This window comes from Lonchura striata, chromosome 15, assembly GCF_046129695.1.
Source record: "Lonchura striata isolate bLonStr1 chromosome 15, bLonStr1.mat, whole genome shotgun sequence".
NCBI lineage: Eukaryota > Metazoa > Chordata > Aves > Passeriformes > Estrildidae > Lonchura > Lonchura striata.
In genome coordinates, this window is record NC_134617.1 from 1,582,557 (window position 1) to 1,650,919 (window position 68,363).

The window sequence follows — 68,363 nt, forward strand, 5'->3', positions numbered from 1 at the left end:
CTGAGTGATCCCCTGGAGTGGGTTGGAGCCCCCCCAGCTCTGCACAAACCCTTCCCCTCCACCACCCTTGATGCATCCCCAGCAGGGCCCAGCCATGGGTGCCCCCAGCTGAGTGGGAGATGGAAGAATTCCACTTATTTGCTTCTCTTTTTTGTTTTTTTCTTTCTTTTTCTTTTTTTTTTTCCCTTGGGTGTTTTTTTTTTTTTTTTTGGATTGATCGTTTTCTGAAAAACATCAGCACAGCACAGGACAGTACTACCCACCCTAAATGTGTCGCTATATACATTCTACATAAGCTCTATAGCAATCACATGTAAACATCATCATCGTGAGGAAATACTAGGACAGAAAAAGGCAAAGCTACAATGAGGCAATTGCCAATAGCAGATGCTCAGTCTCGGCCAGAGCTGCTCGTGGTCGCTAAGGTGGGATGAGAACCGGGGGATTTTGGGGCAGGAGAGGTGCCAGATTTCAGTGCTGAGGCTGGAATGGCACCAGGACTGTTCCCTGGCAGTGATCGTCACCGCTGGCAGCCTGGGGACGCCGCGGTGGCCTCCGGCTCTCCCGAGGGGAGCAGCCAGGGAGCTGTGCTGGTGTGGGTGCTGCTGGCACTCCTGCTCCTGCCAGAGCCCAGCTGCACCCCAGGGGCCGCCCCGGCGGGGCTCCGGCTCCTGGCGTCACATCTGGTGCCACTTCCCAGCCTTTGGTCGCTCTCCCTGCAGGACAGAACGTGCCCGGGGAACCGGGCATAAAACCCCCAGGTCACGGGGAGGGGAGACCCCAGGAGACTCGAATCTATCTATTGGCAGAGTTAAGGCTATAATATTCTATCTACAGAGGATGGCTGAATCCCTAGTGGTCTCTGGGGCTCAAAAACAAAACAAAAGGAGAAGGTGGCAATGGCTCGAGGAGCAGCGAGGTTCCCGCTCCCTTGGGAAAACAGAGCCTCTGGCTGGCTGCTGGTGGGCTTTGCTCCGGCTGGTGGGGGGCTGTGTCCCCTTCCCACCACACCCACACACCGAGGGCAAGTCCACAGGTACATTTTACACTTAAATCCAGTGCTGAGGGCCCTTGGCCAGAGGCAGAGCTGAGCCCCGGGGCGCTGGCGGGCGCGGGACGGATCCGGGGTGCGGGTGGGTGCTGGGACGTGTATGGCTTATCAGCTACGGGGCAGGGTGCTGGGTGGGTGTTCAGGGTGGGTGCTGTGCCCGCCCTGCCCCTCTGGGTTTGGGGCTGGGCTTTGGGCTGGATTTGGGGCTGGGCTTTGGGCTGGATTTGGGGCTGGCTGCCCAGTGGGAAGCACGGACAGGTCTCCTCGCCCCGCTTGCTTTGCAGAGTGTGGAAGCCAGTGTGGATCAAGCCACAGGGCCTGGCCAGTCTCCCAACTATCCAAGGAGCTGGAGAGGAGCCAGCTCCTCCACACGGACCAGAGACATCCACCCCCAGGCTGTGCCAGCAGGAGCCCTGTGCCCAGCTGGCTGCAGCCCCCCAGCCCCTCTCTCCTGGCTCAAAGGCAGCAGAGGCCGGAGCAGCGCTGGCTGCAGGCAGGGCATCCCTCTCCCACCCTCTGCAGCCTGCAAAGCTGCACCCAGCACCCAGCAGGACCCAGCTCAGCATGGGGGTGATGCTGGGGGGCTCGGGCCACGCCAGCACAAAGAATGGCTTTGACAGCAAAGTGGGTGACCCCGGGGCAAGCACCGAGCACCCCGGTTTGCCAGCAGGGGAGGCAGGGGAATGTCAGCTCTGTGACTGCTCTGACCCCCCATTTGCTGAGTGGCAAGTGCCTCATTACAGTGCATAGTTAAAAATCAAGGAAGCGGTACAATAAATCTGAATTACAGTACATCTGAGCCATAAATACGTTTTTTTTTTAAGTATATACTTTTTTTTTTCTTCTCTTCTTCTATTAAAAATTAGTTTATAATCCTGATTCTATTCACAATGAACAATTTCATCATCACACACTACAGACAAAAAAATGTTATGGTGAACACAGCTGCAACTCCACGGCAGGAGCATGGGGAGGGCTGGGAGAGGGAAGAGGGGCCGGGGGCTCCTAGGCTCACCCTAAAACAACCAGTCAGAAGCAGAGGGGGGGGACTAACGTGTGGCAGTGAGACATCAACACCATGGGGACTCACAGACAGAAGCAGCTTTGTTCAATGTAAACATCGATCAGGGACAGCAGTCTCTCTCTCGCGGGCGTGCTCTCGCTCTCTCTCGCTCTCTCGCTTGCCATAGACTGAATAATTTCTTTGAAAACGTAAACATATTGGAAGTGCCTTGACTGAGGTATTGAGGTATTCCTCCAAGGTTAAGGCTGTTACCGATGCAGGCTGAGCTGGGCCTCCTGCAGCAAGCTGTCGAAATCCATGGTCTCATACTTGCTTTTCACCGGGGCTGGGGAGGACTCGTCCGTGCTGCAATCTGGGGATGGCAGCGACAGAAGGCAGATGGGTCAGGGAGGGGGGCATCAGCATCCTGTCTGCCTCAGGGGCAGGGAAACTGAGGCACAGCAGGGCACTGCTCACTGCCCTGCTGCTGCCCAGCCAGGCTGCGCACAGCGGTGATGGTGACGGGGCTGGGGCAGAGGGGCTGCAGCCAGGCCCAGCTGGGCAGGGCACACACCACTGGTACTCACTGCCCGGGATGAAAAAATCTGCTGGGTGCATGAGGATTTGGGAGGGCTGACACAGGGCCATGCCATGGGAGCTGTGCTGGTGGCAGAGCCAGCCTGCTCCACTGCCAGCCCTGTACCAGGAGCTGAACACACAGTGCCCCTGGAAAGCCCAGGGAATTCAGCACGCAGCAAAACTCAGGCTGCTCACTTTCACAGCAGCTTAACATTTTGGGTGTGTATTTTTGAATGGTGTGGTTGCAGTTCACCTCTGCCTGGGGGCTCCCCTTCTTATCCTGTAGCAGGATGAGCAGGATTTTAGGAATGAGCTGGGCTGTGCAGGAAGGGGTGACTGGTGGCTCTGCAGAAATCAGGAGAGGAGCACTCAGGGAGCTTCTCTTAGGCAGAGGGGCAGCTCCCCACAGCACTGCAGAGTCACCGTCTTCCTCACAGAGTGCTATCTGGTTCCTAATTTCTCTGTGCCCAAAATGGGAGGCTCTGGGATTTATTTAGATGAGCAATGGGCATTTGTGCCCACAATCAAAGTCAAGGGATGGCTGCTCTAAGCAGAGCAGATACTGCAAGGTGATAAAAAAATCAGGGAGCACTTGTATCAGATGGGGCACCTGGAGGTAAGTCAAGACTTGGGGCTTTATTTTCTGGACCTCAGTCTTTCACTCATCAAATAATATCTAGAACCCTTCAGCCTCTGCAGAGGGTACAGAAATAAACATGCAGCGTTGGTGAAACACCTGAAGCAAGGAGGGCTGGGCAAAGCCTGGAACACATTTGTCTTGCAGGGCTAGCACAGGGTTTGGCTCCTGGCCCTCAGCTCAGGCTGCAGCCCTGGTGACACAGACACTGAGACCTTGCTGAAGCACTGAAAGGATTAATGCGGCCACAGCACATTTCAGTGCTGTCACTTTGGCTCCAGAGTGCATGTGCAGCGTGCTGAATCTGTCCTGCAGAGCAGCAAACCACCCACATCACCTCTCTGAGCTAATGAAATGCTGCTGACTGCCTTCTCTAATGCCTGGGGAGGGAGTTTTCTGCTGGAGAGCCTCCAGCACTGTGCAGAAACTCAGCAGACACTCAGGATGGGCTGCGCTCAGCTGAGACCCGGCAGCCCTGGGCTGTGATGCCACATTTTGCAGCCAACACACCCTGAGGCCTCACACCAGTTTTTTTCTGTCTCCCCACATCCCAAATCTACCTGTCTGAGCCTTGAGCATTTCCATGAGCCCTAGGAAAGGCAGTGGGCTTTTCCTGCAGGCTCTGAAGGCATTTGGGATCCCTGCGTGACCGGGGCTCAGCGGTGCAGTGTGCTGTAACAGCTCTGTGCTGATAAAAGAGACAAAGCAGCTGCTGCTTCCTCACCCAGGTCAGCGTATCTGGTCCAGAAGAAGCGGCCCAGGCCACCAGAGCTGAGCTGGAAGGAGGGCTCGTTCCTCTTCCTTAGCGAGGGGCCGTTCTTCAGCGATAAGGCGGCGTGCTCGGAATACCGGTACGTGATGAAGCCGTACTTCTCCCCCCTGAGCAACCAGAGAGAAAGTTCAAGATGTGATCAGCCCCACAGCCCTTGTGGTGCAGCACTACACCCCTGGCCCAGCATTCTTCTGCTCCTCCATCCCACAGATCCCCCTGGAGCTCTGGATCTCCCTGACAAAAGCACCAAGACCGAGGGCTCGGCTGACCCAGGGGATTGGTGTGGCACTGCCTGGCAGTGCTGTGGGGTTTGAGGAGAGAAGCTGCCTGAAGCTGCTGGAGCCCTGGCCCACAGCTCACTGCCCACCCACCTGTTAGTCCTGGTCAGGACCTGACACTCCACGATTTCACCAAACACCTCGAAGCGTTTCTTCAGCTCGCTGGAGCTCATGCTGCTGGAGAGGTTTCTGATGTACACCACCCGGCCTTCCCCCTGCCAAAAGCAACCAAAAGCTTTCAGGCTTGGACCCTGCACCTCTGTGCTGCTGATGGGCTGTGGAGGAGCCCCTGCAGCAGTGGGAAACACAGCCATGGACACAGCCTGGCATCTCCAGGATCTGGCTGTCTCCACTCCAGCCGGGTCACAGTGTCCCCTGGGACAGCCATAACCAGGCTGGAGCAGCCACTGCTCCCTTCTTCTCTTTTAAAATTCTCCTGCATTCTTGCAGCTTCTCCTGCCAAATGTGAGATAAATTCCCAAGAATTGCCAGAGGCAAACTCCAATTGCATCGCAGGAAAAAGTGCCAAAGCAGCACGTGTGAGTGTGAGAGTGTGTGTGTGTGTGTGTGTGTGCACAACAGCGGGGAGCAGCAATGTACTCTCCCACTCCTCTCCCAGCTCCCACCACGTGCCCACGGGGATGCAGCAGGGCCGTATCTGTGACATCAGGGATTCCCCAGTTCACCCCACAAACTGCCAGTGCCAAGTGCACTGAGGCACCAGCGTAGGATGCTCTGGGCATCGCTGTGCCAAGGACTCCGTGTATTGCCAATCGCTGGCAGCTTCTGCTGCACGCTGGCTTTTCCTCCCCCCACCACCCCCTGTCCTTGTTTAACACTGGCCTCGCACCAAGGGATGCTGAAGCCAGGGCTAACGGGCTGCACTGCTGCTTTTTGGAGCAGGAGATGAGCCGAGGGCTGGCCCTGCTTTGGGGTCCCCTCTCACTTACGATGGCCTTTTCCCGTCTCTTCTTCAGCTGGCCCCGCTGCCCGCTCCCGCCCTGACACTGCTCGCCGTTCTCACACCTGCAAGGGAGGGACAGGAGGTCAGCCCGGGGCTGGGGGAGCTGCTGGGGAAGCTTCAGACATCAGTGAGAAGCTGAGACGCCCACAGGAGTGGGTGGGCACTTGGGGGGCACTGGGAGCCAAGGAGAGACTGGGATCTGGAAACACTGGAAAGAACACTGCCAAGTTTTCTCTCATAGACGCCAGGGTGTCCCCAGCCCCTTCCCAGGCCTGGCTGGGGTGCCTGCCCATGCCCTGCCACCCATGGAACCCCCTGGCTGCTTCAGTCCTCCACTGCTTCCTCAGGCCATGGCTGACGCTTGCAGCAGTGGCTGATGCAGCACCAATTATTTTCATCATTTTTCTTTCATTAATTAGCATTACTACTGGCAGCGCCAATTATTTTCACAGCTTTTCTTTCATTAATTAGCATCTTTACTACTCGAGCCAGCAGAGCAGAGAGCACTGGGGCTGCCCTGCACCATGCTGGAAGTTCAGGGGACAAAAGCAGTGCCAACGTCCCCATGTCCCCTACCTGAAGGGGCGTCTGCTGGCAGGTGACCGCGACCGGCAGCACGAGGAGCCCGAGCTGGACCTGCTGCGGGAGCAGTAATGCAAACTGGTCCTGGAAAGGGCGCTTCTCCTCAGGCACAGCTCGGGGTCGCCATGCTCCTCCTCTTCCTCCTCCTCCTCCTCCTCATCCTCCTCCCCGGGGGAGCCGCTCTCACTGCAGCTGTCCTCAAAGACGGTGTCGTACTCGGGGGTCTTGCAGAAGACCATGTCCTCCTCGTCGAGGGCACTGTCCAGAAAGCCAAAGTGCTTTGTTAAGCTGGCTCTGATCTCCTGGTCTCTCAGCTGCTTGACTCCGTCCTTCCAGAGCATCTCAGCGCCCGTGTCCTTGCCGAGCTCCAGCCCCTGGTAGTGGGCGGCCGGGACCCTCCTCTTGTGCTCCGTCTCCACCCGGCTCGGGGGCTCCCACGACTTGAGCACCTTCCTCTGCAGGGCAGGCTCGGGTTTCAGCACCTGGCAGTAGTCGTGGTCCCCGAAGGAGCGGGAGAAGGGCCGCTTGAGCAGGCCGGGCTGCTCGGGGCGCGCCCGCCTCAGGTGGGCCAGCAGCTCCGTCCTCTCCGGCTGCTTCCTGGGGCCTCTCCTCGCGTCCCCGGCGGCGCCCCCGGGGCTGGGGGCCATCCCCTCCTCCTTCCCTGCCTCCTGGGGGATGTCTGGCTTGTACAGGTCCTCCTCGGCGGGTTTATATGGCGGAGTGGTGGGCGGTGTGAGACCTGGACCCCCAAACAAAGGGCAGGAGTCAGCTCTGCCCCCTCCGGCCTGCCCTGCCCCACCCCAGCGCTGGGCTGCCTCATCCAGGGGCACTTTTGGGAACAAGAAGGATGCCTTGATGCCAGTAGGGACCAGAGGACTCTCCCTTCCCTCCTGGCTCATGCAGGGACCCCCTGAACAGCTCGTCCCACCCCAAATGGGAGCACATTCCCCTCAGCTGCTCAAGGTGCTCGGATGTGGCAGTGCACAGCAGTCTCCTGTGTCTGCAGTGTGAAGGGGATGAAGGTGCCCCCTTGGCTGGGTAGGCTGGAACTGATGCCTCCAGACTGAATTTAGGGTAAATGAGCCCCCTCCTAGAGTACATTTTTGCAAAACTAAAAAAATTCAAAGCCTATCCTACCTGCTGTCCCACACAGCTCCACAGTCAGCATTGGCTCAAAGTTTCTCTTCCCAAAGGTTGGGTCACTGGAGAAGAGCAGAAAACCAGGAGAGAGAAAGTGTTAGGTTAACCACAGCCCCAAAACCCAAAAAAAGCAAGCTGAGAAAACACTTCCCACAAGTGAACCCTCCCGCTTTGGCTGCTGCCTGACAGAGTAATCCCACGAGGGCAGTGGAGTGAGCAGCTCCAGGGCACACACAGAATGCCCTGCCCTGGGCAGGGGCCTCTGCCAGCTCCTTGCACCCTGTGGCTCCCCACAGCACTGTGCCCAGCAGTGCAGCTCCCTGTGCCCTAAAAACACAGCTCTCTGTGCCCTAAAAACACAGCTCCCTGTGCCCTAAAAACACAGCTCCCTGTGCCCTGCAGTGCTGCTCCCTGTGCCCTGCAAACACAGCTCCCTGTGCCCTAAATACACAGCTCCCTGTGCCCTGTAAACACAACTCCCTGTGCCCTGCAAACACAGCTCCCTGTGCCCTAAATACACAGCTCCCTGTGCCCTGCAAACACAACTCCCTGTGCCCTGCAAACACAGCTCCCTGTGCCCTAAATACACAACTCCCTGTGCCCTGCAGTGCTGCTCCCTGTGCCCTGCCCAGCCACACAACCCCAGGCAGTTTCCAGCCCCAGGCTGGTTCGTTCAGCCCCAGCTGCACTTACGTTTGTGCCAAGGACAGCGTGAGACACCTGGGTGTTTCTGAAAGGCAGGAAGAAGCAGGTTACCAGTGGAGCTGTACCCCTGCAGTGCCCACTGAGGGCTCTGCCTACCTGAGAGGGACAGCTCACGCTGCCAGGGCTGAGCCACTCCTACACTTGCAACTTGCTGGGGTTTTGGGGCACCACTGTAGCTGAACCCCAGAACCCAGACCCAGGGAGAACCCACAGGGAAAAACCAGGAGGGATGGGGCAACCTGGTCCTTGCTGGGCTGTGGCCACACCAACTCCTTCACCTCATTATAAGGATGGGGAAACTGAGGCAGAAGATGCCCATGGATTGAAAAAGCATCCCAAAGGAGAGCTGCCCATGCATGGGACCCCAGGGCCAGGCAGCACAGGGGCTGCTCACAGCTCTCCTGCCAGCCGAGTGCCCAGCACCTGGCCAGCACCACTTGCCCCAGCAGGGATGGCACGGGCAGCACGGGCACGCTGGGGAGGGCGAGCAGAGCGACAGCCCCCAAGCCCCTCACCTGTTTGCTCCAGCAGGGCACAGCGCCGGCTCTCGGCGCCCACCTCGCCATCCCCCAGCGAGCCCGGGCAGAGCGGCTGGGGCTCCGCCGACGGGGCTGTGCCCCCCACCTCCACTTCGGCCGCTGGCTCTTCGGCAGAGAGCCCCTCCAGCAGCGGGCACGGCGCGGCCTCCCTGCAGCCTAGGGGCACGGGGGGCTCGGGGTGAGGCTCCTCCAGGAAGGAGAGCCAGTGCCCGAGCTCGGGGTTGAGTCTCTTGGAGCGGCGCACGGCGTAGACGGCGCTGTCCTGCTTGCGGGCCGCCTTCCCCGTGCCCGCCGTGCCCTCCTGCCTCCCGGCATCGTCCTCCAGCTCCCGCGGCGCCTCCGCCTCGGGGCTCTGCCGGGGCTCGCCCCGCTCTGCTGCCGCTGCTCTCGCTCTGGACGTGCAAGTCCCGCTGGCATCCTCCCCGTGGGGCGGCACGGGGGAGCAGGAGCCGGGCGGCCGTGCCAGGGCGGCGTACACGGGCCTGCCCAGGCGGTATGGCTTGCTCACATCGCACAGCAGGTCCCGCGCCAGCAGCTCCTTCAGGATGGAGAAGGATGCTCCGGGTTTCCTGCAGCTGCCCTGCCAGGCGCAGCCCGGCCGGCTCTGGGCGCTGCCCGGCGCGGGGGCACAGTCCGCTTTGGCTCTCTTGAAGGGGCTGCCGCAGGGCTGGGCCCCGCTGCCGGCGGGGTCGCGGGCGGGCAGCTTGCGAGGGGGCAGGCAGTAGGTGTGCATGTAGCGGATCAGCTCCACCACCGAGTGCAGCTCCCCCTCGCAGGAGAACTGGCTGCCCGTGCCATCCTCCGCCGAGGACAGGGCGGCCGCCGAGTCGCCGGAGCTCAGCGAGTCCTCGCTGGAGTCGCTGTCGTCCTCATGGTGGGCACAGTCGCCCGGGGACGGGTGGTGGCTGCTGCCGGGGCACTCCTCGGGTGCCTGGGGGGCTTTGGTGTGGGAGCAGGAGGTGCTGGAGGTGAGGTGCCGGTGCAGCTCCGTGCAGCTGCGGCTCTGTGCCTGCGGGACGCTCGCCCTTCTGTCCCGGGGACCCTCCGCCTTCCGAGAGGAGAGAGGAGAAAGTCAGCCCTGAGCCCCACGGCCACGACCCCTGGGAGAGGCTGACAGAGCCACCCCACACCCTGGGGTTCTGCCTCACCAGCACCCCGACCTCCCTGGGGTCAGCCCCGTGCCCTGAGTGCTGCCCCTCCTGCAGGCAGCGATGCTCCTTCTCCCCAGGAGGGATCTGCTGCTCTTCCCACACAGTCTAACTGGCCAGGCCTAATGCACCACACAAGCACCATTAGCAAGGTAAAAAGGAAATTCTCTGGTGGCACCTTCTGCCACATTTCAGATCAGCTCAGGTGCTGGGGTGGGCTCTGCAGTAAGACAGGCAGCAACTCCTGGCCAAAAGCCTTGACTTGGGCTGAGAGTCAGCAGGGAGGCAGCCAAGGGGGTGAGCAGGGATGGAGCACGTGGGACTTTCACAAATGGATGCTCAGGGAAGCTGGGAGAGGCCAAACCCCCCCTGGGTTCAAATGAGATCAAGGTGTTTCTTAGCACAGCACAAAGTCTGAAGTTTTGCAGAGCCCAGACTGCATCAGCCAGGGATGGGAGCACTGCGGCTGACAGCCCCTGCCTGTTCCCTACGCCTTGCCCAGCCCGGAGGCTGCTCACACTCCCCAGCACCATCCTTTGGGCCAGCTCCCAGGAGGTGGGCGCTGCAGGGGCTCCAGAATACCTTTGTGCAGGGCCGTGGGGGCCGGGATTTTGGGGTCCCCGGGCGCCGGGCGCTCCCGTCCCGCTGGGCCTTGCAGCTCGGAGGCGACGGAGACAGGAGCAGCTTCTTCAGCTGCAAAGAGAAGGGGCAAGAAAAGGAGTCGGCACCGCAGCGAGGGCAGGAGAAAACACCCCTTGGCTCACGTGTGAGCACATCCATCCCCGAGCACCCGACCCAAAAATGGGGCAAAACACACATATCAGGCAGGGAGGGTTGGGGTTAGTAGTTCCCAGCTCCTCGGGGCCGTGGGGCAGGTGCCTGGCTGCGTGCAGCCCTGTGGGGGTCGGGGCTGTCCCCACAGCATTCAGCCCACAGACCCCCAGGCGGGTTGGGGCAGTGAGGACAGGAGGGAATTCACTTCCCACGGACACACAGGAGCTGCCGTGGCATCCCAACTTCTCACTCCATCACTTCTGCTCTGAGGTGACAGAGGCTTTACACTGGTGTGAGTGATGGGTTTGGACAGCTCGCTGAGTCCCTGCGTGAGGCTCATTTAGCCAAAACATCCAGAGAGGGCCTTGACTCATTAACGAGCTTTCAAGGCGTTTTGCAGATGCAAATCCCTGTGGGATCTGTCAGGATCTCCCCCAGCACCGTGGCAAGCCCCTGGTCGCTGGGAGCGGGGCTTTCCCAGCTCACCCGCAGTGCCACCACTTCTGATGGCAGGGTCAGCACATTGTCCTTCTACTCGACCCCAGTTTTGGTCAGGGGGAGGGAAAAACACCCCAGACCCCACACCCAGCAACAACATTTGAGATTGTGCCCATGTGGCGCTAACAACCGGAGGCAACAACAGCTCAACAGCAAGACGACTGCGTAGGCACCGGGGACTGCAGGAGAGACAGATCTGGGGGGTTAGGGACTGATAGAAAAGGGGTGCCCGGGTCAGGGTCTGCCAGGAAATGCCAGCCAGGGCACCCACAGCTTCAGGAGAGAGGCTCCTGTGGGTGGAAGCGCCCAGCTCCCGTTCCCCCCCCGCCCCTGCAACGTATACATCCTATATATACACATACAGGTCATGTGTGATATATACCCCTGCGGGGCGTGGGCGGTGGAAATGCACGCTGTCACCACTGGATGTCACTCCTCCCCTTGGCTGGGATTTTGGGGACACCCCGGGACCGGGCTGGGGGCTCTGGGGGGGACTGGGAGCCGCAGGCTGGGTGTCCTGTGCCAGGGAACCTCCCCGGCATGGCAGGAAACGCTCCCAGGTCATCCTGGCCAGGAAGGGGAGCGGGGCTGGAGCCCCAGGATTGCAGGGAACCAAGAGGGATAATCCAGCCACCAAATCTGGAGGGACTGGAGGCCACACAGCCCCTGAGGGGCTTTGGTGGAAGGCACGGGGAGGGTCAAACCCTCCCCCTGAAAGCTGAGGGCAGGGGCTGACACTCAGGGAGCTCAGCCCAGGGCAGAGCCAGGGGGAAAAGCCACCACTGCCCATGGGCAGGGGGCTGGGATGAGCCAGGGAGAGCCCCGGCAGCCCCACACCTGCAGGTGGGATTAAAAGCAGGTGTGGGTGTGCCAAAGCAGCCCTCAGCCCTCTGCCACCCGCCCCCACCCCGCCCAGAGATAATTTGTATACACACAGCTCGTCCCCGTGAGGATGGCGATGGAGGTGACAGCAATGATGCAGAACATGTATACGTATACAATACAAGTATATGCTTTGGTATTGACGGTTAAAGAGAGTTTTAAGCCTAGAATGAAAAAATTCAGACCTTGGCTTCCTATCATACCCATGCAGCCGGCTTATCTGGGGCTCATCCAAATCCACCTTAAACAGTAGGAAGTGGGTTCTTACTAGAGACAGCTCATCACACTCGGGGGCCGGGGGCGGCCCCCCCGTGACCGGGGCGGTGGGTTTGGGGGAGGGGGCAGGTGAGGTGGTGGCAGGGTTGAGCGTGTCCCCCTCTTCCATAGTTCGGAAGGCAGCCAGGCCCATGTCATCTCCCTGTATATCATCCAAAGTCTCGGTGAGGGCTGCCAGCAGCGCTTCGTTCTCGCTGTCTATTATCTGAAAGGAGCAGGCAGAGAAGAAAGGGGGGGTTAGGCTGAGCTGAGGGTCCCCGGGATGCTGGAGAGGGGACAGGGAGCAGCAGAGCCACAGCAGCTCCCACACTTCCCAGTGACCCCTCTGTGAGACCTGGAAGAGGAGCATCAGTCTGTCCACCTGCACCCCAGCAGCAGAATGAATCAGAGCATCTTCTCTCCCCACTGTCCCTCCACCCCACCAGGAGGCAAACAGCAGCAGATGAAGGATCTGTCAGGAAAAAGCTCCTGGCCCAAATCCTCCTGGACTCTGCAAGTGCAAGAGCTGTGAGCTCAGCAGGGCTGCCCAGTGGACAAGAGGGCACAGGGGAGCTCTGCCCGGGCTGCACCGCTGGCTCGTGACAGCCACTCTGAGTTTTGTGCTCACTGAAAGCCCCCAAACACAGGCACCTGCGGCTCCTCGGGGGCTCTCAGCTCTCACACACACAGCTGGTGCACCCAGTGCTCTGTGAGAGATCCTGTCCCGAGCAGAGCCCCAGTCACTCCCAAATCTCCCATCAGCATCCCCAGACCATGCTGCTCACCCCAAAACTAGGTCAGGAGAGCTGTAGTACAAGGCCCATCTCACCCTGGGCCAGGGGCTGCTCCCACTTCCTCCCTGCCCACTGCTCCAGCTTGCCTTGGGTCCCTCCTGTCACCTGGGCTTTGGCTTTGCTGATGCACCTCCAGCTTCCCCAGTGCCCTCCCAGTCCCACCCAGCCCCACGAGCTCCCTTCCAGTCTGGCAATACAATGCTGAAGGCCAGAAGAAGATGCAGAAGCTGAGGAATGGCTGGAGCGAGCCAGGAGCTCCTTCTTTTTGGTTCTCCTCCATCACAATCTGAATGTAAACCATGTCCAGGGAGAAGCAGGCTACCATCAGTGATAAAATTAGCACGGGGGTGAAGTCAGGCTCACAGGCAGGACTGCTGCCTGCACAGAGCCTCCTGTGTTTCTCTCCTCTTGTTTGAAAATTAAACATCTTTTGTTCCATGCCCTAACCTTGCTCACAGTTACTAGAGCAGGCTCCAGGGAAAGGCAGCAGGATGCTCCATTTTTGGCTCCATTTCTTTTCCTCCTGTTATTGGCACGAGATTGCTGTGCATACAAGTTCAGTGGGATACATTTCATCATACTCCACTGCTCCTCATCCGCCTGGCTTTTGCATTTCTTTTCTGTTTATCTTTTCCCCAGGAAGTTCATGGAAAATATGCATCTCGTGATGAAGGTCCCTCAGCTGGACTGGACCATTTTCAAGCACAGCATCAGCCCAGCTTAAAAGCCAGAGGGTTGTTATTATGGGCAGGTTAGAAAATATTGAGGCTTTTTTTTTTTTTTAAATCTCCTTGTTTAAATAGAAATCTTCCTCCTCCCAAAATGTAACCCAGGGTTGGTGATTAGCCAGTACCAGTGGGTCACAACCTCCTTGTGCAAGGGGGTAAAGGCCTGGGTGCTGCTCAGGAGGGCACAGAGCCCCAAGGGACTGGCACATCCAGAGCATGGCATGAGCTTTGGGCAGGGCAAGGGCACTGCCCAGCCTGCTCTGTGCCCAGTCCCCTCTGCATCTCCCTGCTTCCAACCTGTCTGTGCTGTGCCCACAGCCCTGCCCTGTGCTCACAGCTCCAGGAGATGAGGGACAGCAGCAGAGGGGCATGGAGCATCCTGCCTGTGCCCAGGAGCATCCCCTGCCCTGTGCTGGCACAGCCACGGATCCATCCCAGCCTGGAGCTGAGGAGAGGAACACAGGGACACAGGGGGCTGCCAGGGCTGGGAAAACAGAGGAAGGGGCTGGTTCTGTGAGGGAACAGAGGAAGGGGCTGGTTCTGTGAGGGAACAGAGGAAGGGGCTGGTTCTGTGAAGGAACAGAGGAAGGGGCTGCTTCCTGCTCCTGGGAAAGGAATTTTTCCAGTGCTGAGACCCCCGCACTGCCACCCTGGCATTCCAGGAATGGAACAGGACACAAAAAATTCCAGTGACTTGAACAGGCTGCAATTCCAGTGAATAATCCAGCACAGGATGGCTGGCTCAGCATCATCATCCTCCTCCTCCTCCTCCTCCTCATTAGCCCTACTCCGCTTGCCCCATTTAGAGCCGGTGCAGAAATTAATGGAGCACTAATCAGCTGGGGAGGAGATATTAATAGTCGTGTGTGCTCCCTTCTCCCAGCCTCCTCTCCCCCCTGCCTGCATCCCCGGGGGGACGGGGGTACCTGGAGGAGCTCGGAGTCGTCGGTGCTGTACTGGCTGGAGTCGGTCTCCGAGTGCTCCCCGCCCCACGGCAGCTCGCTGAAGCAGCCGGCAGAGTCCAGGTCTCCGGCGTCCAGCTGGGACAGATCGATCTCGGGGAAGTCGGAGTAGAGGTGCTCCTCGCCAGACACCTCATACTGAGCACAGGAGAGGAGAGAAACGGCTGAGCTTGGAGGAGCAGGCAGCGAGGACAGCAGCATCCCCCCCGTGTCACCCCCACTCACCCGCCCCTGGTGCTCCCAGCCCCGCTCCAGCCCCTCTGCCCAGGCGGCTCCGGGCACTGGCAGGGTGTACTGGGCACCTTTTCACCCACTCGGCCTGCACAGCCTGGCACTGGTCACCGGAGCAGCCCCAGAGCTGCCACCAAAGCCCCGCTGCTGGCCCAGGTTGGAGCAGCAGGACCTGCATGGGAAGAGCCTCGTCCCTCCCGGTGAGCAGATGGTCAGGGCACAGCACAGCCACAGCACTGGCATCTTGGGGACAATTCCTGCCCTTGGTGCCCTAAAAGTCACATCCAGGGGTAATTCCTACCCTTGGTATCCTAAAAATGACATCCAGGGGCAATTCCTGCCCTTGGTGCCCCAAAAGTGACATCCAGGGGCAATTCCTGCCCTTGGTGCCCTAAACGGGACATCCAGGGACAATTCCTGCCCTTGGTGCCCTAAAAGTCACATCCAGGGGTAATTCCTACCCTTGGTATCCTAAAAATGACATCCAGGGGCAATTCCTGCCCTTGGTGCCCCAAAAGTGACATCCAGGGGCAATTCCTGCCCTTGGTGCCCTAAACGGGACATCCAGGGACAATTCCTGCCCTTGGTGCCCTAAAAGTCACATCCAGGGGTAATTCCTACCCTTGGTATCCTAAAAGTGACATCCAGGGGTAATTCCTACCCTTGGTACCCTAAAAGTGACATCCAGGGGCAATTCCTACCCTTGGTACCCTAAAAGTGACATCCAGGGGCAATTCCTACCCTTGGTGCCCTAAAAGTGACATCCAGGGGCAATTCCTGCCCTTGGTGCCCCAAAAGTGACATCCAGGGGCAATTCCTGCCCTTGGTGCCCCACAAGTGACATCCAGTGTTGTCCTGGGGATCAGCACAGGAGCCCTGGGCCAGCAGCACACAGGGCCAGCCTCACACCTGGTGCTCAGCCTGTCCCCAGCAGGGCCCTGAAGCTCTCAGGACACCCCTCAGGGGAAGTTGCACATCCCAAAGGCCACCAAGGCCACCCAGACCCTGCTCCCTGCACCCTGCGGGGTGAGGAGGACAGCCTGGAAATGAATGGATGGGTCTGAGAGCACCCGGGGTGATGGAAGCTGCAGGAACTGAGCTAAAAATCTCCGTGGAACCACAGAAAGGAGCTGGCACTGCCCACCTGGGCCTGGATCGCAGCCACAAAACCCCACAGCTGCACCCAGCACCCAAAGGAGCTGGGGCTGGCACCAGCACCCACTGCCTGCCCTGGCACAGGGCCGTGCCTGGTTCTGCCTCGGTGTCCAGGGTAAAAAAAAAGGTCTGCTGAGACTCCTCCCAGCACTGCTGCCCAAGGGGAGTCTTCTGGCAGCGAGGGAGGCAAGTTTATTTACAGAGCAAATGGATTTTGGAGCAGGCAAACATCCGAGCATGTGAGAGAGGCTGCAGGGGAGTGTGGGGGCCCCTCCTCCTGAAGCACCCTGGAAGGGTCTCTCCATCACCCAGGGGGAAGGAAAAGGGATTTCAGACCCAGATGAAGGAACGGAAAACACAGCTTTTCTCTCTTTCTCTTCTTTAATTTTTTGTTTTTCAAATTGGGATAATCTGGGATTACCGACTTTGCTCCCCCAGGCTGAGGAGCCTGTCTGCCACGCTCCCCAGCACTGAGGACACTCCCTGCACACACTCACTCCCTTTTGGCATTTCTCACCTGCTTCCCAGCCTGCCCAGTCCCAGGGGAGGTGGAAAACAGGGAGAGCACCTTGGAGGGCACAGCAAGGGCAGGGAGAGGGTTTTATGGCCTGATGGTGAGCCAGGGCCACGTCTGGGGGCTGCAGTGGGGCTGGGGGTGCAGGGAGCTGCTGGTGCTGCCCCAGACAAAGCTCTGGGAGCTGCCCCACTCTGGGGATGCTCTGCCACACCTCCCTTCACCTTTCTGCTGCAGGGATGTGTGTCAGGTAGATACCACAAGTGTGGTGCCACAAAGAGTATCAGGCACCCCTGAGTGTGCTGTGACTCCTCCCTGGGCCCCCAGGGATGGGGATTTTCTGACCTGCCCTGCAAAAACCTTTATTCCCAGGTGTCAGAGCACGTGCAGCAGGTCAGGAGTCCCCGCTGCCAGCTCTGGGGGACACCAATGCTGCCTTTCCCCTTGTTCTGTCCCTCTGCTCGGGGATCAGATGTCCTTTGGCCTTTCAGATGTGTCCCTTACCTGCTGTGGCTTGTCCCTGCCTTCCTGTCCCTGCTCAAGTGCCTGCTCCAGAAAAAGTCTTGTGACAACTTTGTCTCCCCCTTCTCCCCAAACCTTCCCATGGGAACACAGGCAAAGGCTTTTATTTTTAGCCAAGCCATACATACATAGATATACGTGTGTCTGTGTGTGCGTGTGTGCGTGCAATTAAAAATAGCAGAGCAGCCAAATTCTCCTGCTCCTTTTGATATGCCACCAGGGAAAAGATCCCGGTGCTGAGATCACAAGGAGCAGCTGACACCAGTGCTCGGGATGTCTTTTGATCAACCCCACAGATGTGACACGTCCCCACGTTGGCAACAGGGCTGGGTAAAAATAAACTGCTGCAATCTAACGCTGCTGAGCTGCCCTCTCTGGGCACTCTGGGCAGGGCTGCCCTGCCACTGCCACGGATGTTCCTGCAGGTCAGGAATGCCCAAAACTCAGCTCTGGCTGTGTGCAGCCTCCTGCTCTCCTTGAAAAACACGGGGACAGCCTTTTCTTGCTGGGGTCACCCGCAGTGCCACCACGCCAGCCCCCAGCCATCCCCTCTGCTCGGCAGTGCCACTCACCCAGCCCAGCTGCCCAGGGCTCCAGAGGGAGCCCACCACTCCCAGCTCAGGACCCAGAGCCCCTCTGGGCTGGCCACAGGGCTGGGGAAGGGGCCAGCCCCTGCCTGGCTCGGGGGTGGCAGCAGCGATGGGGACGCTGCCTGTGGGCACGGGACTTCATCTGCTCCAACTCTCCCTTTTCCCACCCTCTGCACTTCCTGCTGCCTTGGGAGAGGAGTGAACTTTTGTTCTAATTTTACTCGGGACTTTGTAGGAAGATCAGCCATGGGTTCTTGGTGTGCAGCCAGCAAACACCCATGGAGACATGCTCAGAGATCGGGAGGCATCCTCCAGCCTCGACACCTGGCTCGGGTGTGCTGCAGCAAGGAGAGAGCTGCTGCCAGTGTCTGATGGATCCCTGCTCCAGGGAGGGCTCCTGGTGTCCCCTTGGTCAGCATCCCTCTGTCTCCTGGCACTGAAGAGCTCCTGGGTGGCTCTGGCTGCTCCCACTCCCTGTCCCTTGGTGACATCCCCAGTCTGTCCTTCCCAGAGCAGTGGCAGCATGAGGAGCTGGCACAGGGCTGGATCCATCTCCCTGCCTGATCGTGAGGGTGTTCCATGCAGGCCACTGTCTCTGGTGGCCCCAGAAGCTCTGGGGACGTGTCCTGGGCTGGACCTGCAGCCACATCCAAGGATGTCCCAGCTCAGCGCTGGCTCTGGTGCCCTGGGGACAGCAGGTGGGACATGTCCCTTTCTGTCCTTCTGCTTTGGAGCAGTGTGAACTCTGGCACGTGAGGTGTCATCTGGGAAGAGACACCAGACTCCTCCCCAAGCCCAACTCTAATTCAAACACGGGATTAACGAGACAGGAAATGTTTTCCTCATTTTCAGTGTCAACTTGGGCTCCCCAAAGGAAAGCCCTGCAGTCAGCAGGACTGGTGACGTCCCCCCTTGCACAGCCCCTGAATATCAGGGTGGCTCAGAGGTCTGAGGCTGTGAGGGGAGGAATATCAGGAGATGGCAAAGATCTCCAAAAGAGGCTCTTACCCCAGATATGTTGGTGCAGCTCTCTTTATTCTGTGGTGTCCATGTGGAGAGTGGGGCACAAGAGGATGAACAGGAAATGTCAGGGGTCTGTACAGACTTTGGACAGGGTGGGCTTCCCTGGCTCTCCCCCAACCCTGTTGGGGCAGGAAGGAGGGTCCAGGGTTATCTGATCAGAGTCACAGGGAATGGGGAAGGGGCACAGAGTGCCCATGGGCTCACTGTGACAGACTGGAGAGGCTGGCTGGGGTCAGCTGCATCCACCAGCCCAGGGAGAGCAGGAGCAGCCCTGCTGCCAGGAACAGAAACCCCGAGCAGGGCAAGGGCTCAGCTCATCGTCTGCTCTGCTCCAGCGGCTCGGCAGCTGGGGACAGCGCAGTGACCGTGGCACACAGACCTGCAGGTGCTCTCCTCTGGCTCACTGCAACACTGCTGGAAATTACCCTTATCTGCAGAAGCCTGGGTCCAACCCCTTGAAGTCAGGGCCAAGAATCGTGGCGCGGGCACACGGGGTGGTGGCACACGCGGGGCTGGCGCTCGCTCAGCCTGCACGGGGGCAGCCTCTGAAGTGCCGCTGGCCAGGGCAGCACCTTCCAGGAGCCTCATCCTGCCTCATCCTGCAGCCCCGGGGTGCCCTGCAGCAGCCCTGGCACTCACTGCCATGGAAAGAAGCAAGGAAGGAAGGAGGCAGCTCGGAGGGGTCAAGGGAAGCAGCCAGGGCCTGCACCCCCTCCTCGCTGGGGAGCAAATGGTGCCTCAGCTCCTCCCCTGCCTGCCCGAGGCACTGAGGGATAAATGTATAAATTAAATGGACATCCACACTGCTGCAGGCACTGCCCGGGTGAGCCAGGCTCAGGCTGGGACCCGGAGCAGCAGCAGGGAGAGATGCTGAGCACACCAAGCTGCTGCCAGCAGCCCTGCCTGCCCCGGGAAAGAGAATCCTGGGGCAGGGCTTCTGCAGAGCTCCCTGGGCTCATCAGGGAAATCCCAGTCACAGAGCGCTTCCAACAGGGATTACAGCCCTGCAGGGAGACGGGCACCGCGGGACCACGGGCTCTACACGGGCTGCTGGCACTGGGCTGGCTGGTGGGGCACTGCTGTGGCACTGGGCTGGCTGGTGGGGCACTGCTGTGGCACTGGGCTGGCTGGTGTGGCACTGGCTGGTGTGGGCTGGCTGGCGTGGCACTGGGCACAGCCACTGCCCCTTTTCAGGCAGGGCTGGGTGCCAGCAGACCCCCAGCACCCTCCTGAGCTGCCCCACAAGCAGAGTGAGGAGGCTTTGGGGGCATGACCCCAGGCCAGGGGTGCACCCTGCTGTCCCCACAGCCCCCATGGGGTCACCCATCAGCAGCAGGCCCGGTGTGCCAGCCCCTCGTCATCCCCAAGGATGTGCCAGCCCCTCGTCATCCCCAAGGATGTGCCAGCTCCGTGCCAGCCCAGAGGGATGCGGGATGTGCAGGGTGGACAGCCTGGCTCCAGCACCAGCGGGGAGGGCAGAGGTGAGCACGGAGGAGACAGCTATAAATAAGTGCAAATACAGCAAGGAGGCACCTGGCCAGAGCTGTGAAGGTCACCAGAGTGTGTGCCAGCAGATAAGCAACCCCCCTGCCCAGTGGCATTTGACAAAATGTCACTGTGGATGAGGGAGAGGTGGTGTCGGGTTGTGCCTTGGCCCTGTCACCCCTTGACACCCCCGATATTTATATCCTGAGAGCCCCCCAGTGAAGGGCGAGGGTCCCTGGAGGTGAGGGGGGCACAGGGAGCACATCAGCCCCTGCCCAGCACACAGGAACCTCCCAGGCTGCACAGGGCATGAGACACCTCACTGTCCTGCCAGGCATTTCACCCTCTGCTCCCCTGTTAATTTTTAATTCCTTTTTTTTTTTTTTTTTTTTACTTTCTACTGACCCGTTTTAACCATTCAGCCCAGCCAGCAAGAGGCAAAACCTCATTTAAAAGCCAAACTGAGAAACCAGCAGCTCTTTCTTCCTCCTGAGCCACTCCAAACCAACTTCTGCTGGTCCCTCTGAGTGCAGCACGTGGCAGCTGCCGGGCTCCACGCTGGGCACCTGTGCCAGCACAGCCTGGGCTCAGAGGTTGGACTCCGAGGTTGGACCTGATGACCTCAGGAGTCCTTTCCTGTGGGAACCCCAGCCTTGCTCTGGGGTCCTGTGTGGTGGTGAAATTTCTCCTCCAGCCTGTGCTTCCAAAGAAAAACTGTGCAGCCTCTTGCTGTTCAGTCTCAAGGCAGTTTATTGCAAGTTATCTAAAAGATTTTCTCCTTGGGCTGCTGTGGTTTGCTCAGAGCTCAGGCAGAGGCACACACACACCCTGACATCCTCTCTGACCCCGACTGCTTCTTCTCTCCCACCCAGGGCTGCTGCTGTCTTTTATATGGTACATTATGTGTTACATGGTTACAGTTTTTCCCAATGCCTATTACCTATATGAAATGGTGATTTTCTATCTTTTACATGGTACATTACGTGTTACATGTTCACAGTTTTCCCCCAATACCTACTACCTATATTACCAGGTGCTTTTCTACTCTAGACCAATCTGTGAGTGCCAACATCACCAAGAACATGGAGGCAAGGAAGAAGGAGGAAGAACAGGATCAGCCCACTTTCCTCCATCTTAGAACTTCTGACCCCCATGTACAAAGTAAAAACCCGCCTGTACATGTGTTAAAACCCCCCTGTACAATACTAAACAATTTTCCCCTCTGTTTTGTAACTACTTTTACTATCCCATCTAACCCTTTGTGACTGCTTGTTTCACCTCCAAAGTTGGTAACTCATCCCATGGTTCAAACCCAAAATCCCAGCTGTTTGCAGCTGCCTGCCGGGGTCTAAAATGCTTCTGACCAAGGCCTGGAACCTCTAAAAATGTCTGAGGGACATTTGGAGTTCCAACATTTCCAACCAAAATCATTCTGTGATTCAGTGGCACACGTGGAGCAGCCTGAGACGTGCTGGGTGGCAAAAAGAGGGTGCTGGGTAGGAAAAGGGGTGCCCAGGGCCAGGCTCTGAGCCCCAGCCTGGGCACAGCCTCGCTCCCTGACTTTTGCCTTACATTAGGGAGCTGTAATTAAGATCGACCATGAGATGCCAGTAATGAGAAATATTAAACATTAACCGCAAACAATGAACGTGAACTTGGCCAGGAGAACTTTGATAGGCAGGAAAGATGGAAGAAATTGCACTAAACTGTCCTTGAGTCACGGGAGAGAAAAAAGGAGCCCGAGCTATTGGTAATAATGCCCTGGATAAACAACATTCTGCTGGAATACTTCAAACAAAGGTGTGCCAGGCTTGGGAAGAAGGGCAGCACAAAGTGGATCACAGGTTACAGAGCTGCAGCTCACAGCACGCTCAGCTCAGTTCCTCAGGCTCCGGACTGCAGAGTCCCCTTGGGTTCTGCAGCACCCACCAGGGAACCCCTGCAGCCCCACAGACCCTAAACAGCCCCACAGACCCTAAAACAGCACCACAGACCCTAAAACAGCCCCACAGACCCTAAAACAGCACCACAGAGACCCCAAAGCAGCCCCAGTGTGCCAGGCACAAGGCAAGGGCAGGTGCTGGCTGTGCGAGGAGCAGCCAGGGCAGGAACAGGCTGTTCCCAAGGATCAGCTCCTCTCTCACCACCTCCCCCTGGAAACAGCCCTGCCCGTGTCCCTGTGCCCTGCCAGGGCTGGCCAGGCAGTGCCAGCACACCTGGGCACCCACAGAACCGTGCCCAAGTGGGACAGCTCCATCCTGCACCCCTGGGGCCAAACTGCAGCACCCCGAGGGAGCCACCCGGGCAAACACCACCCAGCACCCAAACATGCCCGTGCCAGTGCCTGCTGCCAGCCTGGCACGGCCAGGCGGGGCACAGAGCCCGGGCTGAACACCGGGGGGGTTTTCTAGGAAATTCCTTTTTACCTCCCTAAAGCAAAGGCAGAACAATGGAGAGCAGCTGAGCCGGGCACAGAGCACGGGGGGCATTGAATGTGCCACCAGCACCCAGCCTGGCATGGGACACTCTGGGGACAGAAATGTGCCACCAGCTGCCAGCTCTGCCATGGGACACCCTGGCCTGGGGACAGGCAGGGAAGGGGCAGGAGCAGGAGAGAAGCAGGAGAAGAAGGAGAAGGAGAAGGAGAAGGAGAAGGAGAAGGAGAAGGAGAAGGAGAAGGAGAAGGAGAAGGAGAAGGAGAAGGAGCAGGCAGGGCTCTCCCAGAACTCCTCCCTCCCCTCCTGTGAGGTCTCATCCAGCCTGTGTGGCACAAGGACAGGGCAAGAGGTGGCACAAGCCCTGCAGCCCCAAGAGGATGCCCAGGGGAACTGGGAGCAGGGGGGACCGTGGTCCAGGCCAGCAGAGCACTGAGACACTGAAATCCTTGGGATTGCTCCCACTCCCACCCCTCTGGAGCTGTGGCTGTGGCTCCACGCAGGCTGGGAGCCCCAGGAGCCAGGCTGGCAGCAGGGGGGACCAGGCTGTGCCACCACAGGGGACAGGTCCTGACTCACTGAGGAGCTGACTGTTAGCCAGCTCTGCTGGTCACAAGAATTCCCCACGATGGCAACTCCCTCCTTTCGTCAGGAAAACATGAGGGGGTGATTATTTTCAGACCTTCCTCTTCGGCTGCCCCTGCTGCCAGCAGCCACATGAGTGATGTGGGCACGGGGACAGCAGTGAGGAGGAGCAGCCCTGGCCCTGCCCTGGGGAGGTTTGGTGCCCAGCTCAGGGGCTGGCAGGGCTCCACGAGGCCCTTTCTGCCCAGAGGACATTGCAAACATCTTCCCATGGCACAGCCTGGCACACCTGAGCCCAGCTCAGCTCCACGGGCACTGCTCACCCCTCCCAGGCAGCTCCATGAGCAAATCCCAGTTGGGAGCACCAAGTGTCCCTCTGGCTGCCACACCATGAAGTCAGAGCCCTGGTGGCACTCAGAGGCAGGCAGAGCCACTGCCCATGGGGACATCACTGCCTCGTGCCACCAAGGCCAGCCACAGCCCTGCTCCCCACCCACAGCCACAGCCCGGGCACCTTCCAAGCCTCCAAAGCTCTCCTTGGCTTCCCAGGAGCCACAGCCACCACCTTGGCATCTTCCAAACCCCCAAAGCTCCCCTTGGCTTCCCAGGAGCCACAGCCACCACCTTGGCATCTTCCAAGCCCCCAAAGCTCCCCTTGGCTTCCCAGGAGCCACAGAACAGCCTGGGAATCCCTGAACTGCTCCAGCCTGGGCGAGGGCTGCAATTCCAGCACATTCTGGCACTGGGTGTGACACAGGAGCTGAGGTGACACTCGGCCTGACCTGCCCCAGTCCTGACAAGCAGGTGGAGAGAACCTGCTGCCTGCCAGCCCCCCCTGCCCGCTGTCACCCGCTGCCAGCTCTGGCACCATCCCCTGCAGGCCACCCCTCACCTCCCCGAGCCACAGGAGCCTTTCCACAGCTGGCTGGAGCTCTGCTGAGGAGCAGGGGCTGCCTGGACAAGCTGTTCCCTCCTGGAGCCCTCCTGGCAGAGGGGTGGCAGCAGGGCAGGGGGAAAGCCCAGCTCCTGCCCGCCCTGCTGCAGCAGCCCTGCTCCTCAGGGGGTTCAGGTGCCCCTGCCAGGGAAGGCTCCGTGGGCTGGCACTGCCCGAGCCACCAGCAGCCTCTCAGTGCTAATCAGGCCGAGGCTGGAGATGGGGAAGGTTCAAGCTGGGGTTAAGAAGGCACAAGGAGGATCTTCCTGCATTAATTAGCCTGAGCTCGCAGCCAGCCCAGCCCCAGCACAAGGCAGGGATGGCCCTGCCCTGCTGGGGGTCAGGCCAGCAGCACCAAACCCTCAGTGGGACCCTCCAGGAGCCTTCTCCTGCTGGGCATGGCCTGAGCTGGCCCTCCTGCCATGGGGGGGCTGGGGGAGCCCCCACTGTGCCCGGCTCCCACGTGAAAATGAAGTTTTCAGCTGGGTGCACAAGGTCTAAGAGGATGCAAACCTCAGTGCAAAGGGCAAACCCATTCAGATCTGTTCTCACCCTCAAACTCACCCAGATCTGTCCTTACCCTCAAACCCACTCAGATCTGTCCTTACCCTCAAACTCACCCAGATCTGTTCTCACCCTCAAACCCACCCAGATCTGTCCTGACCCTCAAACCCACCCAGATCTGTCCTCACCCTCAAACCCCTCAGATCTGTCCTTCTCCTCCTGCCCAGCCTGTCCAGTGCAGCTGGCAGCCCCACCTGTGCCAGGTGGGTGGGCACTGCTGGCCACCCCTCCCTGCTGCACTGCCCATGCCAGCTCCTGCTTCTGCCCTGCCCAACATTATTGCCCATTTTCTGGAGGTGTCCTGGCCAGAGGGGACAGTCACCAGCCAGTGTTGTCACCTCGTGCCTCTGCTCTGACACCTCTGTGCCCACAAAGCTGCTGGGGAGGGGCAGTGCTGCCAGCTGGGTATTTTCCAGGGGGGCATCAGCAATCCCTGGGATAAAGTGATTATTGGTATTGACACCACTCCAGTTCTGTGGGAAACCCCAGGCTGGGCAAGGCGGGAGGAGAGCAGGTCCCAGCAGGTCTGGGGCTGCAGGGACAGGCTCACAGGTGGATGGTGGAGGTGAGAACCCTGAGCAGCACCCCTGGGCAGGCTGGGCACACAGCAGCAGCACAACCTGTTTGCTCCGGGGATTTCCTGGGGTGCACGAGGTTTTGCTGTGCCCGGCTCTGCACCCAGGCACTGCCAGCTGTCCCAGCCAAGCCACCGGCCCCAGGGCTGGGCTCTGCCCCTGCTTTTTTTGGCTCTGCAGGAAGCATTTCTAGGAGGCACAGCCTGGAGCTGCTGCTGCCAACCTGCTTTCCTCGGGCTTCCTACTCTGCAAACAACTGACTCACCCTGCAAAGAAACGGCTCCAAGATCTGCAGATAGAAAAATCCCGACCAGGGCAAGAAGCTCCTTCAGGAGCACACGCAAACCCACATTCACAGAGCTTTGTTCTAGTCCAAATTCTCTCCTGTGAGGGACCACACCTTTCCCCTCCCCAAAACCCCAGGCAGGCTCCAACAGGGCATGAGAGGAGGGGTCTGGGCACTCCCTGCAGCAGCAGCTGGAGCCCTTCTGCTCCCCCCAAACCAGTTGGGAGCCATTCTGCTCCCCCCAAACCAGTTGGGAGCCATTCTGCTCCCCCCAAACCAGTTGGGGTGAAACCCACTAGCCTGAATTCTGACACTAAATCAGTTCCTTTACCTGCTCCACGTGCTGTGCCAGCTCTCCCTCACCACCCTGCCCTGATCCTGCCTGCCCCAAGCCTTGTCCCCCCTATTTCTGACCCCAGCTAACCCAGGGATCAACACAAAGCCAAAGACCCCAGGGCAGGCTGGCCTGAAATCCAGCCCTGAGCTCGGGGTCTGACAGGAGCCACCCCTGGGCTGGGACCATCAGAGCCAGGGGTCCCCTCTGGGTGGGGGAAACCACCTCTAGCCTGGCAGTGCCACATGCCAGGTGGTCTGAAACCCCACAGAGGGCTGGCAGGGGTTGGTGTGCCACCTTCCTGACTTTGCCAGGCCCCAGTGCCTGGCAGCAGCTCCCCAGGCATGCCAGCAGCTCCAGCTCCCAGCTTGCTCTTATCCATCCCTCTCCCCCTGCTGCCTCCGTGCCAGGGGCTGCCAGGGGGGAACGTGGCCAGGAGTCCTTGCCAGAGCCTCCAGTGTCACCTTGGAGGGTCCTGCAGGGAGGCAGGGCACGGGGCCGGGGCTGTGCTCGGCGTGGCACCGCTGGGGACTGGCAGGGACATTGCTGGGCTGGAGCTGGAGGAGAACAGCCAGCCCTGCCCTCCCAGCCTGGCAGCAGGGCATGGAGGGCACGGAGGGCACCCTCAGCCTGCCCACCCACCCCGCTGCCAGCCCGGTGCCCAGGTGACACCGTGTGTGCCCAGAGCCAGGCTGGGTTATGCAAACCACAACGGGAGCTGTTTCAACTAGTTGGACTCCTGCCTGGCAGTCAGGTGCCTTCCTCCTCCTCCTCCTCCTCCCCAACGGCTGCCAGTGCCCTGGGCAGCTGCCCAGGCTCTGCGGGTGCCTCTGCCCCATGCTGCACACCCCTGCCGTGGGCGAGGGGCTGTCCCTCCTGGGCTGGCCCAGGATGTGGGGGGCAGGCAGGGGCTCACTGACCCCCAGCACCGAGTGCTGCTCTCCCCCAGCTCAGCTGTGAGCCAGCTCTGCCACTGGGGTGTCCTTGGGGTGTCCTCGAGTGTCCCTGTAGTGCCAAGGCGCAGCTGGCACCACGGGCGGGCACAGGGAAGGTGGTGCACCCCTCACAGAATCCTGGAATGGTTTGGATTGGGAGAGAACCTTAAAGATCTTGCTCCACGCCCTGCCCTGGGCAGGGACAGACACCTTCCATATCCCAGGCTGCTCCAAGCCCCATCCAGCCTGCCCTTGGGCACTTGCAGGGATCCAGGGGCAGCCACAGCCTCCGTGCCCAGCTGGGAGCAGACGTGGGGCTGGGCAGTGCCAAGGGGCTGTCTGCCCCATTGCTGGTGAGTTTTACCCAGTGCTGTGCTCACGCTGGCTTTTCCCCTGGGAAATGCAGGAACCCTGTGGAAGGAAGGGTGCAGGACAAAAATCCTGGTGCTGCGAGCCACAAAGGAAGGCCTGGGCAGAGCTGGTCACCATTGCTGTCACCAGCTGCCTCTGCCACACTCACACCTCATGGCAAGGGCTCAGTGCTTGGCTTTGCCTGGAAAAACCCTCCCCAGGCCAGGAGGAGCCAGCAGTGGACAGCATCCTCTGTTCCCAACATCCTCTGACATTGCAAAACGCAGGGAAAATCCCAGATGCGAGCACCAGGAATCTTCATGCAAATCTCATTCCAGCCTGGCAATCTGGGATGCCAGGAAAGCAGGGCCTGGCTCTGCACAGGGCTTTGCACAACACTGCAGCCCTCCTGGAATTTCAACAGGGATTACCAGGCACTGCCTGACGGGCCCAGCAGCCCCAGCTCCATCAGGAACTGTCCCCTCCCCAGCCCAGCTGCTCCTGGCAGCTGCAGGGCACAGCCAGGCTGCTGGGGGGGTTTAGGGACCACAGGGATCAGCAGCTCCACGGGCTGGGACAGGAACTGGCACCGGGCTGGGGTGGCACAAGGGATGGCTCCATCCCTGTTTTCTTTACTACAAAATTCTGTGCAACAAAATAAAGCCTTTGCCAAAGGAGACGGGCCCCAAGCCAGCTCCTTCCAAGGCTCCCTGGAATGCTCAGCTCTGTCATCCCTCGGCTGAGATTTTGTGCAGGTATCACTTTTTCTGTTCAGGATGCTTTTCCAGCTGGATGTCTTTGATGAGCTTTTCTGCAGAGGTGGCATGGAGCTGGAGGAGCAGGGAAACCTGCCTGTGCTGAATGGTAAAACCCTCTGGCAAGGCTGTGACGCTGCTCCAGACACAGGGGCTAAATATAGACTCCTCATTTATTATCCTGCAGCTGCTGCCTTTGGTGTGAGAGGAGCCAGGGGCTGCACTGATGCTCCCCTCACCCATGGCTGGGGCTGCCCAGCCACATCCACAGGTTCACACTGGCCCAAACTGGGTGCAAAGCATAAAATAATCCACAAACCTTTTCCCTGGGTGTCTCCCTGAGAGATGAGAGTGAGCCTAAATCCCCCACTCTGCATCCCACCAGGGTTTGCATGTGCTGGCATGAGCGGGGTGGCAAGGGGCTCCCCCTGCTCCTGCTGAGTGGTTTCTGGCAAAGCATGGGTGCCTTTCCCGTGGCTTCCCCACTGCCAAAATCCAGGGATCCTCCTCAACCAAACCAGCCACAGCTGGTGCAGAGAGGCAGGAGGGGCAGGGAGCCGTGGGTGCCTCCATCTCCTTCCCTCTGGATGTGCAGCAGAGGTAAATCCTGGTGTGACCCCGGTGCTTGGCAAAGGATCCTGTGCCTGCAGTGCCAGGGAGACAGCAAGTGCAGCCAGGCTGAGCCCTGGCACCCGTGGGTGCCTCGGCTGAGGAGCCACCCCTGCGTTCTGGCGGCAGGGAAGCCACAGCAAAGCCTCCCCTCCTTTGGCAGGAGGCCTGCGTGCCTCCATCAGCACATCTGGGAGAAAGGGGTGGAAAGGAGGGGTGGCCAGGCAGCCAGGCTGGGCTGTGGCCCTGCTGGGACCCGCAGCAGCCACCCCCCAACTGCTGGCACCGAGTGCCACTGAGACAGGGCCAAGCGGGATGGAACTCCAGGCATCCCATCCTGCTGCCACCCATCCTGCTGCCACCCCTCCTGCCTCCCAGGCTCCTGGCCGGGTCACACTGGGACATTTGGCTCCCTGGCTGGCCAGGGCGCTGCTGCCAGCACAGCCTGGCCCAAGGAACCACCCCCAGCTCCCCAGCCTTCCCTCCACAGCCACCCCAGTGGCCTGGCAGGAGGCTGGGCAGTGCCAGGAGAGGGTTAAGCCATTCATCATCCCTGCTGGGTGCTGCCCCACACACTGCTACCAGGACTTCTCGAGGGTGTCCCAAGCTGTGGGGTCTGCTGGGGCTGCCTCATCCTCCTTGGGGACAATGGGGTGGAGTGGTGGCAGCAGCAGCTTGGTGCCCACTGTGCCTGTGCCACCTGCTCAGGAGGGGACTGGAAACCTGCCTGGCACTCCTGCTGCACAGCCACCCTCTCACACTGGGCACTGGGAGGGTGGGACACAGCCCCTGGAGCATCCCCAGCAGGGACAGAGGTGACAGTCCCTGGCTGGACTGAGCCTGGTGGCTGCTGGGACACCAGGGACACCAGGGGTCTCACAGGCTGCTGTCCCCTTACAGGGACAGGCAGGAGCTGGCACAGGGCTCATGGAAAAGCCACTTGGAATGACAGGTCCTTGGCCCCCCCAGAGTGTCCCCACTGTTCCTGCCACTGACCCACAGCACCAAAGACCTCCCTGCGCCTTTTGGGGCGGCTCCCCCTTCTCCCCTCATTCCCTTTTCAGGCACCATCCTATGCACGGACTTTCAGCAACCCAAAAAATCCCCAGATGTGATCCCTGGGTGGCCTCCTCCTCCTCCTCCTCCTCCTCCCTGTGCTGACATCTGCTGAAGCAGCACAGAGGGGACACGGGGACGCCCTGTTTCTGCCTCCCCCCTCGGCCCCAGAGGCCTTTCCCCTGCTTCTCCCCGGCTCAGGAGGGGCACAAACCCTTGGGCAGTGCCTGGTATTTGGGTAAGAGGCCAGGCTGGGCTGCAGAGGCAGGAGCACGTGCTGCTGCTGTCCTGCCACCCCGAGAGCCAGGGCTGTGCCTGGCCACCAGCACACGCTCAGCAACTCTCCCACGGCCGCCAGCAACACCCCCGGGAGCCCAGGGCCAGCTGTGAGGGGTGACAGGCAGGGGAAGAGCTCAGTGGGGAGCAGAGCCTGCCTGCCTGAGGCTCTGCCCTCTCTGCTCCCTGCACGGGAGGGCTCCCTCTGCTTTTCCCCACTGCTGAGAGCAGCCCCGTGCCCATCCTGGAGGGGGTATTGTGCCACAAAGCTCCTTCCCCCTGTGCCACGCTCCTCACCCTCCTCTGGCTGCCAGCAGTGACCCTCTCCCACCTTTCCCACGGGAGGATTTTCCTAGAGCCCACCAAGGGATCTGCAGGTATAAAATGCTCACTCAGTGCCAGCGGTGCCCGGGAGCCGCTGGCATCCACCTTGGCAGACACCCAGAGCTGTCCTGGAGGAACGGGGGCAAAAAGCTCAGCCTGGCACTGCTGAGCCCAGCCGTGGCAGCCCCTGGCCCCGGCCATCGCCCCTCGCCAGGGGCACGGGTCCCGTGGGGGGAGGCAGTGCCCGGGCAGCCGGAGCAGGGCACATCCAAAGAAGGAAAAGAGTTGGACGGGTGGAGGAGCCGGCCGGGCTCCCTGGCCAGCCAGCCCATACTGTAAAAGGAGTGGCAGCAGGGAGTGCACAGCTCTGGCTCCAGCAGTTTTAAGATGGCTGTGAAGCTGAGAGAAGGAGGAGGAGGAGGAGAAGGAGGAGGAGGAGGACATTAACCCTCCCAGCACTGCGTTGCAGCCACCAGCACTGCAGGGAGATGAACGGCAGCTTTCCAGAGGCTCCACTTAACAGGAGATGGATTGGAGACCACTCAACTCCCACCCAATAAAATCCAGCTGGTGATGCTTTCAGGCCTGGCAGGGCTGAGCTGGGAGATGCTGACCTCAGGCAGGCTGTGGGAAGAAGGAGGAGAAAGAGAAGGAGGCACATGACAAATAAAGGACCCACCAAGGGACAGGACATTCAGCAGGACCTTAAAGACCCCTTGAATATGGACTCCTTGAAAAGATGCCCTTCCACTCATCCTGTCCCTGGACTCAGCACAGCAGAGGGGCAGGAAGGGGCACCCCTGGTGCCACCCCTCTGGCTGCCTGCATTGCCATCCCTTGCTGGCTGCTCAGCAGGGAGCAGCAGAGCCAAGTGACTGCTCAGCTTCTCTCCTCTTGTCCCTGTGGACACTCACGTGAATATTCACGTTTTTCCTGCTTAATGTTTTCCTTTAAAAACATCGGGCTTGGCTTTCCCGGTGCTTTTCTGCAGGATTCATCAGAGCTGCAGCGACTGAGGAGCAAAGGTATCGGGCACTTAACAACAACTTCCCTTCTCCAAAGTTTTAATTGGTCATTGACGTCAAGTGATTATTGAGAATTATTAATTAAGAAAGCATTTAAGAGCCTGGCTTTTGTTGAGGTTTTGCCGTTACAATTAGTTTATCGGCCAACAGGAGAAGCATCAGCCTTTGCAGTCACTTGGAGCGCAGCAAAGTGCCCGTAATTAATTTCCCTTTCCGCAGCAAGTGCTTTGCTCTGCCCTGCCTTGGGGACTTGCCTTTCCCCAGGTGTGCCAACCACAACAGCCCTGCAAACACGAACCACGGGGCCATCAGGCTGGGAACACCACGTCCCCTCCAGCCCCTCACCACGCAGGGACAGCGGCTCTTTTCGGGAAAGCATCCTGGCCACACGCCCTGATCCTGGGGAGGAGGCCACCCTGCCTTTGAAAGCGATTTTCTTTTTATCTCCTTCCTGCCCTGGGGAAGCAGCTGCCTCGCAGGTGCTTGGCACAAGAGGATGAGTTTTGGCAGCCCAGAGCTTTCCAGGAGTTCCCTGAAGCCCCTCACACGCCGGCAGCACCCACAGCAGACAGCAGCAGGATGCAGGAGGGGTGAGCTGAGGCTGGAGAGGCAGGAGAACCCCACGGGATGGCTCCAGGAACGGGGCTGGAGCACTGCCTGATCCTGCCTCAGTCTGTGCACAACCTCAGGCTGCTTCTGCAGCAGCAACTCCTGCCTCTCCATCTCTGCTGGGCCACCACAGCTCCTCCCTCCCTGGGGAATCTGGGGTGCTGCTGGATGGGGGAGGCTGGGAGGGGTGCTCAGGGGCTGGCAGGCTGCAGGGCGGCTGCCAGCACAGCCCAGCCCTTCCAGAGCAGGCTGCAGGCTGCAGGGATGCAGGAGTGCAGGGATGCAGCCGGATGCTGCTACTGCATTCCCTCACAGCACCCCAAGTGCAGCTCCAGGAGGGACCAGCAGCCCCTGCTCAGCAACTGGGTCAGCTAAATATAAATGGAGCAGCCCCAGAAGCAGGCACCTTCCTGCCTTGCATCATTGGCACCCTAAAAAGCACGGCCTGGGGACAGGGGCTGTGGCAGCTGCTGCCTCACCAGAGGCTCTGCTGAAGCTGCTCCTTTGGAGCCACTGCTCCAAGGAGGACTCCCACCCTTCGCCCTGCTCGCCCAGGGCAGCCACCACGGAGCTGGGGGACCAGGTGGGACAGATGCCTGCAGGACACAGGGACCAGGTGGGACAGATGCCTGCAGGACACGGGGACCAGGTGGGACAGGTGCCTGAAGGATGGATGTTCCTGGGAGGCCACAGCTACAAGCTGTGTGTGCACTCCCTCACACAAAGCAGGCCCCCAGGAGGGAGATTTCCACTTCCATTTATCCAAACCAGCCAGATCAGCTCCCAGGCACCAAGGCAAGCAGCTCAAACCTCCTTATTAGGGCTGGGCAGATTCCTCCCAGCCCAAGGGGTGCAGGCATGCACCCACAAGTTTGGCTTCTAGGGTGACGTCCAACAGTCCCTGTGCTGCACATCCCTGGGTAAGAACATTTTGTGGGAAGACTCTGCAGCAGGATGAGTTAGTCCCAGTATCCCCAGTTTGCTGCACTCCAAGGGCAGATGCCACCCTCAGTACAGCCTGCCCTGTAGTTTGTGGGTGCAGCAGGTCTGGTGCTGGAGCCCAGGAGAGGCAGGTTTGGGGTGCTTTGAGCTGCTCCCTTCACAGCCTTTTTGGCACCGTGTGGGAGAAGAGGGATGGTGCTCATCCTGCACCCCACACACAGCCCAAGCAGCCCTTTGCAGCCTGCAGGTCTCCAGTTGTCTGCAGCTGAACATCTCCCAGCCCGGAGGGCTGGTTATTAGGGAAAAACACTTTAATGAGGCAGCTCATTAAAGGCAGGAACAGATTAACCCGGGAACCTGAGGAACTCGGTGGCTGCCGAGTTCAAGAATAGGAGAAAGAGGCCTTTCCCTGGCAACGGTGGGAGATGCTGCCTCAAAGCAGTGGGATGAGCCCTTGAAGCCTCAAAGCCCTTTCAAAGCCCTGCACCCTCCCAGGAGCTGTGTGAGCTCTAGAGATGAAAGATGCTGGGAAGGGTGGACCACAGCTTGAAACCCATGAAAACACCCACTGAAATACAAGTGGAAAATACTCCATCCCCAATAGTTCGACTTCATGCACTGCCTCCTCCACTGATCAAGCAAAATCCCAGCACCAGCGTGGACTTCCAGCAGGGATGCTCCAGGGAGAAAGCCTTTGGCAAGACACAACCCTGCTGCACAGGAGCGACGTGGGAGGAGAGGCAAAGCCAAGCAGAGTTCAGCGTTACGGTCACCACAGAAAAATGAACCCTGGAAAAGAAATCCAGCTCCATTTCCCACTACAGGGAAAGGTTTGCTGCCCATCCCTCTCCACAGGCAGAGGAAAGGCTGCTGAGTGGTGGAAGCCCAGGCGAGTGGAGCACCTGGGGATGCCGGGGTTACCTCAAAGCCACTCCTGCAGCAGGGTGAGGAGTCAGGCCCGTGCCATGGCTGTTATGAATGAAGGTGGGAGCAGTGCAGCTAAAGATAACTTTGGGAGCAGGTACTATTAATAGCAATACTCTCAGGCTTTTCCTTCGTGTTTCCTGCGAGGCCCTGCAGGATGGAGGAGCTCTAATGGATCTGGGGATCCATTAGATCTCCTGTGCACCCCCGAGCCCAGCAGCGGGACTGATGCCCTCGAGGAAGGGGGCGAGCAGCGGTGGCCGAGGCTGCCACCGGCGTGGCACCGGCGTGGCACCGGCCGGGCACTGGCAGTGAGGAAGCTGGCGAGGCTGCTGCCATGCCGGTTTCCATGGCGACTTCAGCACTTGGCTGGAGAAGGAGATGACGGGATCAGCCAGCGGAGTCACTGAGCGGAGCTGGCGTCCTCCGTCTGCCGTGGCCAGCAGCACAGCCCTGCCAGCCCCGCAAGAGCGAGCGGCTGGCACAGGGCGCGCACCCGGAGCCTCGGGGCATCTGGGTCCCCCTCCTGACAGGGCGCGTGTGGCTGCTGGATTTCCTGGCGATGCAGAGCCTGCACATGCCCTCAGCTCCTCCCTGGCACCTCCAGGAAAGCTCTGTGCAGGTCCTGACCCCAGCCCTGTGCTGGCCACCCTGCACACCTGGCACTGAAGCCATGCAGGTCTGTGCCCCAGGCTCTCCCCCAGCAGTGCATTTCCGTTCCCAGTGGGGCTGTCTGTCACAGGGACATTTCTCTCTCTCTCAGGATTTTTCATAGAGGTGCACAGAGAGAAATGTCCCTGTGACAGCTGTCTCCCCGGCACAGGACACACATCCCTTCACATCCCAGTTTGTGGCACCGGGGCCCACTGGCACAGCCTGGTAGGATGGTGCCCAGCTCCTCTCTGCAGCTGAAGAAGATGCTGCAGGCTGGGGCTGAGCTGGCACCAGGACAACCCTGATCCTCACTGGCCCTTGGCCCCGCAGAGGCTTTCCCTGGCTTACAGGTAATCTAAGATCAAGCGCTCCAGCCAGCCGTGCCTGGCCAGACACACAGGGACACCGCGGAGCACTGGGGAACCGAACACCTGCGGCATGTGACTCCGGCTGGCTCGGCCTCCCCGGCCCCAAAAGAGACCTCCCTGGGGACCCCAGCCCTCGCCAAGCTGCCACACGGGGCCGTGGCATTCCCAGGCTGCTGGCAGGGAGCACACAGAGCCAGGGCAGCGGGCGGGGGGCTGGGACCCCCGGCACCCTCTCCCGCCCGCGGGCAGGATCCTCACCACGCACCCTTTTATTCCAGCAGCGCAATTAGCCTTGCTGACCCCTGAAATCCTCAGCCTCTCTAAGCAGCCATGCATTAAATCCCGGATCCAAGAGTGGAAATAGACTTTGTAAAAGGCTTATGGCCCTATTTATTACATTTTACGCATGACGGAGCCGGACAGCGCGGCAGCGGCGCTGCGGCGGGCACCGGGGCAGCCGGGCACACGGACGGGCAGGGGCGCGGAGCCTCGGCGGGTGCCTGCTCCCGGGCTGGCTGTGCTGCCAGCTGAGCGCCAGGCCGGCAGGGATATCGATCCAGGTGAAAGCCAACACCGCTGCCGGGCCGGGTAACCGTATCTGCCGCACATTTGTATTCCTCGGAGCAGGGCGGGAGGGCCGCAGCCATCTGCCAGCCAGCTCGGGGATCCTGGGGACACTGCGAGCCCTCCGCACGGAGCCCACCACCCTCCTCCTCCCCTTCTACGTTCTCAGCCTTCTCCATTTCACCTGCACCCTGCCAGGGCAGAACAACACCGACCTGAGCAGGGCAGCGCCCAAATGGGACCTGCCTGCGCTGGGAGCTGAGGGGACGTGGCATGGGGCTGGCAAGGTTGTCCAAGGGCACCGTGTGAAGCCAGCGTGCAGGTGTTCACTGACACATCCACGGTTTATCCAGGTGGCTCCTGCCCCAGGGGGATGGCAGAGGAGCCTGCACACCACAGGCTGCACAGCTCTGAGCTGGGCACACGGGCCTGGGCAGCAGCGGGGATGAGGTGTGCAGGGAGGCAGAGCCAAAAGCACACCAAAAGCACAGAGGCAGTGCTCAAACAGCTGAGGGACCCTCTGCTTTCCTGCAGAAAACACAAAGCAGCTCCTGTTTGTCTCCCAATCCCAAGGAGCCCCTGCAGCAGCCCCAGGCCAGGGAGCTGCTCTTGTGTCAGCACTGCAAAGCAGATGGGAGCAGAGGGAAACACAAGGGTGTCCTCTCCACACTGTTAAAACGAGCCAGCTGCACAGACTGCTGCAGCATGTGTCACCACGTCCCTGGGACACCAGCACACAAACAGCCATTCCCCACGCCTTTGGAAGCGGCACACGGCACCCTCATTGCAGGGCAGTTGGAAATACTACCAGACAAAAGCAAAGGTCACTCTGGGCACCTCTGAGAAACTCAGCTCCCGTCAATACTTGGTGCAAGGTGCAAGCCTGGCTGATGCCACGGGGTGCTTGAGACCCCCCCCAACGCCACATGGTCAGATCTCTTGTGCTCATCCCAAGGCAAAGGGCTCTGGTGTGTGAGGAGAAGCAGAAGTGGGTCCACGGGATGTGCGCAGTGCCCAGACTCTGCCAACACCTGCATCTCAGAGAAGTGGCAGGCCCTGGTGCCCAGGAGGGTGGCTGTCCCTGAATGCCCACGGACATCCCTGGCAAAGGGAAATGCCACCTGTGGGGTGTCCCTCAGGCATTTCAAATGCTTGGTCCCACACCTTTCCCTAAATGTGCACCTTACCTGAAGTGCACCTACGGGCAGAAGGACCCTTGCACTTCCCTGCCTTTCCACCCAGTGCCACGTTGTGGGGGTGGTTCATCTCCAGCATCCCTCACTGATCACCCCGAGTGCTGCAGCCCCACGGGGCCCTTTGGCAGGGCTGGATGTGGAGGTTTCACCCCATAGCTCAGCTCTGCTTCAGTGCCTTGGAGAACAGATCCTCCCTGCAAGGGGAGGTGGTGGTACAATAACAAACAGCGTGTTTGGGCATAGAAGGGCCCTGGCCTCAAAAGGCATCGAGACATTTAGAAAAAGCCCTGCAGTCCACATCTCCACAGGTTTGTGCTTCCCAACCCAGCCACTGTGTGAGCTCCCTGCTGACCCAGACCACTGCAAGCCCACCTTGATAATGGCAAGGGGAATAATCCCCACAGGCCCCACTGAGTGAGGTTTAAATTCCCCACAACACCCGTGCACAAAGGTCCCATACCCGCCAGGGCACTTGCAGGCTAATCCTCCCTCTGGAGCAGCTGCTATATTTAGGTATCTAAATGAGACAGAGTGGCTCTTTCCAAAAAAGAGTTCGTTTGGGTTACATAAATACAGAGAGAAACTTGAAAGCTGTATTTCCAGGTCCTTGCACTGCCATAAGTGAGCGGCAGAGATGAGGACAGTCTCTCCCTGATAATCTGACTTTCATGTATTTTTGACTCAGCTGGATGTGCAGACTGGTTTCCAGCTCCTCTGGGCAGCAGGCACTGGTGGACACTGAGGTGGACACTGAGAGGAGGCAGCCAGGGCAAGCAGACCCTCAGTTCTCCCCATGGAAACCACTCTGCATCCCAGATGCCCTGGCAGAGGAATGGAGAAGCCAGCACTGCAGGCAGGCCAGGCAGCACCACTCAAAGCATGGGCAGGAGGAGCCAAGAAGAGTAAAGGAGGAGCAGCTCCAGCCCTTTTCATCCATGCTGTCCCCACATTCCCTCCATGACATCCCAACATCCTTCCTGCTGCATCCACTTCCACCCCCCGGAGCCTCTGGTCCCATGGAGAATTCCCAAGGGAATGTTCTGCACATCTATCACAGCTCACCCCAAGCTCCAGGGGCTGCTCCCCAGTTCAGCTGCTGGGGTGGGTTTTGGGGTGGGCACCAGCAAAGCAGTGTCCCCCCAGAGCTGGGTGGCAACAAGTACCGTGAGGGTTTCTGGGGACACGGGCCACGTGCTTTCGTTTTCAAAATATATATAAATAGACATACTTATTCCTTCTTAAAAGGACACGGCAACAAGGGAAAAAAAAAAGGCAGCTCAAATACCATCCAACCTTTCAGCCTGAGAAAACCACACAGTTCTCACAGGCTTGAGTTCTGTTACCTGGGAAATGGGTTCTAGCACTCGAAACCCGCATGCGCCAGCCTCCCTGTGGGGCCCACACAGAAACAGAAACTTCCTTTTTAAGAAAAAAATTGTGATTTTTTTTTTTTCCTTTTCATTATCAGCACGGTTTGGTCGTGACTGTGCACAAGCCTGCTTGAAAGGAGAAACTATGCTGGTGGTTTAAATCTCCAGCTGTGCAGAGCTCTGGGGTTGATGCTGTTGAAGGGGAGATTTGAAAATCCTCCTGCCATTAAAATGCAGGAAGGTGGCCCTGAGCCACACACACCTGGCACAGGCAGAGCCACAGATCCCCCAGCCCGGGGCAAAGGGAAGCAACTCAGCAGCCTTGGTTTGCAGGGAGCCAACAGGAATGCAAAGTTTAATTAGCTGGAAGCCGTGGAAGTTGCAAACATTTGCAGCGAGGCAGGGAAAGTGCCAAGAAATCAGGACTGAAGCTGGACAAAGTTCATCCCCGCCGTGCTGGTGCCCAGTGAGCAGCCTGTGCGTGGCAGGAGCAGGCTGGCAGCTCAGCTGGCATGAACCAAGGTGAGCCCCATGCCAGCTCTGCCTGCAAGCCCCGATCCCACACACAGGAATGGGATCTGCCCTGCTCCCAGCCAGGAGCGTGGGTTCTGCCTGGCAGCACACCCGGGGCAAAGGACCACAGCCACCAGCTCTGTGCCCACCGGTGTCACCACACCGTGCTGGCAGAGGGATTAACCTCTGCAGGGCAAAGAGAGCCAGAGCCTGGCCCTGCTGCGTCCTTCCAGGAGAGCTGTGAGTGCCATGTTTGTCACCTCCAGCTCCTCGCTGTCACCCTGGCACGTGCACAGCCACGGCCTCGGGGTGACCAGTGCTGGTCTCAGCTCCAACCCAGCCCGGCTGCAGCCCAGTCCTGCGTGCATGCAAGGGGTCATGGCAGTCTCCCGAACACCCTGCAGCTACAGATGCACTTTCTTCATGAAAAAATAATAACGCGACTCCCTCCCACCTAGGAACTTGGCGAAAAAAAACCGCAAGAAAAATGCTCAGCAAAAATGCTGCACCCCCAGGGACAGCTGGGGCTGCTCCAGCCGTGGGTCACCTCGTGGCAGGACAGCCAGGTCCCCAGCTGTCACTTGTGAAAGCCACATCCCCCCTTGCAGGGTGCAGGAGGGAGGAGAACAAACATGAAGAGAGGCAGCTGAGCTTCCTTCCATCCCCAGGCTGCCCCAGCTCGGCCCGCAGCCCCGGCCAGGACGCTCGGCCCTCGCCACAGGATTTCCTTGCTCTTGACGTCCATGAAAATTAGGAAATGAGGGTTCCTCGGGGAATAGGTGTGGAAGGCAGCTTTTGGCAGCGGGGGCGAAAGGATGACACTTCCCACACCGCTCCCCCCCAATGTCGGGGACAAAGCGCGTCCTGCAGCCTCCCCGGACAAAGCGGGCAGCAGAAGTGACAGCAGTGGTGGCTGCTGCTCTCTGAGCCAAACTGGCAGCAAAATGAAACAGGAACCGAGGGGCCTGGCCCTGGCTGCTTCAGCAGAGGGGCTGCGGTGCTGCCCCGGCCACAGGAAGAATTCAGAAAATGCATCTCAGTAAAGATATGCTGCTGCCCTGCAACTGTAGTCCCTGCAAGAGCTGGAGGCGCCACCTCAGCACAAAAACATCCATATAAAGCATGTACTGCTCATCCCAGGGGAGTGGAGAAGTGTCACATCAGCCCTCCATGGGCTTTCCAGCCTTTGTCCCCATCTGGGTGGGCAGGGGGCCATGGGGACAGAGGGGACACAGATGGAAAAAGCTCCTGGCACAGGAGACACAGATGTTAAAAGCTCCTGGCACGCTTCAGCATCATCATGGTCACTCCAGGGAAGCTCCTGGTCCTGGGGTGCCCAGCCAGCTCCCAGTGCCTGAGGGCTTTGCCTTGGGACATGGGATGTGAGATAAGGGAAGTATTTTCCCTAAGCCCCACATTGCTGCCCGGAGCAGGCAGAGATCAAAGGTTACTCTGGCTACTGCATGGGGCCGTGTCCCCAGGGCTGCCACAGCCTCTCCACATCCCCCACCAGCAGATACCACCACACTCGCCAGGTGAAGAACCCCTCCCCCGGGAGGTTTCCAGATCTTCCAGGGCCAAAGGAGATTTCCAGCTTTTACTTTTCCCTGTGTTAATTCAGAAGTGAACTGGTTTAACGCAGCAGCTCGGCCTTGGCTGTTGCCTCCACGTGGGGAAGTGCAGTGAGACGGGGCTGCGTGAGGACAGGGCTGTGCAAAGTCCTCCGGCGTTTCTTGGAAGCTCCCGTTATTGAAAGAAAAAGGTAAAATAAACCCAACCGCCATAAATAAATAAATAATCGTTTGTAAGGCAGAGTTCAGGAAAAGCGCTGAAAAGCAGAACGGCCGAGCGATAAGGGACGGGAAACACATTGGCTGGATCATCACCCAGTGCCCACGGTGCCCGTGTCCCTGGAAATAGGTCACTACCTCACCTGACCACCCGCCCCATTAACTTCAACCTTTAGTCCCTGGCTCCTTACTACAGGCACAGGCATCTTCAACCATCCTTGTCCAGGCTCTGCAGGCAGCAGGAGTGGGATCCTGCCCGCTCCCGGGCCGTGGGCAGCCGGAGCCCCACGCGGCCGGAGCGCGGCGGTCACCCCGGCACGGCCGCGCTGGCGGCGGCTCCGGCGCGTACAGAGATCCCCGCTGCTAAATCACTTCAGGCTGCCAAGCAGTCACGAGAAATATAAGCCCGCGCCGGGTTGCCATGGAGCAGGGCTCAGCTGCGGGAGCCTGGAGCCGATTCCTCCGGCAAACGTGTCCGCGGCCCAGGCCCCGCCAGCGCCTCGCGTCCCCGGCCAGGAGTGCCACACGCGTGGGCCCGGTGGAGCCGCGGCTCCGGGGACGGCTCGTCCCTTCCCCGACAGAGCCAGAGCTGCAGAGCCCCACAGGGACGCTGCCCCTCGCCCCGGTGACACCACGGTGGTGGCTTCGGTGGTGGCATTTGGCGGCAGCAGCAGCACAGACGGGCCCTGCACAATGCCGCTGTCCCAGCCCGGTGATGTCCCCAAGCTGACATGGGGCTGGCACATGCTGGCCAGGGGGAATTACGTCCTTCACGGGATCACGGAATTGTTTGGGTTGGGAGAGACTTTAAAGCTCATCTATTCCACCCCCTGCCATGGGCAGGGATGCCTTCCAGGGACAGCCACAGCTTCTCCGGGCACCCTGTGCCAGGGCCTCCCCACCTTCACAGGGAAGGATTTTTTCCTTGTATCTCCTGTAACCCCACTCTCTGTCAGTTAGAGTCCATTCTCCTTGTCCCACCACTATAGCACTGCAGTTCCCATACCCTGCCACAGCCCCCAGCCCCACCAAAGGGGATCTCAGAGCCTGGTGGGCTCCTGCCCTTGGCACCACAACAAACCATCTGCCAGGAGCCAGCCTGTGGCATCCCTGTCCCTGCACCAGAGACACGGGGCCCATTCCCAAAAAACAGGAGTTTGGTGTTGGAAGGGGCATTCCCAGAGCATTTTTAATTAGACAACCAACCGTGCCAAAGAGCTCGTGTAAGTGGAGTTCCTCCCTACGAAAAGGCTTTTGACATTGGAAAGGTTAATGTGAGAGAGATCCCTCTCCCTCACAAAGCTCCCTTTGCTGGAGGCCCTCGTTGAGCCCTTAATTATTCACCTGTTGGAGAGGTGCCTTTCCATTACGGCATGAGACGGGGCAGGGATGTGCAGGCAGGCAGGTGGGGGGAAACCCCCGGCGTGGGGCACCCCTGGCGTGGGGAACACGGGTCAGAATCCCGGGGGGAAGGCAGGCAGGTGTGGGGGGAGGCTCTGAGGGTTCCAGCCCTCCTCTCCCTCGGCTGCTGCCGGCTGCTCTCTGTCTCCTGGCTCAGCTCAGACTCTGCTGTGCTCGCCAGCCTCCACTGTGCTGGGGACAGCCACCAGCACCCCCAGCTCCAGCACGGTGACAGCCACCAGGACACAGCCACCCTTCAGCCTCCTCCAGCCCTGCCACTGCAGCAGCCCTTCAACCACGCTGCAGCAATGCAGCTGAGGATGCATTTTGCACAGGCCCTCGGGCTGTCCATTGTCCAAGCCCACCCCAAATCTTCGAGAGAAAAGCCACAGAAAAAGCAGGATATCGGTCAGCTCAGCGAGGACTATCAGAAATTAGAGATGCATCCCCACTTCAGCACTAGAAATGCCAACCCAGCGCGGGCTCGCTGTGCCTCTTGCACTCATCGATGGATTAAGCTGTTAGCAGGAGGCTGGGAAGTTAAAGAGGGAATATTGTATTTCAGTTCATGTGATCTTTAAACATCCCTCTGAGAAGCAGCCTGGGTTTTTTTTATTATTTTTCCCCCCCCACTGTTGCACTTTGTTTGGGGTTTTTTAACGAATTGAAGCCGTCAGAGCCACAGTGCTCCAGCCTCTCGCAGGGATGCTGAGAGCTGCTCCGTGGTGCTCTCAGCAGAGCTGCCTGGCTGGCACTTCCCAGTGCCTGGTGCCAGCAGATGAACCAGCTACAACCAGCTTCATACCTCTGAGCAGCAGAGTTGCACAAAATGGATTAAGCAGGCCCAGAAATGACACATTTTGAGGCGCAGCAGAACAAAATCACTTTTTTTGTTGGAAAAAAAAAATTAAAAATAAAAAAAAAAAAAGAAAAAAAAAGAAAAAAAAAGAAAAAAGGAGTTGGCAGGAGAAAGGCAGATACCAAGTGAAAAACCCTGACTTTCTTTCTGTAGCAATGCAGGTAGCACGTGAATCATCGCTGTCCTCGATATGTAAATAGAGGTTAGCTGGCACCCTCAGCACAAACCCTTCTGAATAAGGGACTGATGCAGATACCCCTGTCAAACCTTCCCCGTGCATCTCCCCGAGAGCCTTGCTCAGGATTCCTCCCCTGGAGAGGAAGGGATCACCTGGCACCTGCACCAACTGCACCTTTCCCCAAACCTCCTGCAAAAGCAGGATGGGGGAGAAGCACGGGCGAGAGAGAGCATGAGAGTCCCAATTCCTCAAAATTTCCACGAAGGCAACGGCCACTATTCATCATCCCGTGGCCTCCTGACAGCGCAGCCTCTCAGGATGATCTGCTCTCGTGCTGGGGCGCGGGGGTCTTTGGGGAAGCAGCTTTGGGGCTCCCCGGAGGAGTCCGTAACCCAGTTGTAAGCTCAGCTCGTACAGTAGTAATGGGGAGAGACGTCAGAGCCAGCCCGGCCCGCCTCCCGCTCCCAGTTAGAAGGCAGCATGTGACAGAGCCAGGGCTGGAGCCTTCCCCCAGTTTCATCAGAGGTTAAGGTACAAGCACAACACATGCTTACAACTTCAGGCGGTTCTTAAGCAGACGCATGCAAATCATAGCTGGGAGGGGGGGGGGCTGGTTTTCCTTCCTTTTTCAGTCTTCTCTTTTCTTCCCATCGCAGCCCTGAGCCCCTCAGCGCACATGGGGACAGAAGAGGAAATGGAATTATCGAAAGCAGGCACCGGACGGGAGAGCACAGAGGGGCTGCACGGGAGCTGCAGCGAGCTGCAATGCTGCCCCGGCTGCTCCTCTCCTCCCACACCTGCAGATTTCAGAGCAGCGCTACCTGTGCTCCCTCCAGGAGAGAGCACGCCGGGGGACAGGGAGAGAAAACAGGGGACACAGCCAACTATGTTTCATCAACACTGTCTCCTTTCAGCACAGGCCATTTCACAGTTCCAAATTTTCCAGGGAAACGTTCACAACATGGTGGGCTTGCACCAGAGAGGGATGACAATTTGTGGGATTTTTGTTTTCCCCTTCCCTTAGCAGTGGCTTTTTTGATTAAGACTTTTAAATTGGCACATCAAATGCTGACCAAAAAGCAAAGAAAAAGAGAAACAAGGCTCCAGGCACGTGCTGCAACCATAGGGGCTTTTCATGGTTAACACATGGAGAACAGGAGGGTTATTATAGGGAAGCGGCGCCAGGAACTTTCACCTGCTCAGGCAGCAATGGTGCTGGTGGGAGCTGCAGCTTTTGAGCCGTACTTCCAGGGGATGGCATCCCACACCCGCAGCCCACTCGAGGGACAGTGTCCCACAGAGCCAGCCAGCCTCCTCTCCTCCAAGCCGACGGCTCCCGCAGCAATAACAAAATGGAAAAAACCCACGAAGTGCTTACAAAATCTCGGCCCACTTCTCACCTTTCCTGACCCTGCTGCTGTAATCAACCTGTCAGCAGCTCTTGGTTAAGAAGCCAGGCTGCCTCCCCCCTGCTCTGCCGCCCGGTCCCGTGCCAAGCCGGAGCGCTCTGGCGCTGGTGCAGGCGGGCAGAGGTGCCGGGACTACATCAATCTGGCTGGTGGCAAGCCCTGCCTGGTTCTGTCTGGCACACGCACCGCGGGCAAATCTCATTTACCAGCTCTCTTGTTTGTTTTGAACCCAAACCGGCGGCAGGATCAGCCCTGGTCCTGCTGCTCCCCGCAAACACACACACGCTCCGGGCTGTTTGCAATCGCGGGGCTCAAGTGGTGAGAGAGCAAGGGTTGGGATGAATGCGCTCGCTTCACAATCAGAGATATTTTGTAATCCGTGGTTATGAAAGGGAAGGGTCGGGGGGGAGGATAAATAACTACAGAAAACTCTTCCCACTTGCAGCAGCCTCATCGAGCCGACTGCGAAATGCGCGGCCGTGCTCGGGCTCAGCCCCGGCTCCGGCTCCTGCCCGCTTTATTGTATAGCGCCTCTCTTGCAGCCCCCAAAATGGAAAAGCATGCGAGCCCTATAGCCAGCACGGCTCGCTCTCGTGATCCCGCCGGAGCTGCCAAGGAGCCTTAATCTGATTTTAATACCCAGCTCCGTCCAAAACACAGCCCATCCACATTTCGGAGCCGGCGACTCGCAGCACCGAGACCCCTGTCGCTGCCGCACCTCCCCTCCCCAAACCTCCATCCCCCAAGATCCCAGCCCGTATGCGTGGAACTGACGCTCGGCATGACTCATCCCACAGCCCGGCTCCATCAGCCCCCACCGCGCAGCCCCCTGCGGAGCCCCCCCCAGCCCCGCGCCGCCCCCTCCCCACCTTTGGGGGAGCCCTAACAACCGGGGGGGGGGGGGTCGCTCTGTACCGAAACCCATCGACCCATCAACTTGTCCCCTCTCCCCCCCGAATTCCCGGCCGATGGGGGGGTGTGGGGGGCGCGGGAGTCCACGTGCGAGTGGTGCTGAAAGCGCCGGCGGGGCTGCGGGGCTGCGGCCGCCCGGGAGCCCGGGAGGGGCGCGCACAGCCCCGCGGGCGGCCGGCTCCGCAGCCGCGGGGAGAACGGGACCGCCGCACAGCCCGGGCCACCCCCGGAGCAGCCGGGCCCCTCAGCCCCGCTCCGGCAGCAGCGTTTCTTCCCCGGGGTGCCCCGGCAAGCGGAGCGGGGGGCTCCGTCCGTTCGCCCCCTCCGGCTGCAGCGCTCCGGGGAGCCGCGCAGCAGAGCCCCCCCCCAGCCGCGCCGCCTACCTGGCTGTCAGCTAGGTAACTGAAGACGAAGGAGGAGAGATCCTCGTCGAGCAGAGAGCTGCAATCCGGCCCCGGCTCCGCCATCTTCCACCTCCGGCTGGGGCTGAGCACCGAGCATGCAGCAGGCGCGGCGGCGGGAGCCGGGCGGCCGGCGGGGCGGGGAGCGCGGAGCGCCGGGGCGGAGCCGCCCGCAGCCCCCGCCCGCAGCGGCTGCGGAGCCGGGCTCCGGGGGGATGGATGGAGCGCTGCGAGGGAGCGCCCCGGGGGCTTTGCGGACACGCGTGGGACACCACTTGGTGTGTGGCACTCGGAAGTGGCACCCCGTCAAACCGGGGGTGTGCCCCGCTGCCGCGGCGCGGCCCCTGGGTGGCTCCGGGTTTAGATGTGTGAGCGCTGGGTGCACATCCAGAGCAGGGGTACATCCAGGCTCTCTCTGGGGCTTTTAAAGTGCCGCGTAGTTCCTGCTGGAGTGCCTTCCCCAGGGGCACGCACCCACAGAAGGAACCCGCTTTGAGCAGTGCCACTGCACACACCTGAAAACTGCCAGTGTTTAAAAGTGGGAGCACCCAGCAGTGCCAGGCAGCTCTCAACAGTCCCCAGATCACCCCATGTGGAGATACATAAACCCTGAGAGCCGCGCTTGGGCCAGGGGTCACTGCCAGGCTCGGTGGGTCGGCACTGAAATGGGACCAGGGGACTGCAGTAAAGAGTAGAAAGGAGCAAAAGATCTTCTGATTTTCCTTGTTTTCTTTTCAGCTGCGGCTGCGAGCATCTTGATGTCACGCACGTCATCTTTCTGTCTGGGGTTTTGAGGCATATCCTAAAAGCCCTTTCAGAAATAATTAATGATGGGACCAAAAATCTCATGAATGCTCTATTTACTTACCCGTAGCAATTACATGGGAAAGAGCAGGGCTTGGCACTGCAGCCTGAATTAGCTGATACACAACCAACCAAGTGGCAACACCTGCAGCCTAATGGCTCCAAATCCTTGATTCCCCTCAGACTGCCTAGACAGGACTGCAGGGTCACTGTAAAGAGCTGATGGAGCAAAGTGGTGTGGAGCTATCAGGGTGGGGAGCTCTGTGCCAGGCTCTGCAGGGTGAACAGAAAGTGCTTCTTCCTCTGGCACGAAAGGCCCACTGCCCGTCCGTGTTCTCTTTGCTGTTGCTTCAAAGGCAGAGCTGGTTCCAGCCACTTTGAATTCCCTCTGGCCTCCCTTTGGCTCAGGATATGTTGTGAACACCACGCGGTGTAGCAACACTGGGTTTTCCCTGATGATCCCAAGCCTTGCACCAAAGGGAGATGTCAGGAACAGCATCTGTCGTGTCACGCTGATGAGAGCTGTGGGCCAGGGTGGCCTGGCTGCTGGGATGGGACAAAGCAACTCTTCCTCATTGCTGTGCACTCTAGTACTAATTACTGAGTGCCAAAACACTTACCCAAGGTGCTTTTCCGGCTGCCCTGCCAGCAGTGAAACTTCTCTGCCCATGGGTGGGAGGCCTGGGCCCCGGAATGCCCTGCCAGGATTCCCAGCTGTGACCAGCGGGCACAGCACACTCAGCAGGGCCAAGGAAGGAAATTGCCTTGCTCTGGGGCATGTGCAATTCCTTGAAGACTGAGACTCAAATTCCAGCTGACCCTGCTGAGCAGTGATCTGACATGCATTCCTTTCCTCACAGAAGGTACGACTGATGAAGGCTACGGTGTGATGAAGATGAACTGAGAACAGAAGGGCAGTTTGCCCCGTCAGGGCTGGAAGGCCTCTCCACACTAGTCCTCTGGGAGGAATTTGTTGCACAAAAGGCGAAGTTCACCCCTGAGTATCTCATGATTTCCTTTGCACCATCTGCACTCAAGTAGGAAGTAACATTCATGGGAATTACTCGTCAATTGTCATCTGAAAATCAAGTTGTGCATAGGTTTTTCAGAAACACCTTTTCCCTTCTGGTCCATGTGCAAGTACAGTTCCTCCTGCCTTGCTTTCTAACCCGAGGAGGTGAGCCCTTCCCAGCCTCCAGTGGTCACAGCCTGCAGGACACCCCCAGGTGTGGAGGAGCATGAGGAAAGCAAAGCCCAGCCTGCACTGCCCCATTTCTCCTCTGAGCAGACAGGTGAGGGCTCCTTCCAGCCCTGCAGGCAGAACTGGATGTGGCAATGGGGTCAGGAGGGGGACAGAGGACAGCAGAGCACAATGGGGGCATCTTGGCCAAGCGGACTTTCTGCTGCCTCTGGGTTTCTGTGGGATCCTGCAGGATGAAGCTCACGTGGCTGCAAGTTGATGTTAACCTGCCCAACTTCAGCTCCTGGCTGCTGTGCACTTTTGCACAGTCCAAGCATTTTTATGTTCCTTTTGGTTCTTTTCACCTGTGAAATGGAGATCACACCACTTCCCTGCGCCCTGCAGTTTCTGGAGGAACTGGTTGAATAACACTCATAAAAAGGGTTTTGGAAGCACCAGGAGAGAGGCGAAGGAGGACAAGATGTTATAAGTGGTGTTGTCTCCACCTTCTAAGAAGTCAGTCATGTGGCAGGCTCAGAAACACCTGCGGTGGGCAGGAATGGTGTCTGGGATGCCGTGCTGTGAATGGGACATCACTGCCCGTGTCACACACCCCACCCTGTGCCAGCTCTGCCGTGTGCTCACAGCTTTCCTCCTCCACCAGACCCCGAGCTCCGAGAGCAGGGCAGCTGCCAGAGCTCAGCTCCTGCTGCTCTCTGCATTTATGGACTCCAAGAGGTGTCAGCCTCTCTCCAGCAGAGTTAAACCCCCCGTGCCCACCCTGGCCTGGCAGCCCTGGCTGCTCCGGAGTGCCCCGTGGCACCGCGCCGCTGCTGCAGCAGCACCGCGATGCTCAGCCCGGAGGGGCTGGAGATAACATTACCGAGGGAAAACATAACAGGAAATCTTGCAAATGTCCTTTCAAAACAACAGCGAGTGAGTAATGTCATGGGGCCAGCGGTCAGGAGGGGACAGGGTTGGAAGGTACCCTGAGCCTGCCAAAGGCCAGGCGTGGGACAGGGGCCGGAGCCAATGAGCGCGGGCTGGCAGGAGCCACCCCGGCCTGGCGACCGCCCGCCCTCGCTCTCACGTTGCAGCTGCCTCTGTTTGTGGATGGCAAAATGTTGTAAGGAGCGGGCAGTGAGAGGCAGCAGCAAGTGGGGCTCCTCGGAGTTGCAACATCCGCAGCCCCCCGCCCGGTGACACTCCGGGCTTGGCACTCGCGGGACATGGGGGGCTGGCGTGGTGGCTGCTCTCAATCAGGACAGGGAAAGGCTTTGTGGGCTGGCAGGAGCTCTGTGAGCCCGTGCCTGGGTGAGCTGGGGGCAGCTGAAGGGGAAGGTGTCCCCAGGCTCCCCAGAGCCTGCTCTGGAGCGCTCTCCATCCACGCACGCTGCTGGCGGGGCCCCACTGTCTGGGGGCACAGCGGTTGGCAGTGCCATGCCCAGGGTTTTGCTGAGTTTCTCTGCCTGGCTCCTTTCCACGAGCTCTGCTTTCCCTTCCCTGCAGCCCTGCTCAGCACTCGGCTCAGCCTTATCCTTCACCTGAGATCACGAGCACAGGGACAGAGTGTTGCTTTCCCTGCACGCTTTCTGTGCCTCATTAGCTGCGTGCACCTGGGAGCTCCTGCCTCCTCCTCCTCAGCTGCTGACAGGAGGGCTCTGTTATGCTTCACGGCCAGCAAGGAGTGAAAGTCTGATGTCCTCTCTGCCACAGGGCTGAGGGACTGGCCCCTGGGGCTGGAGGAGACCTAGGAAACAAGTGGATTTTGAGGGCAAGTGGGTGCTGGGTGGGCTCTGGCTCTGAGGTCCAGCTTGTCCAGGGGGCAGGGCTGAGCCTCAGAGGTTGCCATTCCTGCTCCAGGCTCCTCAGCATCATTGTGGAGCGATGTCCCACTGTGCCACAAAGCCCTCAGGCAGGCACGCCTGGACACCAAGGACACTCTGCCATGCTGTGGCACAGCCCCCCAGGCCCCTCTCTGCAGCACACCCTGCAGAGGGTCCCTCCCCCTGTGCCACCTGCCAGGCTCTCTGCAGCTCTTTCCCCGGAGCAGGGGCTGCTGCAGCTCCGTCAGAGGAGCCCGTGGCCAGCACTGAGGGCTGGAGGGATGCGCCCGTGCAGGGGGATGCTGTGCAGGGCTGCAGCCTGCCCCACCCTGCAGCCTGGAGCGTGCTGTGGAGGTAAATCCACGCAGTGATTGCAGGGGAAAGCTGTGAGCACATAAATGTGATAGCAAAGGAGCAAGAAGGGGCCTTTGTGGACGCATTGTTGAAACAGATGGGAATTTCCTGGAGCAAGAGGCAGAGCCCAGGCAGCAGAGGGTAGGGAAGGCTCCTGCACGATGGCTCATGCTGCCCACCAGCTGTGTGGGCCGAGCAGGGGACCAGGCTGCCCATTGACTCCTTATGGCACTTCCAGTGACTCATTTGTCCGCGGAAGCAGCACACCCACAGCAGCTGAAGCAGCCTGTCCTCCTCTCCAGGCTGCTCTGGCACAGCAGGGCCAGCCGGCCCCTTCTGCCCGGGGATGAGAGGCTGGCAGCAGCCCAGGGCACTCGGCTCATCCTGTACCTCACTTCAGCAGAGAGAAGGAACATGCTGTCAGAGACCTTGCACTGCTCCTTCTGCGCTGCCTGACATCCCAGCCTGCAGCCCGAGCCTGCCCCTCGCTGGTCCAGGGTCGGTGCCCCCCGTGCTGCCCCAGAGCAGCCGGGCACAGGGCACCAGGCAGCCCTGGGACCGGCGGGATGGCACCATCCGCTTCGTGTCCCTTTCACTCCGGCTGAGCTCGGCTTTCCCACAGCTCTGGCAGCTCCCACACTGCTCTGCCAGTGTCTGTCACAGCCCATCCACATCACCCCACTGGCCTCTCACTGCTCCCCCGCCTCATCCCTGCCCACCGAGCTGCCTCTGGCGCTGGTGGTGCTGCCTGGGCTCCCTTCACTGCCCATCCCTGCCTGGCAGGACAGCACCAGGAGCTGGGCTATCTCCTGTATCCCCTCTATCCTGCTGCCAGCTGCTCCCAGGAGGAGTGAGGGGTGTTGAGGGGGGCTGGCTGAGACCCAGACCAGCCTCATCCTTCTCTGTTGATGGCTCCGAGCAGGGTAATTCCCCCTGCCTCTCCCTGGAGCTGCTCAGAGCCTGCGTGCCTCTCTTCCTCTCTCTGTTTTAACTGCCTCATCCCAGAGACGTGCCATGGTCACCAGAGCAGGTCCTGATCCTCCTGCACCAGCAGAGCTGGCCGAGGCAGTGAGCAGCAGAGGGAGACAATTTGGATCTGCAGCACTGCTGAGCAAGGACTTGCTGTTCCCCAAGCAGCTGTTGCTGGCAGGGATGTCCATGGGCATCTCCTGGCTCGTGACTCCCAGCCTGCCAGGCTGGCTCTGTCTGTGCCTGGGCCTCCATCTCGCAGCACCCCCTCCTCCTTTGTCACCAGCTCTCCTCTGAGCATCCCCCATCAGTCACTGAGCAGTGACTGGCCACCACTGTCCCCAGCTCCTGCAGCCCTGCCTGGACACGAGGGGTGGGAAGGGGCTGGTGCTCGGCTCCTGGCACCCCCTGAGCACAGACACTGCTGTCAGAGCAGAAACCCCTCTGCAGATGTTCCCCCCTTGCCAGGCTGGCGGGCAAAGCCGCCCTCAGCACTTTGGGGAGCTGGGGGGCTCGGTGGGGCTGGCTGGTGCGGGGTGGGCACTGGTGCATCTCCCAGCCCTGTGCAGACACTGCTGTGCTGCTCCTCAGCGCCTCAGCACCGTCTCCCTGAGCAGGAGATTCTTCAGCTCCAGCCAGTGCTATAAATAAAACCACGTTCTTTTGTCCCGCCAAATAGGTTCTCATTGATTTTACCTATTCCTCCTCCTCCCCCCGAATCCCTTTGGAATGTGAAGTCAGCTGTGGAGGAGCTTGGGGAGCCGCCAGCCCGGCTGGGGAGATGCCACCCCCTCCAGCCCCTCTTCCTGGGAATAGCTGCTCTCCCCTGGCTCTCGCTCTGAGCAGGCGGCACCGCTGGAGGAGAGCAAACCAAGCTCCCTGGTGGAAGTTTGCCGGCTAATTATTTATTAATGTCCTGACAGTGCAATCGCCGGCAGCCAGGCAGCCCCTGAGCCCCAGGAGAAGGATGAGGAGGAGGATGGAGAGCTCTGCTGGAGGAGCTCGGGGCGAACTGACACCGCTTCGGTGTCCGGCTGCTTTGGTTACCCACGGCTGAGCTAGAGGGGACCCATCCCAGAGACGCTGGGAAGTGCTGAAAGGTGCCAGGGTGGCCCCCAGTCCCTTGTGGGTGATGGCAGCTGTGGGGCTCAGCCTCCCCCAGAACAGGCAGCGTTTGGATGCTGACTCGCTGCGAGCAGCTCTTCTGCACACAGGAGCTCCCCGTGCAGGGATAGCAACAGAAATAATGCAGCAAATCACAGCTCGCACAGCCTCCCCGGCACTTGAAAGCATCTCGAGAGCTTAAAAAGCTGCAAGATGCTCTCATTCCCATCCTCTCCCTACTCCTGTGCTTAGAGGACGAGGGGGGGGAGCACCAATTTCCCCGGCAACGGGGCCCGGGCTGGGCTCGGCGGGCAGGGGCGGGAGGCCGGGCAGCCTCGTGTGCCCGAGCGGGGCTCGGGCTGACTCATCGCCGTGCAGCCGGCAACCACCGCGGCAAGTGCGGGCCCCTGCTGCTCCCGCACAGCTATCTGTGTCAGCCGGGGCTATTTCCAGCTCTCGCCGCGCTCCCGGCTCCGCCGAGAGGTAAGAGCACAGCCGCCTCGCCGCGCTCCCCCGCAGGGACGGGCGCGGGTTCGCCGGGAGCGGCGAGCCGGCGGGGCTGGGCTGGAGACGGCATCGAGACAGCCCGGATTGCAGAGCCGGGATTGCAGAGCCCGGGTTGTACAGCCCGGGTTGCAGAGCCGGGATTGCAGAGCCGGGATTGCAGAGCCCGGATTGCAGAGCCGGGATTGCAGAGCCGGGATTCCAGAGCCCGGATTGCGGAGCCCGGGTTGCACAGCCCGGGTTGCAGAGCCCGGGTTGCAGAGCCCGGGTTGCAGAGCCCGGGTTGCACAGCCCGGGTTGCAGAGCCGGGTTGCACAGCCCGGGTTGCAGAGCCCGGGTTGCAGAGCCCGGATTGCAGAGTCCGGATTGCAGAGCCCGGGTTGCACAGCCCGGATTGCAGAGCCCGGGTTACACAGCCCGGGTTGCAGAGCCCGGGTTGCAGAGCCGGGGAGGAGGGAGCGCGGGGCCGCTCCGTGCCCACGCGTTCCGCGCCGCGGAGGGCGCACGCTGCCGCGCCGGGAGCGCCCGGGGCGCGCAGCGCTGGCACCGGGCAGCCGGGATTTACGGTGGGCACTGTCGGCGCTGGTGGCGCTGGAAAAGGAGCGGCAGGGATGGGGATAAAGCACAGTTCGAGAAATGCTCCGGCCTGGAAAGGCAGGGGAGGGAGCGGGATAACGGGAGTGCAGCAGTGAGTGGCAGCACCTTTCCTTGATGGAGCAGCGTGGCAAGTACACTTCTCTCCCTCTCAGGATTTTTCATAGAGGTGCACGGAGAGAAATGAAAGAGAAAACAATTCCTATTTCTGCTCCTTGTTTTTCCTATGTGGAATGCATTTGGAGAATTGCTTCCCTGGGGTGATTTCTTGGTGGGATTCTGGTGAGGATTGTTTGAGCCTGGTGGCCAATCTGGGGCTGGGCTCTCAGAGAGGGTCACAAGTTGTGTTAGAGTTAGAGATAGAGTCAGAGAAAGTAGTATGTAGTTTTAGTATCCTCCTTTTACATAGTATATTAATGTATTTTAGCATAGTTACAATAAAGAAATAATTCAGCCTTCTGAATAATCATCATTTCTTCCCATTGGGTTCGCCTGCATTACAATAGAGCAGATAACGGGAGCTCCGCGGGCCGGCTCTGCCTCTGGACATCGAGTGCTTGCCATTCCCCAGCAAGCTGTTGAGCCAAACTGTGCTCACAGAGTGAGATTTTTGGATTCCCGAAATGTTTGCCTAAGGTTTTGCTCGCTGCTTTTCCCGCTGGTTGCCGTGAGCTGGGATTGGGGAAAGCCTCAGGTGATGGGCACCTCTTGGACAAGGATGGAGCTCCCCAGCCACAAGCCCCGATCGTGGCAGGGGTTCTGCAGCTGGGGCTGTCCCAGCAGGGCAGGAGCTGCTGCCCTGTCCCCGTGGCCATGGGCAGAGGCAGCTGTGCCATCCCACCAGTGCTCGGACTGGGAAGGACTGGTGTCCCTTCCTGGGAAGCCTGGGTGGGATGAGCCTGCCCAGGGGGAGCAAGGCCAGCCTTGCACAGCCTTTGGGGGTTTTCCCGAGGTGCTGGAGGTTTCCTCACCTTCCCCTGGAGGGTGGGATATGGGGGAGCCTCCTCATGTGATGGAGATGTGCCCGGCATGGGTCTGCCCAGGGTGGTGACACGATGGGTGTGTGACATCCCTGGAGCCCCGGGCTGCAGGCTGTGTGGCAGGGAACATTCAAAACCCATTTTCCCTGCCCCGAGTGTGAGCTGTGCTCACCCCTCAGCTGGGCTCGGGTGGCTGGGCCTGCTGGGGGCAGTTGTTGGGGATAATGGGAGAAGAAGGGATGGATACATCCCTTTGTTGAGGCAGGGCTCTGCGCCTCAACATCCCTTTGGCTTTTGCCCGACCTGTGCCCACCAAAGCCTGGCCAAGGAGGGGTGAGGCCACAGCCAGACCTGTGCCCCTGCTCCAGGTGCCAGGCTGAGAATGGCACCCAGCACCTTTTTCCTGCCCACAGCTGTCAGCAGAACCTTCAGCACGGGAGAACTGCTACAGAATTTCACTGGAAAAACCACATTAATCATCTCAGCACCGCCTCCCTGGCCTTTGTCACAGTTTGGTGCCCCAGCGCCGGCTTTAAAAGCATTATTTATTTTTAATAAAAGCTGATCTAAAGAGCGGCGTTGGCGGGATGATAAAAATAAAAATGCAGTGGTTGTCACAACTGTCAGCATCCCTGGGAATGGGGTCTGGCAGTGCCTGGCTGCCTTCCCCTCCAGCCCGAGTGGCTGCACAGGAGGGAGGGAGCAGCCAGCAGCACGTGCCTTGGGCACCCTCTGTGCCAGGAAAGCAGCTCCTGCTCCTTGTTCTAATACACAGGTGCACGTCTCCAGTGTATTTGTAATTTTCTAAACCTTTAGCAACTTTAATTCCATTTACTGCATGAATAAATGAGCAAATAGGACATATACAAATGTTGGGAAGTAAATTAGCTTAAGGCCCTCCATTAAAAGAGCTATGTGTTATTAAAACATCTGCGTTGCAATGCGCTGATATCGCATTAGCAACAGGAATAAGAAATCCTGTTTATCCCTAGGAAACTAGATTTTCAGGGCATGGATCTGGCAGCGTGCAGCAGGGCTGAGGCTGTAAAAACCACCGTGCCTGGCAGCATCTCCATTTCCCCAGGAGCCCTGCAGAGTCACGGGGCAGCATTCCCTGTCCCAGCTCCAGGGCCAGCTGAGAGCTCCGTCCCCAGCCAGGCAAAGCTCTGCCTGCACTGCCCAGCCCCAAGGGGCATGCAGGGGAGAGGTGGGCGTGCAGGAATTGGGCAGGAATTGAGCAGGAATTGTACCAGAATTGAGCAGGAACTGTTCAGGAATTGAGTAGGAATTGAGCAGGAACTGAGCAGGAATTGTGCCAGAATTGAGCAGGAACTGTTCAGGAATTGAGCAGGAACTGTGCAGGAATTGTGCCAGAACTGTGCAGGAATTGAGCAGGATTTGGGCAAGAATTGGGCAGGAATTGAACAGGATTTATGTAGGAATTGAGCAGGAATTGTGCAGGAATTGAGCAGGAATTTTGCCAAAATTGAGCAGGAATTGTGAAGGAACTGAGCAGGAACTCTGGCGGAATTGTGACAGAATTGTGCAGGAATTGAGCAGGACTTGTGCAGGATTTGGGCAGGAATTGTGCAGGAACTGAGCAGGAATTGAGCAGGATTTGGGTAGGAATTTTGTCAGAATTGTGCAGGAATTGGGCAGGAATTGTGCAGTATTTGAGCAGGAGGGATGCAGGAAGCACACCTCGCTCACTTCCTGACCATCTCTTCTCTTCCCATCACTTTTCCTTCTGGCAGACGGGATCAAACCTCACTGGAAGCCTGGGAAGAGCCCAGCACATCCCCGCTGTGCCCGCTGTGCCAGCCTGGCAGGGTGGCATGCAGGGCTGCTCCTCAAGCTCAGCTTTGTCGCTGGCACTTCCCAGGGCACTCATGCCCCGTGAGCAGCAGGGTTCCAACGCTGCCTGGCAGAGGCAGGGCACAGCCGTGCCTGGGACAAAACAAAACCAGCATTCAGGGCCGGTCATTGGCATTCCCAGCGGCTGTTCCCTCCCAGCACAGCCAGGTCTGCCCTCCTCTGCTGTCCTCAGGGACCTTTTCCTGCGTGGCAGGGGGACAAGTCCACCCATGAGCAGCATCCCTCCTCCTCCTGCTCCTGCCTGAGGAGAACAAGCCCTGCTGGGGTGGCACTGCCTGCTTCGGTGGGTCACCCAGTGCCAGCTGGGTGCTGCTCCCTGGCAGGACACCCCCAGCCCCTGCCCTGTGTCCCACAGCCTGCCTCCAGCTCATCCCCACCTCCTCCTGGTGCTGCCTGAGCCCCTGCCAGGCTGTGGGGGCAGCTGCCAGCCCGTGCCCAGCACCTCCCCACGGGGCTGCAGCGGGAGAACCCCCGGGACACCGGGAGAGCGCTCGGGGATGGGCAGCGGGCCAGGGCAGCCTGAGCTGGAGCTGCCATGCCAGGAAGGAACGGCCCTGGCACGGGTTTTGGTCAGGGTGGGTTTAACCCCAGCCCTGCCTGGCCCTGGGGCAGGCAGGGCACGCTGGGCACGGCAGCAGAGCCAGCACACAGCGGTGCCCACCAGAGCCTGGCAGCCACTCGCTCGTGCCAGGAGCCAGGGCTGAAACCGCCCGCAGCCCTGGCACAAAAGAGTCTGGTGGCCTCAGTTTAGTTCCCATTTGGACACGGTGGGATATTCAAGGAGGGAGAAGGAGAGCAGAATCCCAAATCAGCCCTGGGATGGGATGGGATGGGATGGGATAATGGGATGGGATGGGATGGGATAATGGGATGGGATGGCATGGCATGGCATGGCATGGCATGGCATGCTGAACTGCAGACATGCAGGAGGCACGAGGTGCCAGGGGTGAAGGGTAGCAGAGGGGGTGTCACTCCCACTGGATGTGCCCAGTTCCTGCAGCTGGAGCCACCAGAGTGGGGCTGCACCAAGCACGGAGCTTCCCCATCCCAGGAAATCCCTGGGCTGCCAGGACAGTGCCCCTCTGCCCCTCCTCTCCTCACCCAGGCTGTCCCTGGGGCTGGAGCACACCCAGCCGAGGGAAGGCTGGCACAGGGAAGGTGCCACTTCAAGCCCTCAGGAGCCAGGGCTCGGATTTCAAAAAATAAAGTGAGGTTTTCATCTGTATTTGCTTAGCAAGGTAATGACTTTATTGCTGATTTGATGCTCTCGTCCCTGATGACTCAGGCACAAAAGGGAGAGCTGATAAGAGTGAAGAGGCCAGGCCACAGGGATGCTGGTGGCTGCTCTGTGCCTGGCATTCCCCGCCTGGATCCCTTCCAGGAGATTCCAGAGATGCTGTCAGCCCTGCGAGCTGGACTGTGGGCATGGGGAGGGCAGCAGCTCGAGGAGGTGAAAGCAGCAGCAGGCAGCCCTGATAAGAGCTGGGCTCTGCCCCGTTATGGCTCTGGGGAAGGCACCAAGAGGAGCACGAGGTGTTCCATACTTGCTGTGACCTGCCTGGGTCACGCTGTACCTCTGGCCTCAGCATCTTTGGGAGGAACAAACCTCTCTGGGGGGGAGGAGAGGAGATATCCCCCCTCCCTGACAGCCCTCGATGCCCACCCCATGCCCTGGGTGACTGCTGAGGCCTGGCAGGCAGCAGGATGCCCCTCCCTGGAGGATTGAATCACTCCCAGCTCCATTTCTCCATCACAAGGAACAAGTTGATGTGTTTTGCCTCAGGTCACTGCTTTAGACTGGGAGGGCAAATCCCAGCCCCGCTGCACCCAGTTCCCCCCAGCCTGAACAAGAAGCTGGGCAAAAGACACTTTATTTTTGCTGAGGAGGTTTCTCCTCTCCCCCACCACTTGTTCCAAGTTTGCCAGTCCCACAGAGACACGAGCAGAGCTCTGTGCAGCTGGAGGGTTAACATCTCAGCTCTTCCAAATAAATGCAAAATGACCCAGTTTCTTTATTTTCCTCTTTTCCCAAAGTCCAAACACCCAAGAAAATGAGATGGTAAGTGGAAGCCACAAATAGATTTCATGTATCCTGGCAGAGCTGGGAGATGAAAGCAGGGAAAACTCCTGCCTCCCCTGCTCAGACCTGGGAATGGTGCAGCACATCTTGCCAGGGGTCGGTTTCCCTGGATCAACAAAGCAGGAGAGGTTTGGGGTCCGATCCCAGCTCCAATCCTCATCCCGGGGGGGACCAGGCTCTTCCCAAGCCGTGCTGCTCCCATCTGCCTTGTCCCAAGCATTAAGGTGAGTGGCAGAACGTGCCCAGCCTTCAACTATTCCTATCACGTCCCATCTGGAGACAGAAATCTGCCTGCTGGCTTCACAATTAAAATTGAAATGATTTGATTATGGGGCTTCATTAGGAAAAACAAACACCAGGCAGCCTCCCTCCCTTGCTCTCCCCCCACATCCCCGCCCAGCCGCTCCTCCCTGGGGCTGTTTTAGGTAAATCCCAGCCGGGTCGGGCTCACAAAAGAGTTCGTGTCTGCAGCTTGTAGCTCCTGTGAGCTCCTCCTGAAAGAGGCAGATTTTAGACTCCAAATCTCCTCCTTTGGGCAGAGATGAAGATGTGGCTCTGCGGGCTGCGTGGAGTACCCAGCACAGCGGGGAGGGGAGCGGGATGCTTCCCAACCCCTCTGGATGCTTCCCAGCCCCTCTGGATGCTTCCCAACCCCTCTGGATGCTTCCCGACCCCTCTGGATGCTTGAGGACCTTTCCCAGGGGTTCCCACAGCTCCTGGGGCTCCTGGATCCCATCCCCATCATTCCCTGAGTTTTTGCCATGGGGGCATTTGCACCCCCACACCCGCCTGGCCTTGTCCTTGTCGTTCCCTTTCCCTGCCCTGGATTTCTCCAGAAGTGGCAGGACAAGGGCGATGGTTTCCACCTGACAGAGAGTAGGGTTGGCTTAGATGTTAGGAAAAAACTGAAGTGTCACCAAGCCAGTGGCATTAACAGCATTGCTGTCCTACCCCGGCTTGCCTTATGGGCTAAATCGTTAACCAGATCAAGGGTTTAACTTTATCAGTAGCTGGAAAAAAGTGGCACCACTTCCCTGGGGCAAAGTATCTTGGGCCCAGCAGAAATCCCTTTTCCTGGGCCTCACTCAGCAGCTCCTTTGGCACGGGGACCCGTGGGATCCTCTGGAGCAGGGAGCACCCAGTGCCCCGTGCCAGACCTGGGCTCCCAGCTGCTTTCCCCTCCAAAATCACGATTTTCACGGCCCCGAGGAGCTGGCACTCCCCCTGGCAGGGTGTGTATTGCCCTGGATTGCCCTGCTGGTGGGCAGTGCAGGAGAGGAGCCACCCCCGGAGCAGAGGCTTCTGTGTCCCCTCAGGGGAGCCCCCCAAAATCCCCCTGCCAGCCCCACCAGCTCCCCAGCACTGGAAGACCTTGCACATGCCCTGCCCAGAGCAGGATGATTGATTATTGTTATTAGAGGTGGAGAACAGTTTCTGTGCACAGCCAGGTGGCTCAGGAGCCATTTGTCACCCACGGGCGAGGGCCGGGCTGTCCCTCTGTCCCTGCCGGGGGGAGCTCCGCAGCCTTGGCACGGCCGGAGGGAGCCAGGTCTGACGGGCACGGGCAGCGCCCCACCGAGCTGACCCGGCACCCTGGGCAGCCCGCGGGGTGAGGAGGTGGGACAGCGCCACAGCAGCCCCATGGCAGGGATCCATCCCCATCCCCACGACAGGGATCCATCACAGCCCCACGGCAGGGGTGGGTGATCCCTTTCCTGGTGCCCCCATCCCCTGCCCCCATGGCGCTGGTGCTCCTGCCCAGCGGAGGGGCTGCGAGGCAGGGAGGGGACGCTGGAGCACCCGCAGCCACCGGCCCAGGGGCACTGGGGGCAGTGCCAGGTGCGGTGTGCCATGTGCGGTGTGCCATGTGTGCCATGTACGGTGTGCCATGAGCGGTGTGCCATGTGTGCCATGTGTGGTGTGCCATGTGCAGTGTGCCATGTGCGGTGTGCCATGCGTGCCATGTACAGTGTGCCATGAGCGGTGTGCCATGTATGGTGTGCCAAGCATGGTGTGCCATGTGTGCCATGTGCGGTGTGCCCTGTACGGTGTGCCATGTGCGGTGTGCCACGTGTGATGCGCCAGGCACGGTGTGCCAGCCCAGCCCGGGGCTCAGCTGGCAGTGCCACCACAGCGGGACACGGCGCGGGTGGCACGGGGGGGCCCTAAAGACGGCCCAGCTCAGCAAAGGCAGCAGAGCACGAAAGCAATTTCACGCTTTATTTGACAATTCAGGTGCCAGCTGCGCCAGCCCGGAGCGAGCGCTGCTGGTCACGGCTGCCCTCCTGCTCTGCAGCCCCGGGCTCATCCATGGCGTTCATCCATCCCTTCCTCGGGCCTCGCTGCTCCAGGGGGCTCCTGAGAGGCCGGCGAGGGTGGCCGGGGGCTCGGGCTGCTCCTCGTGGGCCACCGTGGGCAGGTGGCAGGGATCGCTGCGGCACAGGCTGGCTCTGCTGGGAGCCAGCTCGGCCTGGCAGCGCGGGCAGCTTGAGCTCCGTGCCTAAAGCCACCCGGGCTGGCTGTGCCCTTCAGCCCAGGTGGCCACCCTGCTCCTCCTGGCTGTGCCCTCCGAGCCTTTTGGCCCTCTCCCTTTCTGCACCCCGTGCTGAGGGATGGCTCTGGGATCGCAGCCTGGGCTTGGGGCTTGTGGCAGCTGCTTTTTCTCACATCTCCTCCCCCGGGGCGCCCCGGCAGAGCCGATGGGCACATGGCCACCTGGGCACTCAGCCATCCATCCTCCTGGCATCCCGGGATCTCACCTGGGATGCGCTGGTGGCAGCGCCGTGTCCCCAGGGAGCAGCAGGCACATGGAGCTGCCCCGTCCTGCTCCCGGAGCGCGGCCGGGCTGGCACCCGCGCCCTGGGGACACGGCCGTGCCCTGTCACACCCCGCGGGTGGACACCATCCAAATGCCCGCACGTCCAGGATATGAATCAGCCCGGACAGGAGCGCCGCAGCCGCTCCGGGACAACCGGAGCTGCCCCGGAGGCGGCTCCGGCAGCAGCGCCGCTGCCAAATTCCGTGCGGGCAGCGGCGGCTGCCTGGCCCCGCTGCCACCCCCAGATCAGCCCCGGGCACAGCAAAGCCCTGGCCTGGCATTAATTTCCCTGTTTGCACGGCTCCGTTTCCCCGGTGCCAAGCCGTGGCACGGTGGCACCGGGCCAAGGCCGTGCCTAACCTTGACCTGGGCTCCTGGCGAGCTGCCGGCCCTGCCCGGCTGTCCCCCCGTGCCCCCAGCCACTGGCATGTTCCACCGGGCCAGCCAGAGCATTCCTCCCGGGAGAGCCTGTCCTTGACAGGCTATTTAAAGGCACTCTTGTGCCCTTTATCCCCCCTCATGTTTGGGCTGGAAGAGCCCCGTGCCCTCCCGTGACTCCGAGAGGGCACTTCCAGGCTCGGGGTGAATTCATGGCAGAAGGGAGCGATGGGCACCCATGTCCTGCAGCCAAGGACCGGGCCCTGTCCTGGGGACAGACCCCCGGGAAAGGTCCCCTGGCTATCGAGGCTGGCAGCAGGACTGGGGGAAGAGCAGAGCCCAGCTCAGCCCTGGGCACCCAGAGGCCGGAGGAGCCACAGGAGCTCATTTCCCTCCTGCTGCTGATGCCCAGCCCGGCCCTGCCCAGCCCAGCGCTCCTTGCACGGGAAGATCGGGGCCCAGGCAGCAGCGGGCTCGGCGCTCCCTGTGCCACTGTCACCTCCCAGCGCTGCACAGGACCTGCCCGGCTGCTGCCACGGCCTGGCACAGGGCAAACAGGGAAACCCGACCTGATGGGATTTGATCAGGGATGGAAAAATCCAGAGGAGCCACCAGCAGGGAGCTGGAGGGGTGAGCCGTGTGGCTGCAGGGCAAGCACAGACACACGGCCCCCGCTCAAGGACCCTCGTCCCCAGCCTACTCCTTTCCCCTTGCTGAGGAACCCACCAGCCTTTCCCCAGGCTGGCAACATCCCCAGGGCACGTCCCAGCTCTGGCACTGCTGTCCCCTCCCGGGTTTTGTGGAGGTGAGCATTTCCTCGGGCATTTCAAGGGCACCTGGGCAGAGGTGGCTGCCCCCCAGCCACCCCACAGGTGCAGCTAAAAGGGGGGTGAGCCCCACTCTGCCTCAAACAGCCCCAGCCCCCCCGGGGGACGCGCAGGGCACTGCCTGGGGCTGTGCCCACCCGTCTGGCACCTGCTCGGGGTTGGGTGAGGACGTGCCCGCCCTGCCCCGCTGCCCAGCCCGCAGCCACGGCTGCACTGGGGAGCCCGCAGGGAGCCCGTGGGTGGCCGGGCGTGCTGCTGCCCCCGGGCACGGCAGGGCACGGCAGGGCACGGCAGGGCACGGGGCATGCCAGCACTCACCAGCCGGCACGGGCACCTTTGATGTGGGCAGTGCCTGGAGCCCAGGGCAGCCGGGGCGACGCCAGCCGGGTGCTCCACTGGCCTCGGTGAGGGATGGGCAGCGTGCGGTGCCAGGCCCGCGGCGCTCCTGATGGCACCGTGGCAGGGCTGCCCAGCTCAGCCCCACCAGCATCTCCTCAAAGTGCGGCCACGGGGAAACTGAGGCACGGATACCTCGGGAATGCTGCCTCCGTTCCCAAACCGAGCCTTAAGTCAGGACCAGCACGGATTGATTCTCCCAAAAACCTCTTCCACGGGACCTGCGCCCGCCCGCCGGGGGTCTGTGAGGGTGGCAGGGGCACTCGGGAGTCTCGGGAGACCCGGTGCCCGCACGGTCCCGGTATCCCCGCACGGTCCCGGTGCCCGCACGGTCCCGGTGCCCGCACGGTCCCGGTGTCCCCGCACGGTCCCGGTGCCCGCACGGTCCCGGTATCCCCGCGGTCCCGGTGCCCGCACGGTCCCGGTGCCCGCACGGTCCCGGTATCCCCGCACGGTCCCGGTGCCCGCACGGTCCCGGTATCCCCGCACGGTCCCGGTGTCCCCGCACGGTCCCGGTGTCCCCGCACGGTCCCGGTATCCCCGCGGTCCCGGTATCCCTGCACGGTCCCGGTATCCCCGCACGGTCCCGGTGTCCCCGCACGGTCCCGGTGTCCCCGCACGGTCCCGGTATCCCCGCACGGTCCCGGTGTCCCCGCGGGCACCGGGAGCGGGCGCGGGGCTCCCTCTGCCGGCCGCGCCCAGCGCAGCCGAGAGCGCAGTGCCCGGGCAGCCAAATCCTCAGTGCCCGGGTAACCAAATCCTCAGTCCCCGGGCAGCCAAATCCTCAGTGCCCGGGTAACCAAATCCTCAGTGCCCGGGCAGCCAAATCCTCAGTGCCCGGGCAGCCAAATCCTCAGTGCCCGGGTAACCAAATCCTCAATGCCCAGGTAACCAAATCCTCGGGTACCCAGGTAGCCAAACCCTCAGTGCCCAGGCAGCCAAATCCTCAGTGCCCAGGTAACCAAACCCTCAGTGCCCAGGTAGCCAAACCCTCAGTGCCCAGGTAACCAAATCCTCAGTGCCCAGGTAACCAAACCCTCAGTGCCCAGGTAGCCAAACCCTCAGTGCCCAGGTAACCAAATCCTCAGTGCCCAGGTAACCAAACCCTCAGTGCCCAGGCAGCCAAATCCTCAGTGCCCGGGCAGCCAATCCTCGAGTACCCAGGTAGCCAAATCCTCAGGTGCCCAGGTAGCAAATTTTTCAGGTACTCAAGTGCCCAGTGCCCATCTGCCCAGTGCCCAAGGCTCAGGCACTCAGGTGCCGCGGTAGCCAAATCCTCAGGTGCCACGGTAGCCAAATTCTCAGGTGCCCAAGTGCCCAGTTTCTCAGGTACTGAGGTACCCAGGAAGCGAAATCCTCAGGTACTCAGGTGCTCAATTTCTCACGTACTCAGGTGCCCAGGTAGCCAAATTCTAGGTGGCCAGTTTCTCAGGTACTCAGATGCCCAGGTAGAAAATTTCTCAGGTGCCCAGGTAGCCAAATTCTCCTGTACTCAGGTGCCCAGTACCCATCTGCCCAGTGTCCAAAGCTCAGGCACTCAGGTGCCCAGTTTCTCAGGTACTCAGATGCCCAAGTAGCCAAATTCTCAGGCACTTGGGTGTCCAAGTAGCCAAATTCTCAGGTGCCCAGGTAGCCAAATTCTCCTGTGCTCAGGTGCCCAGTGCCCAAGTGCTTCAGGTGCCCAAGTGCCCCAGTGCCCAGGTGCTCAGTGCCCAGGTGTCCGAGTGCCTGGCTGAGGACCCCTCTGCAGGCTGCACTTTGCTGCTCAGTCCTGCTCTAACCAGGGCGATGCTGCCTCATCACCCCAGGACACATTTGCCACTTGCAGAGATTTCAGCAAATCCCTGGATAACTGCAGCCCCCTGCCCTCACTCACTCCCTGGTGCTGCTCTGCTTTGTGCCAACACACACACGGGACCTGGCACCCTCACACCTCCCATCCAAAGGCGCCTCCCAAGTGCCATCCTCGTGCCCACGTCCCTGGGCTTTGTCCCACCACCTTCCCAGCCGGGGGCTGCCTCCCTCCAGCATCTCCTGTGAGGTGTCCTCAGGTGCCAAGCTGCCATCCGTGCCCTTGCCGGGGCTGCCACGCTCACACGGGCAAGCTCCAGCCCGCGGGCTCCTGCACGGGGACGGTCACCAGGTAGCTGGAGGGCACGTAGCCCCTCTGGCCGTTCACCTCCACCAGGCTCCACTCCGTGCTGCCCTTCTTGTCGTGGGGCTCCAGCAGCTGCACGGGCTGCCCCGCCTGCAGGCTCAGCTCCTGCGGGCTCCGGGCGGCGAAGGAGAAGCCGGCGACCACCTGTGGGAGGCAGGGAGGGAAGGAGGGAGGGAAGGAGGGAGGGAAGGAGGGAGGGAGCCCTTGCTGGAGCTGGGAGTCAAGGGAGGAAGGATGTGGCAGTTCCGAGAGGGCAGCACAGCAGTGCCATGCATGGACTGGGCACCCACCAGGGACAGTTCTCTTGCCCTGTCCACCCTGGTCCCACACTGGTCCCCCACCCTGGAAAAGCAGGTCCACCTTCCCACCCACAGCAGGGCTAGCAGGGAGCTGGTAGGGCTGCTAGAAATGGCCCCAGGGGATGTCCCCCACTCTCACCTGGAATGTTGGGGTGAAGGTGGCCACCTGTGGCCTGGGAGCTTCAGGGGCTGCACAGGAATGTCTCCTCCCCTCAGTGCCACCGTCCAGGCCCAGCAGCTGCAGCACAGGCTGCTGCACTTGTGCAGGGCTGTAGGGCCGGAGTTTGGCAGCAGGAACAAACCCTCGGGGACCTGCAGGACATGGACACACACGGCTCGTGGGGCCCTGCTGCCTGGCACACACAGGACTGGCTGCAGGAGACGGGAATGACAATTTGGCTGTTGCCTGGCACGACACAGCAGCCCTGCCCATCACTAGGGGATATCCAGGAGAAATCCCTGCCAAAAAAGGCATTCCACGTGTTTCTGCGTGTGTGGATTCTCCTTCCCCAGCCATGACACTTCCCCTGGGGAATCAGCCAGGGCACCTGGACCTCAGAGCTGATAGCAAAGCTCAGGGGGCATTGGGCTGAGCACAGCCTGGCAGCGAGCACCAGGAGACCACGGCCTGCTGCTTCATCCAGGCTGAGGAGATGGCTCAGGTGAATCTGGCCCCGGTGCCAAGGCGAGGAGAGGCTGCCCACAGTGCCCACAGTACCTCCAGCATCCACCAGCCACCTGCTGGTGTTGCCCCTGGTGTCGGCGCTCTGCAGCAGAGCCACGATCTGTCCCCTCAGCAGGGTCAGGTCCAAGTCTCTGCTGCCACTGATGTTGCTGGTCACTTGGTACAGCTTGTCTGGGCCGTGCTTGCTCACAAGGGAAAGGACCTTCCTCTCCTCAGCAGGGGTCAGAGGCTGGTGGGGAGCACAGGGAGACACAGGAGCATTCCGTGAGACCCTCAGGGTACTCCTGTTGCAGGTACACCTGCTCTGCTTTCTGCAGGATCACATCCCAGGGGCAGGTTAAGAGCAGAAACTCCTTCACGTTCACTGCTCCACGCCCAGGTTTGGAGATGAGTGTCCAGAACCAGCAGAGCTCAGCTGCTTCATCCCTGCTCATCCCCAGCTCTCAGGGGCTTGGGGAAAATGCTGTGGCAACCCCCTGGGCCCTGATCCGAGCCAGCCTCCCCACCAAGGGGATTTTCTGCCCTGTGCAATCTCTCTCTTCATGCAGCTGGCCTAAGCCGTGCCCTGCCCAGCCCCTACCTGTGTGCCAGGGCTGGGTGTGACCGTCTCAAAGGCCTGGCAGAAGGCACGGAGCTGGGCACCCGACTGCTGCAGGCTGTCCTCCACCACCTTCCAGAAGCTGGGCAGGGGCATGTGGCCATGGGGCAGCTGTGGAGACAGGCTGGCATCAGGGAGAGCTCTGGGCAGGGGCAGGAGGGAAGCAGGAGGAAGAAGGGCTGAGAAAGAGAGCAGACCTGACCACCAAATTCACCTCGCACAGGGGATCAAAGGTGCTCCTCTCTGGCTCTGAGCTGCACCTTGTTCTCCTCCTGGTCGTGGCTCAGGCCAGGGCTGTGCTCAGCTCCTGGCAGCCCTCATTCCCATATTTACAAACATCAGGCTCAGGGTTCTGAGCAGTTGGGAGTTCTGGGAGACATCTCCCAGGGATGGGGCTGGGGGAGGCTTTCCCTAGCCCAGGAGCTGCCTTTCTCCTCCCTGCCTTCCTGGCAGGGGCTCTCAGGAGCTTTGAGCTCACACTGATCTCTCAGACAGCAGCACATCAATAAATTACCAGCAGTGTCCACAGACAGAAAGCAGGACAGTTTCTAACAGTGCAGAAGAGAAAATTTGGCTTTTCCTGAGCAGGAAGGAAGGGAGATCCTCACAGATGCTCCACGGGGAGCTGTGTGTCTGCAAGGGCAGGTGGGCCCCAGCAAACCTGCAGTGCCCTGATGTCTGAGAGATCTCCCAAAGCTGGAGAAGGCAGTTCTAGCTCAGCTCCTGCACCTGAGGGGTCCCACTCACCTGCTCCAGCTCCTTCTCTGCGTGGTGCAGGACCTGGGTGGCCAAGTCCAGCTGCAGGGCGCTGAAGGAGCGCAGGATCTGGCCCAGGAGCTGCACGGCCACCTGGTTGAACTGGGGGAGCTCGGCCACCAGCAGGTCATTGATGGCCAGGTAGGTGTTCATGGCTGCCTCCTCGTCGTAGCTCACGCTGCCCACCTCGCTCTTCCTCTCCTGGATCTTCTCGTAGTCCAGCAGCTTGTCCAGGCGCTTCTTGACCAGCTGCTGGGGCCCCTCCAGCGTGTCTGAGAGGCTGCAGAGGGGCTGCCACACCAGCCTGTCCACACGCTGCTTCTGGGAGTCAGAGAAGCCCAATTTCCACACGAGCCCCCCAGACAGGAGCAGCTGCCAGCACAGGGGCAGAGGAAGAGGCCTGGGCATCTCTGGAGGGGCTTGTGTGGAGTGAGGAGCACCTGGGACAGCTTTCCCTGAGGGCACAGGGGATGCCAACCAACACAAACCCTTGGGAGGAGCCCAACACAATTCCAGAGGTGTTCTCCATGGAAAGAGCTGGGCAGGACCCCTGAACGGCTCAGAGCAGCCTCAGCTGAGTCTCCCCCCACCGCCTGCCCAGAGCCCATTTCAGGGCACGCTGCCCCTGCCTGGGGGTGCTCTGTTCTCCTCTCCATCTCCCTGCAGGCACAGGGACACTGCAGCTCATCCCAGCCCTGGGTGGGCTCAGGAGCTCTGCTCCTGCTCCGGCTCTGCCCTGCCCTCCCTTCTCCCCTGGAGCTGCTCCCTCTCCGTGTGCCAGGGACTGCAGGTGGATCCTGTTACTGCTGCTGGGCACTGTGAGGACACCGGGGTGCCCTCAGCTCCGGGCTGCCAGCCCCCACTGCGCCCCGGCAGAAGGTGGGAGAGCTGAAGGAGACGTGCAGGGCAGGAGCACTCACAAATTCAGGGAAAACGGTGCTGTGGAGGAGCTCGGAGAGGCGGCGATGCTGCTGGGCTGGTCCCTGCTCCATCTGCAGCTCACGCCGGTGCGGGGCGGGCAGCAGGAACACCTGCAAGGGAGGCAGCACCACCCTCCTTTACCTCCTTCCCAACAATCCTGTGTGGGCAGCCCTTGTCAGGCTTTTCTGCGAGGTCTCTCCAGCCCAGGAATTGCTGCTGAACCCTCGGCCGCTTCCCGAGGTTTTCCTGGTAATGCTGTGCCTGGGGATTGCATGTTTTGCCAGCACTGACTTGCATTTTCCTCACATGCCCCAAGGAATTTCCATGAGCAAATCGTAGCAGCTGCTGATCCAGGTGATTTTAGGAGGGCAATTTGTTGTCAGGACTGATCTGGGGACATTTCTGCCTGACACACATTATTAAAGCAAGAATTCCCAGGCTGAACAACAGCCGGCCTTTTCAATCATTTAAGACCTTGAAATAATGATAAGTTTAAGGGTGGATCATTCTCAGGTGACACCAGCTCAGAGAGTGTTGTCAAAGCCTCAGCTTTGGTTTAAACTCCCCTGGACCCGAGCAATCCTTGGATGCTGTGCGACTCCCTGACACAACAGCTCAGCTGCAAACCGCTGAACATCCCCAACAGCTCCAGCTTTGGGGCTTGAGAGTATTCCACAACCCCAAGGAACAGCTCCTGAGGGGATGGGGCCAACCCCTGGCCTGTGCTCAAGGTGTTACCTCTAAGTGGCCCAGGTAGGACGCCACGTTCTCCTTCAGCGTGGCCACACTGGACGCCACGCACTGGAACTTCTCTTCCAGGTCGTCATATTCCTTGTCCTCAGTCTGCAAGGACAGAGGCAGCTTGTCACCAGCACGGGCAGGGCTGAGGCCATCCCTGGGGGCTGCAGCAGCAGCCCGGAGCTCACAGGGCAGGGCAGAGCCTGAGAGGTTCCGTGAATCTGGGAAGGGCCAAAGCATTGGTGCAGGCAGCAACAAAGCTCTTGGTGTGGTGGTGGTGCTGGGCAACGCTGGGGTGTTCTTCCTTTTGCTGGGGGGCCCAAGGGTCCTGCTGGTCCTTGAGGGGCCAAAGTGCTGCAATGCTCTGGGAAGGGGTGGCCCTGCATCCCTGCAATCCCTGCATCCCTGCAGTTCCTGCATCCCTGCAGTTCCTGCATCCCTGCAATCCCGCTGCTCCTTGGCACGATGGAGGACCGGGAGGCAGCACCAGCACCCCACCCCTGCTGACCCTGTGCTCCCCGTTCTCTTGAGGCACTTCAGGAGCAGCCAAATGCCCCAGGAAAGACCGAGGAGG

The 68,363-nt window shown here is 60.1% G+C and overlaps 2 protein-coding genes across 2 annotated transcripts in view; both read right to left on the reverse strand.

Annotated features, from left to right (window-relative positions):
- Window positions 1-202: 202 nt before the first annotated feature.
- On the reverse strand, window positions 203-45,080 carry PPARGC1B (PPARG coactivator 1 beta). Its single transcript, XM_021547184.3, has 12 exons — window positions 44,928-45,080; window positions 14,256-14,429; window positions 11,821-12,033; window positions 9,981-10,091; window positions 8,227-9,298; window positions 7,700-7,736; window positions 7,004-7,068; window positions 5,861-6,605; window positions 5,271-5,346; window positions 4,414-4,535; window positions 3,995-4,149; window positions 203-2,427 (listed from the first exon to the last, which is right to left on the reverse strand). Exons 1-12 carry the CDS (start codon window positions 45,009-45,011, stop codon window positions 2,324-2,326), a joined length of 2,958 nt encoding a protein of 985 aa, XP_021402859.2. The 5' UTR covers window positions 45,012-45,080; the 3' UTR covers window positions 203-2,323.
- Window positions 45,081-62,444: 17,364 nt separating this feature from the next.
- The window catches only part of ARHGEF37 (Rho guanine nucleotide exchange factor 37), a 10,596-nt gene continuing 4,677 nt past the window's right edge, over window positions 62,445-68,363 (reverse strand). The window contains exons 7-13 of the mRNA XM_021547183.3: window positions 67,790-67,894; window positions 67,051-67,161; window positions 66,122-66,451; window positions 65,357-65,485; window positions 64,810-65,005; window positions 64,231-64,403; window positions 62,445-63,936 (exon numbers count right to left, since the gene is read on the reverse strand). Coding sequence (XP_021402858.1) covers window positions 63,727-63,936; window positions 64,231-64,403; window positions 64,810-65,005; window positions 65,357-65,485; window positions 66,122-66,451; window positions 67,051-67,161; window positions 67,790-67,894 — 1,254 coding nt within the window. The 3' untranslated portion in view covers window positions 62,445-63,726. The remainder of the gene's footprint in view (window positions 63,937-64,230; window positions 64,404-64,809; window positions 65,006-65,356; window positions 65,486-66,121; window positions 66,452-67,050; window positions 67,162-67,789; window positions 67,895-68,363) is intronic.

Coding starts and splice junctions, on each gene's coding strand:
- PPARGC1B (XM_021547184.3), bottom strand. CDS start 45,011: ATGGCGGAGCCGGGGCCGGATTGCAGCTCTCTGCTCGACGAGGATCTC. Junction 7,069..7,699: donor ACGCTGTCCTTGGCACAAAC/GTAAGTGCAGCT, acceptor GCTCTTCTCCAG/TGACCCAACCTTTGGGAAGA. Junction 5,347..5,860: donor GCCAGCAGACGCCCCTTCAG/GTAGGGGACATG, acceptor CCTCCCTTGCAG/GTGTGAGAACGGCGAGCAGT.